We start from the raw sequence: 72,089 nt of genomic DNA, 5'->3' as shown, positions 1-72,089 counted from the left end.
CTTTGCATGTCTTAAGGGCTTTTTCATGTTTATTTTCAACAAGGGTGTATTATGTTTTCTCTGAGCCTTTTTGTCAATAGCGTGACAAAGAGAGCATGAGTGTTTCTAAATTACCTTTGCCTCTTGCATGACTAGAAGAAAAAATCATGCAGGTTGGATATCTGTGCATTAAAAAGAATATGGGAGTACATTTATCGCTTTAATTTGGACACATTCTTTTTTACCAGTTCTATTTACAGTTGTGGGAATTTAATGGAAGGCCACCCATGTTTGGTTGTTATTGCCATTGTTTCTAAGTACAGTGGAAAGGAATCAAAAGGGCAATAAGAAAATGTGTTCTTGTATATAAAACTGAACAAAATAAATAAACCAATGAACTAACAATGGGAACACTTACCCAAAGAGTTAGACCTCAAAAGAAGACCTCATATATCTCCATGGAGATGGCGATAAAAATAAAACATGAGGGAGCTAAGGATTCTCAGATTTCTGCTTTGCGCCAAGTGTTGTGTTAGACACTTTCTTTATTTCATCCCCAAGGCAATTCTTTGCAGTAGGACTAACTCCTATAAATCTATCTCTAGCAAGATTATCACACAAGTCTATAAATGCAAATAGGCTCAAACCAACGTTGGGGCTTGTAATGTAAACCTTTCAGGCCCCCGGCATCCTTTCTACGGGATCTCTAGGATGCTGGAGTGCTTCACCTAAGCTAACAGTCACTGTTCTCAAGCTCTGGACACTCCTTCCATGAGGCCTGTTCCCCATGAAAACCCTTGAAGTTGACCCCTCACCTCAGATCCCCTCTACTGGCTATCTCTGGGCGAAAATTGGTATTTCTAACAAATATCTCATTCTGTGGGGCTCCCAAAGTCATCAGCTCTGGTATTGCAAAGAAGGATTTTGTTTTCTGTTGTCTTCCCTATACCATGGCCATGCTAAGCTCCATGCAGAACATGGGCAAGGTCTACAGAGGCCCACTCCCTGTGTGTCTCACTGACTCTTGGGCACCTAGGTGAATCTGCAGAGCCATGATGCAAACATCCCCTTCAGCTTCTGATCACTTCCACCTCCAGATTAGACATAGCCTGGAGGCTAAATTTAAAGACCATCATCTGACACAGCCTTCTTATAAACTTCACTTCTCCCTCTCCACCCTCAAACATCTGTAAAATCCTCAGCTCTCATTCCCCTTGGACCAAAATCCCTCCTGACAAGTGATTCCTGGCATGACAAACCCCCAATGATATCTCTGAGTTCCAACTTTTGCTCCCATGGCATTCCAGCTACAGACAAATGAAAGAACAGAGCTTTTAAAAGGTTAATAAATTGACCCAGGGATAGGTTGGAACTGGAACCACAGGTTTGCCTAACTCCAAGCCATCTCATCTCAAAGAAGGCGCTAAATACCACTTATGTGACACCCCTGCAAAGACTCTTTAACTTCATCAAAGGTTTATTTTATGTCTGACAGTCGGGATACATCTCAAGGTTTAATCTAGGCTTTCCATTTAAGATTTGGAGGTCTGAAACCCAGGTAATTCAGGAGTAAGAGTTCCCACTGATTTCTTGCTCTTACATCATCAATTAAGTGGAGGTATCCTGTGAATTGTTGTCCTACACATGCACTGTTTTCAGAGAGGTTTGTCTTTCCCCCGAGTTGTTTCATGGAAGCTCTGAAAGGTTGGAATTCACAGCATCATAGACCACAGACTCGAGCCCTGGTTGTCTATAAATTTTCCTACCTTGTGGAGCTTTGGGGCAGAGTGAAGCAAGACTCTTATAACTCACAAGGAAAAGACAAAAAGACAGCCCCCAGCTAACAGCAAAGATGGCAGAAACAAGCTGATTTGATCTGTGTCTCCTAAGAATGTTGCTAACACATCTGCAATTGATATGTCAGAAGTTAACAGTTCAACTTGGAGAAGAAAGTTGTTCTGGGGAAGACCATTCTTTATCATCTGCGTGAGCCTTGTTGACAATGTGTACTTTCAAGATATTTTAGAAGCACTGCATTGCCTGTTTCCTAGCAAGTTTCTGTGGCTTTCAAGAGAAAAAGGAAGATTTTCCAATTTTAGGAACTATGCTTGCCTTTGTTTTCTCGGAAGCCACAGCTTATTGAAAAGGGAATCCTGAGAAACAGTCTTCTCAAATCTAAATTAAGGCCAATTAAGTTAAAACCTGGTATAAGACTTAATGCAAGACACTAAAGAGCCCAACCTTGGGGATCTAAACCATACTCTTGTCAATATGAGCTCTCAGAAAACACTTTTCCATAGAAGAATGTCAATTAATAAATCAAAAAGGAAATACAGAATTGGAAAATCACCATTTGTTAGCTGCTAATGAAATAATTGGTAAGTGCAAGGATTATCAATGATACTAAGACACATAGGTGAAAGACTGATGGGGAATTAGATACTGACCTGATAACCAAATTTCATTCACAGTCTACATGCTACAAAGGGCAAGCAAACTTTACAGGGGTGGAGTCAAGCTGCCATCACCTCACTTGTCTCCCGAGGTGATTAAGTATGCAGGACACAGCATCATCTATGATGTGTTCTTGCCAGTATGTCTACCTTGGGACTACTCAATATTTAGATCTAATTCTCAGTTTAGGCAAAAGATAGAGCAGAACAAGAAAACTAACACCATGAGGAAGCAATCAGACAATTCAGAAAGAGAAACTTTCATGAAGATAATTAGCTTCAGTTTCTTGAAACTCTCCCACAAGTCAATGCCATGGGAAAAAAAATAGAGGGAGACTGCACTAGATTAAAAAAGATTTAATAAACATAAAAAACAAATGTGATGTAGGGACGTTGATGGGATCTTCCTTTAAACAAGCCACCGGTAATATGTGGGGGGCAATTAGGAAAATTTGAGTGTGACCTGGCTATCTGATGATTTGAAGAAATTATTATTAATTGTGTTAGTTGTGAAAATTATATGACTTTTATGCAGGAAAATGACCTTTACTTTTTAGATATGTATGCTGAAGTATTTGTGGTTGAAATGATACTGTATTTGTAACTTGCTTTAAATTTCAATACAACAATACACATACAACAAATATTGTTGGTATATGTGGAAAATGTAAAGAATCGTTAAATCTACATAATGGGTGTATGAGAGTTCATTATACCCCTCTCTAGTATTTGACACTTGTTAAAGCTTCTTGTTTTTGTTTCTGTTTTAAGTAAGCTCTATGCTCAAAACTCGAGGATCCTGAGATCAGGAATCACTTGCTCTGCTGACTAAGCTCTGGAAGAGAAGCACTAGAGTTCCAATGAGACTCTCTGCCTGTTGTTGCTGTGAAAGTTCAATCGACACATTCTCGAAGGTACGGAGGGATAGTAGAGTATCCCCCAAACTGAAAAGGCACTTTGAGACCAGAAAACGAAGAAGGTGACTTCATACCACTTACACCAAGTTTTATTTAAGGTAACTTACAGATCAAAGGATGGGGCAGGTGACCATCCAGCTATTCTCTGCAAAGGCAAGAACTTAGTTCACAGATTTTGTAGAACAAGGGGACGTGCAGGGGTCATTATGGTGAAGTCAAAGAGTTTAACATTGAACAGACCTCATGGTGCAGTCTGTGCGACAGAGTGGGGGAGGGGAAGATGTTACGTTACTGCTACTAGTTATCTAAACAACTTTAGGGAAGACCAGAACAAAACTCACATTCCCATCAGGGCACACATTACTTCCTAGGGACCTGGACCACGTAGCCGCAAGGGAGGTCATTGCTCTGGCATGAATATGGAAGGTCAAAGATAAAGTCAGTTTGCCAGCTCTCCTATATCAGGGAATCCTGGAATCTTGCTGCTCTGAGAGCCTCCGACACCAAGCAAGCCCATCTCCTACTTGTTTTACAGAGGAGAAAATGAACTGCAGACAAAGTGACTTTGTCCAATCACCCAACTAACAGATGGGTGATCTAGGAACAAAATTCAGATTTCCTGACACCTCCTCCAGTCTGGTTTTCTACTCAGCACTCGACAGCCCTGCAGCCTCTGAGATTTGAGCCAAGGCTGGGAGCCAGTAAAGACTTCTAGAAGCATGGCTCTCTGTCTCAGACTCAAGGGTTCAGGGCAGGGCTGAGGTACAAGCACTTGCTAAGATAATGTGTGACAGCCTGAAAGGAAGCACACAGCATGTGGGAGCGCACACTCACCGGATGAGGAAGGATGGCTCTGAAAGCTCCCCTGGGATTTCTTCTTTCTAATGAGAAAGTGAAACGCAGCTGCTCTGTGAGGTCAGATAGAGCGAAGTTCAGTCCCACTCCCAGGACACTCACATCACTTCCCCATCGCCAGCTTCTTCATCTATAAAATGGAAACAGTAATACAAAGGGCAATGTGGGAATAGAAACAGCCTGTCACAGAGGCTGGCACATAATAGATGTTAAATAAATACTATTTCCATCTCCTTGCCTTTCCCTTAACCAAATGACCTTGATCGGCAAACAATGAAAAAAGATGGCAGAGTGTGGTGTTGTGTGTCTTAACTCCTCTGGTGACCATTTCAAGATTTCTGCTGTCCTTCTGTGGAAATTCTCTCACATTTTCTTTGCCTAGAGAAACATTTGGATATCAAAATATGGACCTCATATTAGCTCAGGAAACCAAAAAAAAAGGAAGAAAAGATCTTCATTCCATGGCTGCAATAAAGGTTTCCTTCTCTAGCGATAATCAACTCTGCATAATTAAAATCGCTCAGACTGCTGAACTAATTTTCAGACGGAGGTTTCTTCCTGTAGCAACACTTACAAGCAAAGTTTCTACTGTGAATGAATTTAATCGTGAGTCTAATTACAATTTTAATGAATATCTCCAGCCCTGCATGTAAACTTGCTCTCCAAGGCTTTGCTATCTGTGAGGGTATTTTAAGGTCTTTTCATTTTTAAATATAAAGGAATGTGTTGGCAAAACGAATGTGTAGTAAAGAAATATTCTTTCTGGTTTAGTTTGGTTTTGTTTTGATGATCAAGTGAGAAAATGTAAAATGTCTGCTGTTTTAAAGAGCCTTTTCAGGTTGGGTATTTCACCTTTAGTCTTTGTGTGAAGTGGTCTCTTTTCTTAAGGATGGAGAGAGCACTTCGCAACACTTGCCTTCCATTTGCGATTTGGCATGTATTATCTCATTTCATGAACGTCCAGAAAATTAAGTTTCAGCTTGGCCTTGGAGCTTCATCTATTCTGGAAATTCAAGGGCATTTTATAAAGAAGAAGAAAAGAGGAGAGAATGTTAAAAAAAAAATTCCTTCCTTAAAAATATATTGAAAAAGATATAAAATGCCAAACTAAATCACTCAAGTAATCAAAGATACCTTTCTAAGAAAAAAATGAATAAACAAACAAACTACAATTGATTAAAGTCAGCATTTTTTATAATAGGGAAAAACTGGAAACCACACAAAATGAAACAAACAATAGTGGGTGAAATAAATCCTCATGTGTTCAAAGACGATTTAAGAACACAATATTTTTCTCTTTTTTAAATTATTTTTATGACACAAACAAGACATATTCATTTAAGAAACATAATCAACTGTAGGTAATTTAGAAGATTTTTTTCAACTGGCACTTGTGATATCACAACTTAGAATTAAGTACTGTTAAAACAGATATTTATGTGTGTATATACTATAGTGACATATATATGCACAATATAATATACACACATATATACACACATGCACATGTACGTCTACACTTCACAAAAATGGTTTCACATCGCATTTACTGCTCTGTAACCTGCTTTTATCATTTAATAGCACAGTGTAAACAACTGTCCACGTCAATAATTACATTTAAGCAACATAAGTACAGACTGTAAGAGCAGAGATGCAGGCCCACCACAAGCCCTCCAGACTGCCAGATTGTATTCCTGGTCCTATCCCTTCTCGAGGCTAAGTGGTTCGGAGCCTATCATTTATTCTGTTGCCCCCTCTGCCTGAAACCCCTTCCTTGCCCTTTTGTCTTCATCCCTTAGGCTACTAGAATGTCCCTCCTTTGTGTGGCCATAGAACTGAGGACTTAGCTCTGGTAGAATCTTGTCTGGTCATCTCAGGACTCTTGAATTCATGAGACACCTAGCCCAGGACCCTGGCGGGTGGAATGGCACAGAGACTATGGCGAAAGGAAGGAAGGAACTGACCTTCATGGTAACTTAAAAGTCCCAGTGCTGGTTTCACCTGCATTATCTTTTCATCTTCCCACTGATACTATGAGTTTCTATGAGCAGCTCTGTTCTTATCACTGGGGAAACCAAGCAAAGGTGACACCACCAGAAATAAACCCAAATGACTCTGTAACCCCACAACAGCTGAAAGCTCCCAGAGAGAGCCCTGTACTTTGCAACATGGACTCCCAACCCCTGCCCCTACAGCTCTGGATCCCTCACAGCATGGATTCTTTGGGACCCCGCCTTTTGGTTATCACTAGCTTCTAATTGACCAGCAGTCTGCAGATAGATTTTTGTTCCCATGAATATACCAGAGCTATCTGGAAGTCTGGGAAAGAGACTTCTGGTTTCTTCCTTAGGTGAAATGGACTCTCCAGAATGGAATTCCCCAACAGTTGAAGGGTGTTTAAAGGCGTTGTTGGCACAGAAAGAGTAGCTAATGCTGACCATTGCAGGAAAATTCCTAAATAGCTCACCTTCCAGAAAAGACTGTTTTGTGTATTTTCAAGACAAGTGTTAATTCTAAGTTATAAGTGAAGATAGGTGAACCCCGAAAGGTTTAGCGTCTCTGAATAGCCTAAGTCCTTGCCTTTTGGGGGACCATTATGCTAGAAAATCAAGGCTTTAAATTTAAAGCTCTACCTACCTCTCCTGTGGACTTGAAGCGTAACTAAATCCTGACGACTAGCTTCTCTATTTAACAGGATTGTGTGCTGCTGAGAGAAACAGTCTTTTCCAAATCCTCCCACTCCTTCCTCTTTATGTTTATCTTGACCCAGACTTTCCCTCACCACTCCCCAAATAGCCACATGTGAGGGATCATTCTAGAACATGAACAAAGAGTGCAGGCCCCTCTAAAGTATAGGGAGGACATGGGAAGTTCCTTCCTAGAAATAGCTGTCTTTCCAGGACCCTAAAAATGCACAAGAATGGAAAAGTAGCTGGAGATTCAAACCCAGATCCAGCTGGGTTCCTGCTATAGGATAAGGATTAAAAACCAGAACAGAAATGAACGTGCACAATGGCAAAAGCACTTTCAAAAAGAACTTCCATTTTATTAAATCAGTCTCTCAAAACCAGAAATTCTAGGAAGAAGCCAGCAAGTTGTTTCTGATGAGATTTTGATTCTTTTGAGGGTGAATGTGAGCATAATAAAAGGGAGAAAAAAATAAATTAAGCTTTCCAAATCTAGAAAGGTCAGGGAAAGCAAACAACACAACAAAAATGCAGAATGATTTGACCCCAGTCAACCATGGAGAAAATTTAGATGGGATTAAAAAATACATATCAAGATAAAAAGTACCAAACATCCTTAACGTCACAAATTTCCAACTGACTGAATCCTTTTTTTAAAATGTGTAATTTTAAAAAGTCTACTATTGTCATGTATATGAACAATAAGTAAGCCCAGCTGGGGGTTTTAGCTCAGCTGTGGCTAAAAAGAGGCAAGGGACTTCATGGGGAAGCTGAACGGACACCAGTCAAAAGGTCCAGATGGCATAAATCCTTAGATCTTAAAAAAATAGATAATAAACTTACTGAAGAATTGCCATTTTCTTTATAAGTCAAATAGCAGTACACTCCCTAAATGCCTTTTATATGAAGGGTTTTTGTTTTGTTTTTCTCTTCCAGTCTTTTAATACAGGTTGAGGAAAATTTTTCCCAAATGAGATACAGTGCTTGCCAATAACCAGCATCCATCCGAGATCCAAATCCAGAAAAATTATACAACTTAACATGCAGTCAGGGTAAAGCTTCGAAAAGTGATAATGAGATTCCTCCAAGTTGGACCGGTTTCCAGGTTCTCAGGGAAGACTGCTTTACCATGCGATGCTTCACTGGCTTCCAGAGAGGACGATATGCAAGACAACATTGGCTGGAAAGAACCGGGCTTGGTGTCAGAACATCCAGGGTCCGTCCTCTCTCCCCATCCCTGAGTGGGATGACCTTAGGTGAGTAAATTAACCTCTCTGAAGTCTTGTCATCCTGAACTATGAAACCCAAAAGATGAGGCCTATTGCACCACTCACATGGAATTTGAAAGTTATAAAATGCCATCAAAACATAAGCTAATGTTATCATTTTTGACTGTTACTATTCTGAGAAAAATCCTAAAATTCTGGGAGCAATGAAAATGAGCTTTTGCCCTTGCCAGGCAATCTAAAACTTATGCTGGAAAAATGTTTTGAAATTATAAAAGATAATACCAATTACATTAATGGTAAATTTAAGACATCTTAGTGGGGAAAACTATCATTGATTTTTTGCTCTGTGCCTGACCCTATGATTGGAGCTCTACATACATTACCTGAGTTTTCATCCAATGAAGTGGAATGTGTCCCAGCCCCATCCTTGCAAACGCTCTAACACTGAATTTCATACCCAAGATCTCACCAGTCGGTGGGTGGAAGAGCTCGGGCTCAGCCCAGGATGTCTGAATCCAGAAACTGCCCATTTCAGGGACACCAGGCCTTGGCAATGAAAGACAGAAAGACAAACAATGCCAACAGAAGGCAGTGAGAACAGGAGAAGCCCTTGTATCAATCGTGGAAATGGAAAGTCAGTTAAAACAGAGAACCAGAAAAAAATGTAACATGTAAATTTTAAATATTTTAACTTAAAATACATAAATATGAGTTCATTTAATAAAATCAGTTTTGGGGATCTCTGGGTGGCTCAGTCAGTTAAGTGTTTGCCTTCCACCCAGGTCATTATCCAAGGGTCCTGGGATTGAGTCCCGCATCAGGCTCCCTGCTCAGCCTGGAGCTTGCTTCTCCCTCTCCCTCTGCCTGCCGCTCTGCCTAATTGTGATATCTCTCTCTCTCTCAAATAAATAAATAAAATCTTCAAAAAGAAATAAAATAAAATTAATGTTTAAAATTTGCTTAGAAAAAGAAACACAGCATTTGGAACATATTTTTGAAACACAAACTTTTTTATATTTCGTAACTAGTTCACTACTGATTCAATATAACAAAGTCCACTCGGGACCACTTTGGCTTCTGAATGATGATAAGATCTGGCCTCTAGATTTGATATCACACACCCTTTTCCTTGTCTTCTTTGTTCATTTTTTGGTTTGTCTGTGTCTGTCATAGCCTGAAGCCCTTCCCTGATGGTAAGTTTATACTGCAATAAATAGGAATCATTAGTTCGTTGTTATATATCATCTCTCTGTAAATCATCGGAACCTCCAATTTGTCTGGGATTGGTTACTAAACCATGTTCTTAATTATTCTCTTGTAGTTCAGAATTTTTCCAATATTGTAAACCTCAGGCAACATTTTTCTCTTCTCTGAGATTTAGTAAATGTTGAACTGGGAATTTCACTCCCCACTAACTGCTACATCGAAAAAAAAATCTCCTTTAGTGTTAACAGTTTCTAATGATTATATGTAACCTCTACTCTTATCTTTTATTTCTTCTAAAATGATACTCCAATATTATTTTTTAAAACATTTTATAGGGATGCTTGGGTGGCTCAGTCAGTTAAGCATCTGCCTTCAGCTCAGGTCATGATCCCAGGGTCCTGGGATTAAGTCCTGCATCGGGCTCCCTGCTCCTCAGAGAGCCTCCCTCTGGTGTTCCCCCTGCTTGTGCTCTCTCTCTGCCAAGTGAATAAATAAAATCTTAAAAAAAAATTATTGGGCCTTGATCCCTAAGTTGGAACAAAGAAATGCATTGTGATATAAAAACGGGCATTTATCTAAATCACTTTCTTTACTATATTCATAACCAAAACATGAAGAAGCTTTATTTTATACCATAGGCCTCCAAAGTTTTTGCCAGTAACACAAGGTCAGAGAAATTCTACCACAGTTAGAAATTCATATTACATAAACACACATGCCACACTCACACATACACACATAAAAGAAAACCAATTTTCATGAAATGTCTTTACAACATACAGTGCACACTGATATTTTCTATTCTGTTTTATTCTATTTCATTTTATTTGTTAAATCTATTTCCCAGTAAATTTTATGACCTCTTCCAAAGAATCAAGACCCACAATTGAGAAAACATTGAGAAAGAAAGAATAAGCTTTCCAGATGTCTATTTTCTTCAAGTGTTTCCTCACAGAATATATAAATTCATGGAGAAAAAAATCAATTTATAGAATAATTCAGGGTCTGTCCGTGCTGATTTTTGTGAAGAGTACTTATCTCAAAAAGCAAACAATTTATATCTCTTAAATCTTGGAGATCCCTACTTTCGCCAATAAGAAAAAGTAAGAACTTGGAATTCCTGAGGCATGTCTACATGGCAGCTGCTGAGAATCTTTGCTTGGATTTTGTGTGTACTGATAGCACCTGCTTCACCATTTTCCACCACGGTTTCTGGAAAACACCTTATCATTTAGAACAGTTTCAATTCTATTACAGAGTTATTCCCTAAGAAAATTTTCCTTATTGATAAGTGACTTGAACTCCTCTGTAAATTTTCAAGCAGCAGATTGATCTGTGTGTAATTTGTGCCCTCCAGGGTCCAATGGCTGGGGAGCATGGCTTTTTCCTATGTATAAGTCATCTGTCAATTGCTATAAAACTTTTGGTGCAGCCAATTTTTTGGCGAAGAGCCAAGACCTTTTCTGTAACTATTGGCCCACAAATTGCCACTCTGTGTCTTCTTTCTTGCATAAGCCACCCCTACAATAAATCAACTCTGATAATTAGTTTTGGTTTTTTCAAAGTAAAACAAGTATTTAAACACATGTGGAAGGGCATATGATTACAGAACACTTCTAGATGCTACAGTGTCCCCCAAAACTTTTTAAGATTTTTTTAAATTTCTTAGTAATCTCCACATCCAACATGGGGCTCGAGCCCCCAACCCTTAGATCAAGAGTTGCATGCTTTACTGACTGAGCTATTCAGGTGCCACCCCCTTAAATGTTTACAGTTATCTTACTACATCTCATTTGACTCTAGTTCCTTCGCAAGCAGGATCCCCTAAAATCTAAATTATTCAACTAGATTTTCATAGAAATAGCCCTCTTTATTTTCACATCCATAATGCATTGGTTTATGTAACATTTAATTACATATATAATTATGATAACAAGTGAACATTGTGCGTACAAAATTGGAGAAAATATAACCGACTCTTAAGCATACACTTCAGGTGGAAGCGTTAGTGTGCATAGACTACAGCAAGAGGTCTACTGGCCGTGAGCATTCAGGGTGTGGTTTACCGAAGAAATGGAAAGCACTGGGCCATCCAAGAGTAGGTAAAGGAGATGTGTGGGTTAAGAGAGCTTCTCTGTCCCACAGTACATGTAGGAACAAAGCCCTATGGGAAAAGGTCAAGAAGGTCCCAAGACAAGAATTAAAGTGTTGCCATTTTACTTAGGAGGCACAAGCCCAGGGTTGTAAGGGCTAGGCGAGAAGGGGGCATAAAATAAGGAAAAATACTGAGCAGCGCAATACAACAGAGCAGCTACTATTTCACAATATGCAAGAGACATAGCTGGCAACTCAAGAGGCATGTTTACTCACCATGCAAGTCTTCTCTGGAAAGTTCACAGAGAAACTACACCTCTGAGCAACCCAAGAAAGGGCAAAAGGAGTTGAAATTTATTGGCCCTGCTCCTCTCTCGAATGGCTGGTTTCCACTAGTATAGGGTGTCCCCACAGTGAGTTGATTCCTCTGTACTTCAGGTGCACCATCCAGTCCCTCAGCATTTTAATCAAGGACCTGGATCCCATATCCAAACAGTAGGACTTTTTGGTCTCAGCTTCAAAAGTCTGAAAGGGGAGGGGAGGAGCATGTGATGCATGAAGATAAAGCAAGTTCAGAGCTTCAGTTCAGACTCCAACCAGCTCAGACATCTCATAAGGATGCCAGCGAAGGAGGGGATGACATTACCCAGAAAGTGTGCAGCTGCATGAGAAAGAAGGCATACAAGTTTCATGCCCAACACAGAAAGCTTGACAGAGAAAGCTTTCCATTTTAAAGGACAGAGAATCAGAATAAGGACATTCCAGAAGGAGTGGTGCATTTTAAAAGACCCAGTGGAAGGAAATAGTGTGACATTTTTAATGGAGTGCAAATAGTAACGTGTGGCTGGCATATGGGGGCGTACCAGAGTATGAGAGCAAAGAAAACTCAGCACATTGGTTGATGGTACCCCCACCACACTACTGATTTACAATGTACAATCAACTGAAACCCCCTCCACTGTTATCTTTTCCCCACATCCGGATGCAACAAACACCCAGGCATCTTGAATCCTAGTTCTCATCCACATACCTACTAGCAAATATCCTCCCCATGAGAGCAGCACTCAGGGAGAAGATGGAATACAGATAAGGCTTAGAGAAAATAAAACTGTTCGTTTCTCCCAAATAATGCAGCCTACATATTTCACAGAATTAATGTTGACAGAATCCACAGAGTTTAGGGAAAAGCAAGAGCCAGCACTCACATGATTTCTTCCAGCCATTTCAGAGCTTGCAATTTCTCTGCCATTGGTAACCTACCGTGAAGAATTCATTTCATGCCTGTCTACTCTGGTAAAACCTTGGAATGAATTGAATTGTTACAAAAAGGTGAAAATTAGGAATGCCAAGAGTCATTTGATGCAGCTAATTAGCAGTCATCATCTCTGCAGTTTTGCACGTGCTCCAGACTTTCTTTACCTGTAAACTTGGTTCTGAAGTTGTGTCTGATCAAAGAATTGAGAAATCCCTTTGCCTGTTGTCAAGGAAAAGGTCTTATCTCTTTACACTGGAGCATTAGAGAAAAATATTCACTTTCAAGTGATCTTTCTGTTATTGGAATTATTTTGATCAAACTAAAAACCTGTAAGCTAGAATTTAGTTCAACTATGTGCTTGGTGTAAGGGATGGAGAAGTGAAAGAAATGGACCTGAACTTCCAGCGGTTTCCATTGCATTTAGATTAATGTTTCTGTATTTTACTACAATACAAGAAGTTGGAGAGAAAAAAAGTCCATGATCTTTGTGTGGATTGGCAAGAAGGGGATGACATTATCCAGAATTCTGGATTTCTTGATTTCTGACCTTTTCTCTGTGTATATTCCCATCACTCAACACACTGCCTTAGTGGCCAGCAATCATTTCTTTGAACCCATCATGCCTGCTCCCACCTCTGGACCTCTCTGCATCTGCTGTCCCCACTGTTTGGAATGCTCTCGTCCCCTCCCCCAACCCCCAGCTCTTTACAAAACTTGCCTGCTTCATGACAGTTGTGTATCAGCTTGAAAGTCACCTTTTCAACAAATCCTTCCCTGACCCACATGTGTCAGTTAAGATATTTTCAGCAACAAGTAACAAAGATACACTGCACTCTCTCTCTCTCTGTGTCAAATAAATAATAATAATAATAATAATAATAAAGATTTTTTTCTGAGAAAGAGAGCATGTGTGCACGCGCACGTGCACACACACACACACACACACACACACGGGCGGGGTGCAGGTACAGCGGGAAGTCTGGGGAAAGATCATATTGCTATGATGACCAGAGGTTAAGCGCCCAGAGAAAATCAAAGTTGTGCCAGCAAGTACAAGGAGGGAGGCAGATTAGAGCAGGAATGGCTCCAACAAAAAGACAATCAATAGTGACTACACTATCTAATCTCACATGGCCCCAGGCACATACTCTCTAATACAACTGACCTTTTCACCTCTATATAGAACTGAGTTTAACCTCATATTTCAGTTGTTCACTTATTTGTTTATTGTCTGTCTGATGCACCCATGTGACTGTAAGCTCCAGGAGGACAAGGACCTTGGCCATTGCCTCACCAGGCTATTCCAGGGACCAGAACAATACCTGATACTTAGTGGCACACAAGGAATATTTTTCAATGTATCCATGAATGTCCACATACGTGTCTGTTCTACATTTGTCCCCTTTGTGGTATTTTTAACTTGATAAGTAGAAAAATCTAACAAGACTAAAGCATTTCAATAACTATAACCTGGAGAGACAGCCACTGAGCTCATAGAACCCATCTTTCCTGATTTCAATAAACCTTCACAGGAACTCAAAGCAGAATGTAATGCTTTTCTCCTAAATTTTGCACTTTCTCCAGGATTCTCTGATTCCATGATGATACCACTCCCATCCAAAAGCCCAAGGAAGAATCTGGGGTGCCTTCCCCGTTCCTCCTTCTCCCTTACCCACCCCCACATCCAACAGTCAAGCCCTGAAGAATTTGCAAATCTATCCCCTCCTCTCAATTCTGTCACTGTTTTAGTTAGGTCATGTTGAATAAACTCTAATATCCTTGCCAACTCAACTTTCTATGGTACTTTGACTCTTATTTCCTTATTTTCCAAGGCTCAGCATTAAAACACAACTGTAAGAAAATAATTGAGTTCATTATTATTTTGAATTACCATAATATCAAGAACATACCTTTCTGCTTTTTCCATCCTTGCTAAGGTTACATTTGAGAGGACAAGGAGGAAGAAAAGACAGTTTAAGCTGTTATTTCAAATGGCCATTTCTTAGCAGTGGAAGAAAAGCTAGAACATAACTCAGGGTTTTTAGCTTGATACTCAGCCAATTGTGCAGAGTCCAATCCTGTAAAATATCCATCAATACATAAAATAAATGAAACAAAGATAGTCCAACATCTTTTATGATTTAGGGATGTTAGCCATGGAGAACTTTTTGCTTTCAAACACATATCATAATTATTGAGATGATGTTAAAGAAAATTTATGGACAACATGTGATACTGCCTTTGGTCTCCCAATCAGAAAATTCCATCTATCCTCCAAATTCCCAGAACACTTGATATGGTACATTCATCCTCATCCTCTCTAGTATGTGTTAAATTATTTCTGACTTTATCATATCTCCTCTGCTCACCTGTGAGCTCACTGAAGGCAAAGCCTAAGTGTGTTAGGGAGCCTTAACTCACTGGGGTAACATACACGAAAACGATGTATGTGAAATGGAAACATACATGGAAAACAATCATTCTCTTTTCCAATCACTGCTTTCACCCATACTTTGTTGAAACCCTCTCTTCCATCCCCTGATGACACTTGGGTAGAATACATAACTTCATGGTTACTTTTAGTAATTAAAATTCCTTTCTACTTTAAAACTTCAATTTCACCTCAGGTACAAAGTTACCCTCCTCTGTCTTGTGGGCTGGACACGTGGTTTGAGAGAATTTGAGGGTGAGGGTGTTTGGTCTAATTTTTCACTTCCTTCCTTTTCTCCCTGCAGACAGGCTCTTAGCTCTTTAATTGTTGGAAGTAGAGAAGAAATGAGGGGAAGAGGAAAGGGACAAAGTTTTCCTTACTCAACTAAATGGTTGGAATCATCTCATTATATTTGCTGCTTTCAACCACAGATGCCCTTTGTATGGTGGGCATCTATGTGTTGACTCTCCTGAGTGGCTCCCTCCAGGGTCCTGTGAAGTCTCCCCTTCTGCAAAGCACAAATCTCTTCTGTGGGAAACCTGGATTGTCTCTCCCATCCCCCACTTAGCTCCCACTGGTGTTGCAGTCTCCCTACCCGCAAACAGCCTGAGTTGATCTATCCTAGCTAATTGTGCAGCATCTTCTCAGCCTCCAGGAAGATCACAATTTGGGGCATGCCAAGTGATGAGAGCACTGACTGCATGATTTCCAACCTTTCTTAAGCCTTGCCAACTCCTTCCCACTCTTTTTTCTTTTACTCAAGGGTCAGATCCACTACCTAAGAACAGGTGTAACTAAGGACCACAATGACAATCACCACTTCTTGTGGCTGACCCCAACCTTACAAGGGAGGTACTTATCACTTGACTTTGATGGGGGAAGAAGTGGGGTATCACTTCTCACTTAAACACTCTCCATCAGCACAACTCATAGGCTCTCTTCCTTCTTCCTGCCCATCCTCTCTTTTATAATCTGGATGAGGAAACAAGGAGTGGTTTGGTGAGGTCTGTCTTGCTGCCTGTGAGGGATGTTAGCAGCTCTCTTTAGGTAATGGGAGCCACTGCATCTTTGTCCTCAACTCTGGACTCTTCTGCAACCACAGGAAGAAATCCTGCACAACATCCTCTCCCACATTTTAAGTCTTCTACTGCTACATAACAGATTGCCACAAATTCTGCCTCTTAAAACAGCATACATCCACCATCTCAGTTTCCATGGTTCAAGAGTCTGGGCACAGTTTATGTTGGAGCTCCACTCAGACTCTCAGAAAGCTATAATCAAGGCATCAGTTGAGTTCCCTTTATATCTGGAGGCTTGACTAGTGATGAATTTCTTTGCAAACCTACTCAGGTTGTCACCAAAATTCATTTCCTTGCATGTATATGACTCAGGTCCATGTTTTCTTGCTTTCTATCATCCAGAGGCCCATCTCAGCTTTTGGAGATCACCCTCAATTTCTTGCCATACAAATTCTCTACAGACCCTCCCACAAACTGCAGATTATTTTCTCAAAACCAACAGAATTATCTCTCACTCCAGTCTGCTGAATTTTACATAATATAGCACAATGATGGGAGTGACTACTATATCGCCTTTACCATATTCTGTTGTCTGAAGAAGTTATAGGTGTCTCCTGCTCTCTGGGGAAAGGGATATACAAGGGTATGGCTCACTGGGGGCCACCTTAGGGCTTGTCCACTGCACAAAAGTTTTCCTCCTTCCTTCAGAATGTAGATGATATGTGCAAATCACACCATTCTGAGTGAAACAAAAATGATTAAGGCAAACCCCTGTCCTCAAGAAGGTCAGATACAAGTGGAAAAGACAGTCCTGTGAGTGCCTAAATAGTAGCTTGTAATAAATGTCTGCATATAGTTATGTACAAAGCACCAGCCAGATCCAGGGCTCTCATCTTACAGAATGCACATGGGAAAAGTTCATGGAGAAGGTGTTGTTTGCATAGGTTTTTGAAAGAGGAGGGGGAACTGAAGGAGAGCCCACAACATTTAGCATAAAGCTTTACCTGTATCAGGCATTCATCAAATATGTGTTGAATACAAAGCTAACAAAAGTGAACAAAGAACTAGTTTTCCAAATGAACAGAGTAAAGACAGGGAAACACCTGACATCACAGCAATTCCAACATAAAAATTTGCTTGGATTAGTGTTGAAGGTCTAACTGGCCACATACTGCAGAAGCCTTAAGAATTGGAAAGCCTTCAAAAGTCAGTCTCTTCATTTAATGCCTGTGAAACAGCATAGGCGGCCAGAGAGTACAGAGCAAAGGAATATGGTCTCAGATCGAAGGACAGGTGAATGGAAGGATGGCGCTCAGGGCAAGGGGCTAGCAGAACATCTGTCCAAGAAGGGAAGAGGAGAGTGTTGTCCAGGCTGAAGCTAGACAGGTGGTTCTAGACCAGTGAAATGCAGATAGCATCTACTTCCAGAAGTTGTATTTTCAGACAACCTGCATGTTCATACAACACATTTCAACACCATAACTGCCTTTGATCTACCCAAGAAAGACTTGCCTCCATGAGCTAACAAATGAACGCTTTGAATTATTTAATAGTAGTATTTGCCAAACTCCTCTGACAGTGTCACCACCTTAGGCTGTACAGTAGTGTTTAATGCATAAATATGAATATGATATTGCAAAGATCTTTAAATAAGTTCTGGGGAGTCCACAAAGGGGCCTCTGATATCCTGTGTTCCTCTCCTGTTTCTGGTTGGGATTGCTCCATTTCTGTATGCTTTACAGACTGGGATCCTAGGAAGAATTTATTTGAAGAGAATTCCATTGTTTGCTTGTTTTTTTTTTCCAAAACCACTTCTTTATTCTATTTTGTCCTTTTTTAAAAATAAAAATGGGAAATTGGAAAAATGTCTTGACCAAAGTGATAGAAAACATAAGCCTCATAAACATATTACAATCAAAATTAAGACAGAAATCTTTAAGCATACCCAAAGCAGCAGAGCTTTTCCAATTCAGTGCTTAATGAACATAGCATGGGCCAGCCAGACATGTGATTAATTGTGAAGGGAAAGAAGTGAAAGATTAACGTACAAAATATCATTAATAATGTATTGTTGAAGACTGTGACTAAAACTGAAGATGTAGTTGGGGATTTTATGGTATTTCAAGCTCTCTGGAATGGGACTCTCACCCTGACATGAATGTCTGTATCTTTCACACATTTGAGGTTAACATATACTTGTTTTCAGCAAAGTGTATGTGTGTACAAACCAGAAGACTATCTGCAAAACCAAAAGTGTTTTCATTAAATAAACTCAGGAGTTAATGGCTGCCTCCAAGCAATGCATCTTGAATATATTATTCTCAGCATCTACAACATACAACATATTCTTTCCTTTGGTTTTAGGTTAACTTTCAATATCCATCTCATAAATTTTAGTTTCAATCCAAATCTGCTTTCTTTTACTTATAATTCTGGCCTTTGCTTTCACTAAGAATTCTAATCATTTTAACAAATCAAAAAAAAAAAAAGCTTGAGAAAATCATAACAAACATTTCTAACACTGGTGTTGCTTTCCTTTCCTGCCTGCTTCATTTCAAATCATTCAAAGTTTAGAGAATTTCTCATCACTACAATAAGAAGCCAATAACAATACTAGGCCTTGTTCTGAGGAAATAAATCTAATGGAGATCCACTTTGCTTTGGCAGTGACAAAACCAAATACTAAGAGAAATAGAATCACAGTGCAGAGGCATGATCTCCCCCTCCGAACATTATGAGGAGAAATTTAAGAAGCCTTGATGGGCATATACTTTGATGGGCAGCATCTTAAAAACCTACTTTTCCAGATTTCCACTGTCTTCCTAGCTACTGTCTTGTGTTTCTTCGCTTTCTGAGTCCTTTCAACAAATAGCCTGTCTCTCTGTAAATATTCGGCAACACAACAAGCAATAAAACCCCTGTCATGGGCATTACACCACCCGAGGTGCTATGGAGGGTCCAGACTTGAGCTTACCTGAGAGTTTGTACCGTAGCAGGGGAGATAATTCACATAATCTAACAAAATATAAAAATATACAAATGCTTAAAGAGAAAAAAAGATGAGGTTTTTTGGAGAAGGTAGCATTTGAGCTAGTTTTGAAATATTGGTAAGATTTAGACTTGCAAAGATGAAGGCATCCCTAGAAAGGGAACTCATGAATAAACATACCAAAACGATAAAGCACAAAATAGTTCAGAAAATGAAACCCAGAACTTGGGCTTTGTAAACTGAAAAACTCAGTTTCAAATCCTAGCTGATTAAGCCAGTTCAAGCACTTTCTTAGAAGGCACAAAGGACTCTTTTCTCTGGGATGTGGAAACGTGATGTTGAGATGCAGACATTATTTGGGTACGTTGAGGCACATTATCTCCCACACTGCCCCATTCTTTCCTTCCCACCTTGTGCTATGTTTATGCTTTGTTACTCAGACACATAAAGCCACCTGCCCAAGGGCAACCATGTTTCAGAGCCTGGATTCAGACTGAAATTTCCTATCATTTCAAAGCCTCCACTCAGCCAAGATCAAGTTGCTCACATCCCCTTACCTCCCCCACGAGAATCTGTCTCCTCTAGTTTTAAACATCCTGGGAGCCCAGCATACACGCATCCCACCCACACCTTGATAGGCAACCAGCAGCACTGGGAAAAAGAGAAGAAGCACAAGCTTAATTCCACCAATTGACCTTTGTTCTTATTACTTCTTGGCATCATTTTAAGTCACAAACAAATAAGTAGCTGCCATATGCATTGGTTGGGTCTAAACTTCTCACATGTGTCAATTTATAACAACATGGAAAATGCCAACTGAACAGAAGATTCAATATCCTGGGCCCAGTAAAATAAGAAAAGGAAAAAAGATATTAAATATCACAATGACCCACTTTACTATGATACATCAAGATATATTCAACCTCCATTTGGGAAATATCCTCCCACCCATGGTGGGGAAGAGAAAGTGAACACCCCCTTACCATTGAGTAATGAGCTACTCCATAGTAAGAGAAGTCACCTTCTAAGAGTATGTGTAAAGCCATGAAAGCAGTCCTTCCTAGGCGTCATTAACATCTTAGCTCAGGTTGCTGTAACAAATTACCAGACGGGCTGGCTTAAACAACAAACATTTATTTCTCACAGCTGTGGAAATGGGGAAGTCCAAGATCAGGGAGCTGGCAGATCCAGTGTCTGATGACAGCCAGCTCCCTGGTTTGCTGATGGCCATATTCTCAAGTAGCTTCACACAGCAGGGAGCAGAGAGAGAGAGAGACAGACAGAGAGAGAGACTAAACTCTCATCCATGAAGACACCACTTTCACGATCTGGTACCTTCCAAAGATCCCACCTCTTAACACTATCACACTGAGAGTTAGGATTTGGACCTGTGAATTTGGAGGGGACACACACATTCAGTCTATAACATGTGGTCCTTACAATCACTCTATAATGAAGGTTGTTTTCATCTTGCTTACATGTGAGGACTCTCAGCTCAAAGACCTTAAGAAATACACCTAAAGTTGTATCACAAATTAGTCTCCAAGCAAGAAGCAGAAATTGAAACTCTAACTCCTAACCTCTTGTCCCTGTACAGCCATATGTCCCAGAGCCAGTCCTTCAGAATCCATCCCACAGTGACTCCCCATCTGACCTCTCCTTTCTAAACTCTGCTCTTGTTCTACCTTAAACTCTCTAATTCACCAAAATTTGAGAGTTCACAACATGCCAAGTACTGTTCCAAATGATTTACAAGCAAAAATGCCACTGAATTTTCACAACAGCCTGATGAAGTAGACAGAGCCAATCTTCATAATGGCCATTCTGACTGGTTATGAATTATATCCACCCTGAATGGTCAGTGCCGCGCCAACCAGTTGCTAAATACTTTTATCACTCCTAGATATAACTCCTATATCACACTATAACTATGCCTGCCTACTAGATGGGGAAAGAGAAGCTGAGTGAGCAAGGTGACACAGCCAAGGTCTCATGGTTGGGAAGTGATATCAGCAAGATTCAAACCCAGGACACTTTGGTGGGAAAGCCCATCCCCACACCTCACTCCATACTTCTCTGAGGCCTCTGCGTATTCCAAAGGGCCTGGATTCAAATAGCTCATCAGCCTGTCATTTACCAACTCTGTGCATTCAGATGAATAAGTAGCCTCTGTGAGCTTTTATTTCCTTATCTGTAAAATGGAGCTACAAGATCCAACTCAAATATTTGTCTACATCTAAACAATTATGGTCATGAGCATGGCTGATTTGTGACAGTCAATGAATTATTATTAATGTTGTTGTTCTTATTACTTGTCATTGTTTAAAAAAAAAAAGCCTCCTACAAAAGGTATTTAAGATTCTTTTTTTTTTTAAAGATTTTATTTATTTATTTGACAGACAGAAATCACAAGTAGGCAGAGGCAGGCAGAGAGAGAGGAGGAAGCAGGCTACCCGCTGAGCAAAGAGCCCGATGTGGGACTCGATCCCAGGATCCTGGGATCATGACCTGAGCCAAAGGCAGAGGCTTTAACCCGCTGAGCCACCCAGGTGCCCCGGTATTTAAGATTCTTAACAATTTATTTACATCAAGTTTCTGCAAACCTAATGTGTCTTCCTGGAACCCCATCAACAATCACATAAATAGGAAATGTGTTTCCATTCTCCATGCTCCTGATCATGCTAGTCTCAGTCTGCCTTTCTCATTTCTCCACCTATGGGAAAAATTTCTAATACATGTCTAGTTCAGTATCAATGGTACCTTTCAAAAGAAGCCTTCTCCAATCCCTCCACAGAATTAATCATCTTAAATTACCAGTGCACATTACCTTTACTTCTAGTGAACATTTTTTTTCTTTCTGTCTCTTTTTCTCATTTACTATTCATTCATTCATCTCCCTAAGGACTAGAAACTTTTTTATTCATGTCTGCATCTCCCACAGTATATAACTGAATATACAGAAGAGAGGAAAGGAGGAGAGGTGGTGAACAGAGAAGAGATGGTCAAGAGAGCCCAATGGAGGGTAAGATGGAACAGACACTGGGTGGAGCCCAGGGGGAAACTCTGATTGACCAGGGCTGTTGTGTCACCAATAACCTGGGTGTCATGCATCAGAATAAACTTTCTGGGTACTAGTCAGACCCTAATTAGAGGGTTGATTTTAATCAAGTCAGTTTACCTCTCTGGGCCTCAATGTTCTTGTTTATAAAATGAAAGAAATGCACTAAGTCTCAAGGTCCTCTTCCAACGCTCAATTCCGTGAATTGATGCCCCACCTACAGATACAATCCCATTTTCCTTAAGCTTGCAATGATCACACTATGGGGTCACTGCCTGACTTCTCCATGAAACTCTGAACTCCTTCAAGAGATGTACCATGCAATGGATCTTGTTAACTACTGTCTCCCTTGCACTCAGTGCTGGATCTGGCATTATTTACTGAATGAATGAATGAATGAATGAATGACCTGAAGGAATGAAGAGTTCCAACAACCTCAGAGCAGAAATCCAGGCCCAGGCAGATGGTATGACAATGATTTTATGTCTTCCAATGACAGAGTTGGATGTGAACAGGCGACTAATTATGTCCCAGTTTGCTGAGACAGTTCCAGTTTCTGCCTATTGTCCCAGTGAAAGTATCTAGCATCCCCTTTCTCCCTACAAGTGTTCCCATTGGATGATCAATTCAACGGTCACCCAGGAATGAAGGAGCACAGTGCTCTCAATACTAACCATGCTCCAGTTGCCTCAATCAGCCATTCTCCATGCATGTTCTTTGCCAACCTGTGTCAGAACCCCTAAAAAAATTGAGGCTCAGAAAATTGATATAAATGGCTGAAAATCTCAAAGCCGCTAATAAGGAGAAACTAGACTCACATCCTGGACTGTCTGGATCCAAAGTCCTATTCTTCACTGCCTTTTCATTGGATTATGGACACTTCCATGTCATTTTGGGGAAAGGTCATGGTTCTCTAGACTCAGGATGATGTTTCTCCTACTTTTGCCTCTTTTGTTACATTCCCTCTATTCCTAATTTCTTTGCTGGATCCTGTCCACTTCCAAACCCTAGGATGGCCACAGTTCCAATTCTGGTGGTGTGAGCACATCTCTCCCCTTTCCATCATTCTTTTTCTATACCTCCCAAGACTAAGACTGTAAGAGAAAACGGTGATCTATAATTCAGAGAGAAGAATCCACAAAGTCCTTTTGAGTACAGCACATGGCAGGAGTCAACCTTCATGGTGCAAGGGAGGATGTGTGCAGAGGAAGCAGACTCAGGGGCAGCATAGCACTGGGGTTTCTCCCCAGACACGGCTGCAGTAGAGAAGGATGTGGGCTTTGTGAGACCACCTGTCTGGGTTTGAGTCCTGATTAGCCCCTCTGCCTTTTTAATGTTGGGCTGATTATGTAGGCTCTTGCAGCCTCGATTTCTTCATCTGTAATGACCCATTGCTGATGGTTGTCACAAGAAGACTTGTTCTCACCAGCCTCTGGTAGAGAGGGATAGTGCAGTTAGAGCTTAGTGTCTTAGGGCTCCCCCGTCCATGAACTAGGTCCCCCAGGCAAATAAATTCCCTACCCTCTCCCTAGCCTCCAGTGCATCCTCCTGCTAGAACCCAAGGACACTTGACCCTCTGTCCCTCCAGTGTCTCCACCATCTCTCCCGGCCATCCTCTCACTCCAAGTTCATGGCAACGGCCTCCTGCTTTGCCCTTCTCCCTTCCCTCCACCAATTTATTCTCCACTCTGATTCCAGATGGATTTCTTTTAAAGTGCAAATCTATTCATATCACTTTCCTACTTAAAATTCTCCTGTCGTTTCCTCTTGCCCTCAGAAGCGGTTCAAACTCCTTGGAGAGAATTACACAGCCAGGATGCCCTCACCCCATCATATCCTGCTCTCTAGCCAGAGTGAACGTCTCTTGGTTCCATTAAGGGGCGACACAAACTCCTGCCTCAGGGTTCTCATGACACTGTTCTCTGTTCCTGGAATGTTCTTTTCCCCTGCCCATCCTCCACCTCACTCACTCACTCACTCCTCTGTTAACTCTTTCATGCTATTTAAATCTTAGCCTGAACCTCATTTTGAAGATGAGCCTCTTCTCACCCTACATGTCAACCAAGGTTACCCAATTACATGTGTCAAAAGCCCTCATGATAGGCCACTTGGAATGACTCATTCTGGGGCTCTCTTCACCTCCAGACTGAACCCCCATGGAAGAGGGGACAACATCTGACTTGCATCTTGCTGCATCCCTGCACAATGGGGATTCAGAGGCAAGGCAGAAACCCCATTTATTCATCCACTCACTCATTCATTCATTCATTCTTCAATTCTTTCCATTGTTAGAGTGGGCATTTCTCTCCTCTTTCCATCACCTTCTCTCTGCTAATGTCTATAAGAAAGGACCGTGCGTTGTAACACAGAGAGAAGAAAGGCTCATGAGAGTATCAGCAGCAGGAGTTGACCCTCACAGGGCAAGAGGTTAAATGTCTCTGGGGCTCTGAAGCAAGACCTTGGTGTGGATTCCTCTGTCTTTTCTCTTCCTCTAACAGCAGTATGTGAAATCCTCACTCTGCCCCACACCCCTTCCCAGCGGGGCAACCATGTGGAGCAGGGAATGACACAAATTTAAGGCAATATACAGGGAGAAGGCAGAATTTTTAAGAAAAGAGCAACAGGATGAAGATGGCCAAGGGCTCACATAGGAAGAAAGTGAGGGGGAAAGAAGACATTCTGGGTGGACCCTAAGAGACCCCAGCTAAACCCCCCAGCTAGAAGTGGACTAAAGAAGCCACCAGAACCTCTACCACCCTATGGATTCTGGATGGTTTGGAACATATGTATTGCTTAGGTCTGTGATAAAAGACTGATTAAAAAGCCCTGAATATGCTTGTAAATGGCTGATCATGCTGTGTGTAGTCTTCCTTTGGCAAACACTAATTGTTACCCACCAGAATCTATGTATTCCTTCTTCAGTAGGAATAGAATTTACGTTGAGGTAATGTAGTTGATGCCTACATTTCCGAGGCTCCCATACAGCTAGCTATGCATGCTACAAGTACAACTAGGTTTAGACCAATGGGATGTGAATGGCAATGACATGTGGAAATTCTGCACCATTGCCAAGCCACTGACTCAGGAGAGCTTCTGTTTCCTTTCCCATGAACAGCATCACAGAGGGACCATGCAAATGAGGATAATGCCTTAGGGAATGCAAAGCAATAACATAAAAGAAAGGAACCTGGATCCATGAATGGCCGCATGAAACAGCAGCCCATCAGTCTCAATTGCTCACTTCAGGGATGTATCATGAGAATACAATAAACTCATCTTCCTTAAGTCATGGTATTTAGGGTGTCTTGGTTACAGCAGTTAGTTAGGCATTATCATAATTAACAGAGTTTGGGTTTGTTGGTTTGATTTTTTCCCATGTTAAATATGTAGAGCTCTGTTTTCAATCAATGGATACATGAAACAACAAGGAACTTCCTTTGTGTGCTTTTTCTTAATACCATATAGCAATTCTAACAATGCTTCTTTGGGACTCACTTAACCAGGTAAAGCCAAGCATGTTGAATATCACATACATTGAATTTAAATGTGTTTTGAGGCTCCTATGAAAATATGTGCAAACTTTATATCTATATATCTGTTATACCACAGTTGATATGCAAATGGCATTCAACCTTCAGCCCAAATTCTGCCTCCTCCACGAAGTCTTCCCTGAACTCTCCCTACAGCACTAACAGTCTGTCTTTGCTCAGCCCTTCCATGCCATTAGTCTCCCTAAGTGTCATCTACTTTCTCAGAGTGGCATCTCTATATGACTTCTCTCCTCTGCCAGGTTGTAAACTGCTGCATCTTTACTTTGCCTCTTTACTCACGGACTTATCTAGGACCTATGATGTACCCAGTAATGTGCTAGGTGCTAAGGTCAGAAAAATGAGTGACACACATGCCTATCCTCAGAGGCTGGTAGAGGGAGAGAAAGACACAGGTCAGAAATGACAATACAGAGGAAAGTGCTATTATAGTGACATGAACAAAGTAGTTTGAGGACAGAAAAAACAACAAACACCTAAGCACTGGGGAAATTTGGAAGTCTTCATGGAAAATAGCTTGTAATATATCACCCACACATCCATCACATTTTTTGTTTATCAACCAATAATAATCATAAAATAACACCGACACATTACTTTTATGTATATTATTCCATTTGATCCACATAGACAGCTCTGAAAGATGTGTATTAACATTGTTCTATCTTTATAGATGGGAAAAATGAGCTTCAGAAAGTTTGGTCCTCTCAGGGTCACTAAGTGAGTGAATGGATTTAATGAAAGTCTTTGGATTCCAGAGTATATGAGTTTTCCACCCTTACCCCCTCTTAGCCTAGCTTCTTGGGGATAGGCCATTCATGCCAGTGGTTTCTCAGCCTTTGATTTGTCATCTCACTGAAATGCGGCCTTCCTCCTCTATCCCTAAACTCCATTCAGTATGGTTTCAGAAGAGAGATCCCTTATATCCTCCCAGTGACTGACCTCAGTAACACACAGTACCAGAGCCCTGGAGCCTAGTTATCTGAGAAAAGGAATCAGAAAAACTAGTGACTCCACCAATTAAACTGTTATGGATTTACCTTACCACTATAATTGTTCCAAAGTGTATCCTATTAGAACAATGAAAACATTACTAAAAGTGGTGTTAAATATGCAAGAACCAAAAATATGTATAAATTCAAGAATGGATTGATCCAAAGAAGGCCAAATACATTCCAAGGATAGTGTATTTATCTAGTTTCAAAAAACAAAGAAGAGTCAGCTACAATTCAGAACGAATAAGCAAGGATATAATTCTTAGCCCCGTTAACAGGGCAGGGGTAGGTGGTGGGAAGCTCAAGCTGACATGTGAAATTTCACTAGTTTAAAAAAAAAATGGTTGAAGCATGTAACAAAATTGAGATTAATCATTTAATTACAAATATGTTAAAAATAAAAATTCATGCATAAAAATATATATTTCTCAGAGTTCACCAAGCTATTAACAGTGAATATAACTAGATAATGGTCTTTTTTCTTTATTCCCTGAAACTTTAATGTGCACATGTTATTTTTACTGAGAGAGAGAGTGGGGGACACCAAAAAAGAGAAGGAGGAATTTAAGTACCCTAAGCAATATTAAAGAGGAAAGGATAGAACAAGAAACAAATAAGCCATATAAACTCCAGAAGAATGTTGTCAGAAAACAAGTCGTTAATATTTGTGCTGAGAATCTTTGTGCTGGTGAATCCTAGGGAGCCCCACTCAGGATTATGTTCTTCAATATATAGAAGAGATGCATAAGCTTATAAAAGAAGCATATTATATTGAAATATAGCTAACAAAACATTAAAAAACACAAATTTGAGATTAAGTAATGTATGTGCTTCTTTATTGATGCCTGGAATAATAAAGAGTGGGCCTAATAAGAAGTAAGTGATAGTAAATAAGTATAATGAATAACAATAATAAATAAATACAAATGATATTTCAGGATACCTGCCACAATTGTAGCAGAATATGAAAGCATTTCTGAAGACAATGTCACTGGTGTTGCTGATAGCACTGTGGTGTGTTATTCACATTCATCACCGAAAGACATCCTAAAAATCAGTTAGCAGTAAATGAAAATAGTGGTGCAGTCTTTTTCCATCCATGCTCATGAACTAAGGTTGGAACCTCTGTTTCAGAAACGCTATAGAAAGACTATATTTCCAGATAATGCCGTTTTAGCTAGATAGGAGAACTAACATTAGTTAAGTGCCTACTATGTACTATGGACTGTAATATAAAATATGTTCATTATAAACCCAATTTTCCCTTTACCTTCCCCAGAGGACATTGAGAGTGATAATAGAATAAGGTTGGGAAAAGAGGCTCCTCTGTTGAATTGGGGCAATATTTAATAACATTATAAAACTGCCCAAACAGCCATCCTCTGTCAAGGTTAAATTTAACTAAGCAACTCACTCTTAAATTGCTGTGGTCGACTGTCTTAAGAATCCGGAAGTTACGAACAAGAATCCCAAGTTGATGATCTTTCTTCAAACACTAAATGTCTATGTTTTAAAAGGTAGCGACATGGAACAGATGCCTGGCACACAAACAGAGGGTGGATAACAAGGGCAGCAAACCCACAGTGAGAAGGGCAACTAGGCTGCTGTACAGAATGGGGAAGGAGGGAAGAAGTCAGTGCCCTTAGATTCTGAAAAGTGGGTGGAGAACACCTAACCTCTCTCACTGTTACATCCTCCAGGAGATGCTCTGGGTGGAAAAGAAAGATCCCAAATTCAGCCGTTGTTACTAAGCATTGACCTTCTGCCCAGCATTCATCCACCGAAGAGTATGGGATCTCATCTCTGTCCCCAGGGAGCTCTACTGTGCTGCAGAAAGTCATACACGCAACTGGCTTTACAATGGACTTGGACTGAGGCTCTGAGGCTAGATTCTGGATTCTGTTATTTGGGCCTCTTCCCTAGGGCATATTAAGATATTTAAATAAGAGACCATCTTGCATCTTGTGAAATGTCGTCAGTCTAAAAGCAAATGTTTAAATTGTGAGATCAGAGAAAACCAGAGGCCCAAGGAACTCAATCAAACATGCAAATTCAATTTAAATATAGGAAAGAAAGCAACTGGTTATGGAGGGTCATGCAGACAAATGGAGTTCAGTTGTCTAATGACTTTATTTATTTACTTATTTATAGGGCCATCTTGAGGCAAGACAGGCTTTACCTAAGAATCTGTGTATCTGTAGGTGAATCTAGCACAGGAAATGGCATATCGTAGGGAGCTCAACAAATATTTGCTGAATCTAAATTGATTTTCCTAAAGGCGACTCCTCTCCTTCTTACCCAGCAGTAATGTATCCTGCAGGTTTTTTAAGCTCTCTGCACAGGCAGGGTTAGCCTGAAGCTACAGAGAGAACAAGGTCAAGGTTAATTAGGAACACCCAGAATTCCCACAATAACAGGATTCAGGACTTCAAAGGACAAGTCCTCAGAGTTCCTGTACTCCAAAATTCCTATTCCAATGAAGAGGGAACAGGAGCCTCAGGGAACAGATACCCAAGGAGTTATCCGCTGGCTTGGAGTGGGGGTGAGGGATTTAATCAGTGAAGCATCACGGTTTCTTTGGATATTTGAGTTCTATTTGGTTTTTTCTATTTTTTTTTTTTAAGATTCATTTATTTGAGAGAGAGAGAGCGCGCGCGAGCGTGCATACACTGAGGGAGAGGGAGAAGCAGGCTCCCCACTGAGCAGGAAGCCCAAGGTAGGGCTAGATCCCAGGACCCCAGGATTATGACCTGAGCCGAAGGCAGATGGTTAATCGAATGAGCCACCCAGGTGCTCTTGAGTTCCATTTTAAAGTGTGGAATATTACCTGAATTTTCAGGTAAGAGCAAATGGGGAAACAACCAGCAACTGCAGTTTCTTTGACTATACCATGAGTTCTTTCTCCCAGTTCTCCATGCCCTTCTCCCACTGGTTTGGCAGCAAAAGAGCAGTGACACAGACATTAACAGTAATAATGACTTGAGCAATTGGCAGTAAGTCTCCCCCTAGAAGGGTCCGGGACATGAGCTGCAGGGACTAGAGATGCAGATCCTGTCCAGCCAAGATTCCTAGTGGATCAATAGCATTGTTAGTAGGAGTCCCCTGAAGGAAGCTGCCCATTGCAATAGGGGATTTCATGTCTTAGATGGTCTCCTGCACTTCTAAAGAAGTTAGATCCAGAGGGCAAAAGGCCAGGGGAAGTGAGGGGCCAGCCCTACCTGGGTAGGAGGGAGGGCGAGACCAAGAAGCAAGCTCTGTACCTGGGAGTGACTAGCAGCAGCCAGGCTATGCACAGGCTCTCAGGGCTGTAATCTCCAGAAAAGTCAGACCCTGCCACCAACAGGACCTCTGAAGACATCAGCTCTGACCCTATGATAACAATATCTACTACATACAGCAGTCCCCCCTTATCCAAAGGGGATGCATTCCAGGATCCCTATAGATGCCTGAAATCGTGGATAGCATCAAACCCTACATATTCTGTGATTTTTCCTCTGCATACATACCTATGGTAATGTTTAATTTATGATAAGGAACAGTAAGAGATTAACAATAATAAAATAGAACAATTATAATAATATACTACAATAAAACTTACATGAATGCAGTCTCTCTCTGTTTCAAAATACCATATTGTGCCGCCGCCTTCTTCTTCTTCCCCTTCTTCTTCTTCTTCTTCTCCCTCTCCTCCTCCTCCTCCTCCTCCACCTTCTTCTTCTCCCTCTTCTTCTCCTTGTCTTGATGACATAAGATGACAAAATGCCCACATGATGAGATGAAGTGAGGTGAATGATGTAGACACTGTAACATGGCATTAGGTAAGTTCCCAGGCCCTGCTCCAGGTTCAGTGAGTGGGAAACTGGGCAGGGACCCAGCAGTCCAGGTTGTAACCAGCGTGGGCTAGACGCTGCCCTAGTTGGTGGAGACACCCATTAGGTGTACCATTAGGACTGCTACAGGAGCCCGCTGAAAGGACCTGAAAGTGGGTGCTGGTAGTCCCTGTTACAGGAGGATGTGAGCAGCATTACGAAGCCACAGGAACAAGTTGTGGTGACCCAGGGAGTGAGTGCACAGGAGGCACAAGGAAACTCCCAGACTCCTTGGTTCCTAAGCTGTTTGGAATGAAGTGCTGCTAGCTGAGAGAGAAAACATGGCAGGTGCAGGAGCAGGAGAAACAGACTTATGTGCCAGGGGGCCTCCTCCTCCCTTCCTTCTCTCTCCCCAGCTCCCCAGGCCCTTCTGCAGTTTCATCCTTGAACAGTTCGACATGACCATGGGGATCACAAAGATAGGACTGATGTCGGGGTCTGTAGTCATCCCAGGAAGGCTGCAGTCAGTGAACCTTCAGGAGACAAGCCAGTCCTAGAGATCAACATTTGGGAATCACCAGGAGTGTGGTGGTTACAACACCAGCTCTGGACCCACCTGCCTGGACTCCTGATTTCCATACTGCCTTTCCCAGGCCTGGGACTGTGGGCAAACTTCTTGGCCTCCGTTGCCTCATCTGTAAAATGGGGATGGCAAGAACAGAACACACATTTTAGGATTGCCGTGAGGACAAAAGGAGTGAAATGCAAAGATTTTAGAACAGTTCCTGCATGGTGGTATTAGCATCCATTATTAGCAGCTATTAACATCATTATTATCATTTTTATTTTCCCTGAACATGGAGAGGTTTGAAGGGATCCGTCAGGTACTCTGAGATGGGAGGACTAATGGGCTCCTTCACTCATTCCACTTTAGCAGTGGTAACTCCGGTCCTGACTTCTGGGGCCCTGTGCTGCCCTCCTCCTTCCAGCCTACATATCTTCCTTCTTTATCCCCATCACCCACCCCATCATTGTCTTCCAGCTACAATCAGTTGCAACTACGTAGGATGTCAGGATGTATTCAGTGGGTGGTTGGGCTTGAGGGTAAATATCCAGGAGGAGAAAAAGATCTTTAATCCATATACATGTGGATCACCTACGGAGCATGAGAAGTCCAGGAGGCCCTGGCCTCCAGGAGCCCCCTGGCTGGAGGTGAAAGGCCGTGATGTACATGCACTGTATCAGTACCAAGTGAGAAGAGCTAGGAGTGGGGTACAGAGAACAGCAAGAAGCTCAAAAGAGAAAGCTTTATCTCTGAGTAGAACCCTCCCCTTCAACCCACTTAACAATTTGTGTTCTCACTCTGGAATTATCAAAGCATAAGAAATCTGCCATTGGAAAAGGAACTGCCAAGATAGCGCAGACTCCTTTTTTAAAAAATGTCCCATCTTTTCTAATCTGGGTTTCCGAAGCAGGGCCTCTGGCAGGAGGGAAAAAAGCACAGTCCCAGCTCTGACAGGCCATTCTCCTAGAGCATGATGGGAAACGGAAAATAGCCCACAAACAAAGCAACATGGGGCAGAACCACAGCTGATGCCACCAGCGGCTTGGACTGATTGCACTCCTGGTTTCAACCGTGATCCGTTGGATAGATGGATGGATAGAAATAGAATCCCAGAATGGTTTCTGGGAACTAAATAGAAAGAGAAAGGCCCAGAGGCACAGACAAAACTCCCCCAGAGATACAGAGGTTGTGTAGAGAGGAGGAGAAACAGCGAGGGAAAGAGAAAAAAGACCCCAAATGGGAAAACTGCCAAGGAGGAAGGGCCTAGGAGAGTGACGAATGATGGAGAGAGTTCATAACTTCCTTTTCAGCTGGTCCGAGGAAGCAGAGAAATTGGATCACGAAAACTGGTAGGAGAAACTAGGAGAAGGGCGGGGAGAAGACAGTGTGTCTGATGACCTAGCCTTAGGCTTGGAATTAGATGACGATTCTCCCCAACAGGGCACCGAGGTGAGTGACCCTCTGATTAGGAAAGAGTGTGTTCTATTGTCCCTGCAGGGCAAAGGCTTTATTTTTTCTTTTTCTTTTTTCCAACCCAGAAAAAGGATCCCCTCTCCCCACAGGTCCCATTTGCTGAGACCTGTCTGGGCAAACCAGAGCCTTCAATAGCATTTCATAACGGCACAGCCTTTTTGGAGAGGAGGAATAATGAAACACCTTATTGTTGGAACAAATATCAAAGTGCAAAAGGACTGTCAGTGAGAAAAATGGAGGGAAATCGCTTCCTTCTGCACCCAACCCTCACGAAAAGTCTTTTCCAAACTGGGTACTTTTTGACTTTGGGTTTTTGTAGATTTTGGTTTTGGGTTTTTTTTTTTTTTTTCTTTTTTGTTTCTGTTTTGAGTTTTTGTTTTCCATTTTATTTTATTTTATTTCTCTTCATTGTTCCAGCATTCATTGTTTATGTACCACACCCAGTGCTCCATGCAATACATGCCCTCCATAGTTTTTTTAATTAATTTTTTTATTTTTTTATAAATATATAATGTATTATTAGCTCCAGGGGTACAGGTCTGTGAATCGCCAGGTTTACACACTTCACAGCACTCACCATAGCACATACCCTCCCCAATGTCCATAACCCCACCACCCTCTCCCTACACCCCTCCCCCCGCCCCCCTCAGTTTGTTTGTGAGATTAAGAGTCTCTTATGGTTTGTCTCCCTCCCAATCCCATCTTGTTTCATTTATTCTTTTCTTACCCCCAAACCCCCCATGTTGCTTCTCCACTTCCTCATATCAGGGAGATCATATGATATTGTCTTTCTCCGATTGACTTATTTTGCTAAATATAATACCCTCTAGTTCCATCCACGTCGTTGCAAATGATGCCTCCATAGTTTAATGAATAAGCTGGTTGTTGCATTTTAGGAGAAACATATACTCCTATTATTAATATAGAGTAGCTAGTGATTATGTCCTCAGACTTTCAGAAGGGACTCCCCATCCTCATTCTATTCATCTTAAAAGATAAAGCTTATTTTTTATTTAAAAAGTAATAAGTACACACTTTATGGAAAAAAAAAAAGGAACTAACCCTAGTCCCACATCTCACAGAAAATTACTTATTATTTTGGGAATTATAATGGGAATTATAATTCTTCCCAGTCCTTTTGTCCCTGTACACCTACTCTCCCATTTTTAAATGTCTTTCCTGAAAAATTACTCAAGTACAGCTACCTGAAATTATTTTTAAAAGCATATAGTCAATGTATGCTGCTCTTGGCTGCCCAGCATCTGTGTTGCTTTCCTTTGATAATTGTGCCCATATTATCTCTTGGGTATTACTTTTCTATTGACCATACCTGATCACTTGGAATGTCCTGAGATTCCCCCTAACCATGGGGATGGAATCTGACCCAAGTTAGGCCAATCACATGTTGTCTTGCTGAGATTTGAACCTTGAATAAAGTGACCCCAAAAATGCAAATGGTTGAAATGCATGCATCCCAGGGCAATTTCCAAATAAGACTATTTTGTTCTTTTCTCCACTTCTACACTCCAACCCCCTCCAGAAATTTCTTAATTCCTGATCCTGCTTATCCAAACTTCTAGTCAATTCTATGAATTCCCCCATACCCTAGCAGCAAATTTCCTTTTTCTTCAGGCAAGAAGAGTCCATTTCTGTTGTCTGTAACTAAAAAGCCCTCTATGAAAATGTGCCCCAAAGGAGCACAGGGACCAGAATACAACAAGGAAAAATCTGCCAACTGCTTTGCTACCACTTAACTAGCACTGCCATCCTTCCAGGATAGCACATTGCTATTACCCAGGTTCCTTCGATGTAGTTACAGAACCAATCTCTCATGCCATGATGCTGATATAGTAAACTGGTTGCCCTAAAGACCTTGATTTCTCACACCTACATGTAAACATGCTCCTGGCAATGTGACATTTTAGCAACTCCTCTAAGGAGGTGGAGTTTATTTCCCATGCTTGAATCTAGGCTGGCCTTGAGACTTACTTTGGCCAATGAAACACTGCAGAAATGAAGATGTGCCCATTCTGGGCCTTAAGGCCTTGGGTGCTTCTACTCTCTTTCAAATCCCTGCCTGCTCTACAAGAACAAGGCTAGTTTTGTCTGCTCAACTGGAGAAATAAATGAAACAGACAAGACACACCCTGGTGCCATGCTAGAACAAACAACCCTTGGCTAAGCTTCCTGTGACTGCAGACCCAAGAAATGAGTCCAGCCAAGATCAACGAAGCCCCTCCCTTAGCCACAGGACTACCCAGGTGGCCTGTAGACTTGTGAGCAAAATAAATGCAATATAACCATATGTTAAGAAAGAAGATACAGAGATAGTGAGAGTTGTTATATTATCTGAACAAAATAATAAGGGAACGGGTTGTGAAAAATACCATTTAATTACTTGTGGAATGAAACACCATCATTTGAAACTCCAGAAATGCCATAAAAATAAAGTTTTGTCCTAAATAATGTCTCAATTAATTTAGCAGTGTTGATAAGAATGAGTCCGGAGAACCTGATTTAAATCCTTATTCATGGGGTGCCTGGGTGGCTCAGTCAGCTAAGCATCCAACTCTTGATTTTGGATCAGGTCATGATTTCAGGGTTGTGAGATAGAGCCCCACATCAGGCTCACACTCAGCATGGAGTCTGCTTCACATTCTCTCCCTCTTCCTCCTCTCTCTGCCTTTGCCCTCCCCCCTGCACTCTCTCTCTCTCTCTCTAAAACAAATATATATAAATATTTTTTTAATAAAATAAAATAAAATAAATAAATCCTCATTCTGCCACGTACTAGCCAGGTGACACTGAGCAAGTGTGCACAGTTTCCTCTACTATTAAAAGATGAAAATAATAGGACCAACCTCAAGAGTTGGACCACATGGAAAGGGTTTAAACAGAAATCACTTAGTATAACGTTAACCATTATAAATATTATTCTTCTGCAACAGTTTGCTGTTTAGAGTCAGGGAGCTTGAAAAAAATCAGTCTTTTATTTCTTTCACTCAGTTTGATTATCTTTGCATTCTAGTGGGAATAGTAGATTTTACTTAATGTATTACTAATATAACTGGGCTTGAGTCTACGTATTCTACTTAATTCTCTTCTATTTCTTTTGAATTCTTGCCTCCTTTTTGGATATATTAAGTACTCAATTTCCTTCTTTATTAAATATATTTTATATATACAATTTATGATATATCCTTTAAGTATATATAATTTGCATATATAATTTATAATGCATATCTTATGCATATAATTTATAATATATATAATATCATTCTTTCAGTGATTACTCTAAAGGTTACCACATGAATCCTTAACTAACTAAAGTCTAAATGAACATTTCACCAGTGGACAATGCCAGGACATAGACCCATTTGATTTTAGTTCCTGTCCCTCACCCTCTCTCCCCACCTTGTATTCAGTTGCTGGTATATATTTGAGGCTCTGGGTAATATTATCCTTCTCCAGTGGGGATTTGTGTTGGCTTCTGTCAGGAACCTAGGCTGAAAATCTAACCGGAGATTCTCAGAGATTCAGCAGAGCTTCAGTCTTGAGGGCTGATTTATCTCCAGTTCTTCTTTACTCCTAGTAAGGGCTTCTTACTGGGACTTCCCAACCTCAGCATTATTGACATTTTAGACCAGATCATCCTTTGTTGTGGGAACTGTCTGTGCATTTTACCCACTAGAAGCTAGTAGCATTCTCACACTTGTGACCACCAGAAATGTCTCCGGACATCATCTAGAATCCTCTGAAGGAGCAAAAGTGCCCCCATTGAGAACAATTGTCCTGGGATGTGGCCGTACAGGATCCCCACCAAAAGTCCCCAGCCTCTGAGCCTGTCAAAGCCCACTCACTTCTCTGCCCCTTTTTGTCCCTTTGGGATGAGGGCAAAAGCTGCTTTCAACAGGGAGTTCACCTCTCCTGACCCTCCTGTCACAGAGCTTGGACCTTCAGGTTCTCCCTTGCTGTGAGCTTCTCCAGGACCTTCTTACAGGTATTTGTTTGCTTTTCTAGTTCTCAGCCCAAACATCAGTTTGAAATGACCCAGTTCATCATTGTAGAACTGAAGAATTACAATTACTTGGAAAAAAAATCTTAAATAATTTCAGTTGAATATAGATACACAGAACTGAATGTTTTCTGCAAAGTTCTTCAAAACAGGGTACAAAACAAGGACACAATACTAATACTAGACCTATTCTTAGAGGAGTTTGGGGCTAGATAATTCTTTGCTGCAGTGCACAGTCCTATGCATTGTGGGATGGTCAGCAGCACCCCTGGCCTCTGGCACAAAAAAATAGTTGTACCTGTCCTTAGAAGAGTTTACTCTCTGATTAGTATTAGAGCACATGCACATTTCAAAAGCTAAAATAAAAAGACTTCAGTTGAGCTACAAAGTACATACACATCTCCTCCCCCCAAAAAGCAGGTAGTAGAAACCTGGGGAAGGAGATGTTTATTACAAACTCAGTTCAATCCCTTCCTTTTTACCAGCCATGTGACCTTAGTCAAGTCGAAGTTCAAGGCCTTCTACAAAATGAGGCTGTGGGATTAGATAATCCATCACTACAGTCACTTCCAGTCCTGAAAGATGAAAAGGCTACTGGTTACCAGATTTGTGACCAATTGAAACACTAAATACAACCAAAGGGATGTAGCATGTTTATGAGAAGTCAGTCATATATGACTGATCTATTCCCATTTCAAATGAGGTTCCTAATTGAGAAAGTAGAGGAAACACATCAGATCTGGACATTCTGGTTTTCAAATACATCTCAAAAATACATCAAAATGTCCTTCTGGAAAAGTGTGGCCTGGTGAAAATACAGCTTGGACTGTTTGCAACTAAGTGATTGTCAAGACCCAAAGAGTTCTGATTGGCATGTGGCTGTAGGTCTCCAAAGGCTGTCTCTGATGTTAACCCCAGGCAACAGCAATCTCTTCAGGTGTGTTGCTGCTCTGTATCAATGATTTGGATGACAATCAAGAAAGCCTTTCACCAAGTGTATGGGTTTTCAAAGACAGAACTCACAGATAAGATGAATTCAAAATCAAGTTGTTCTTACTCCTCAGATGGCCACCTTCCTTTTACAGATGAAGAGTCACTGCAGTTTTCTTCTTCCTTCCTGTCTGCCTCTTAGTCAGTTCACCTTAAAGCCTGCGTCATTGCTCACACCACCTGGACTCTCTGACCTGCAGAACTCCGCTCTGCATTTACTCCCCAGAGTGTCCCTAACACAAGACAATTGTATGGAGCAGATTTTTACTGAAGTTTTGGGAGTAGCAAAGGATATTTGGAGCACAGAGCAGAAAACAACTTCAAATTATAAATCAGGTACCAAACCCTAGAAATATATTTTCCTATCCCTGGCACAGAGAATGCCTTCTGGCTTTGTGGCTCCTCCCTGTGTTTCACAGCCCACAGAGTTACTCAGTTTAATCCACTGCCCCTGTGTGAGGTTCCTGGGCCCCCGACAACTTCTTGTCTTGTCTGCAATTAGATATTCAAAAATCTGCCTCATTTTACCACACAAGTGTATTCCGGTGTCTACTGATCTCATCCTTACCCATCCAATCCATGCCTAGGGTGGGCAGGAAGTGGTAGGAGGGGGTTTGCCTTCTCCAAATGAAAGGCCTACCAAGGCATTTTCCTTTTTACTGAAGAGATAAATTTTGCCTTTAACATATGGTAGAATTTAAAAGTTCTTCTCTGACACCGGGATTCTGTGATTCCATGGTTTTACTTGATTTTTCTTCAAAGTGCTAAATGCTTAGGGAACAATGAGCACTAGCCAACCCCACAGTCAAGGATGGGAGGGTTAAGGTTCATAGGTTCTGTGGATCAAAAGTTCCTAGAATACAATGACAGCTGTCACGCATTTGCAAATCTCTTTTCTTTGTGCATTTGTACAGACCCGAATGTACACTCATCCCCATTCAATAAACAGAAGCTTAAAATCTAGTAGAAGCATGAAGCAGTGACAGAGGATGAAAGAGAGTAAAAATGATTTGGAGGAAAAAAAAATACAAGCACTGATCTACAGCCCAAAGAAATGAAATGTCCAAGCCAGAAAAAGGAGTGGACTAAATGAGATTCAGGATCTGGGTCCCAAAATACCACCCTCTCCTTTCCCTCCTTGTTTGGTGCCGGTGGGGAGCGGCAGGCTGCCAGCAGATATTTGCATGCTCTAAGTGTTCCGCTGGGGAAGTGGGAGATATCAAGACAGATGGCTCTAGTAAGTGTGGGTGAGTCTGACGTCAAGTTTATGAGCCAAATGGCGTTTTCCGAGTTCCCTCTCTCCAAATCCCTTCCATAACGGACCTACTAACTCAAGCCATGCCCTGCCTTTGAAGCCTCCTTTGTGCCACCTATCAGAGTCAGCTTTCTTTCCTCTAATAATAATAAATGACTCTTGGAGGTTAAGCACGAGCTGCCTAGTGAGGCACTGTGACTTCAGCAAATGCAGCTCTATGAAAGCCACCAAGGGGTCTTCCCACTGGCCCAGTGTTCCTCCACTTACTCAATGAGCACTTATCAATACCTACTATGAGCCAGGCACTGTGTTGTACTAGGGAAACCAGCATCATCCTGGAGAAGAAAGATAATAAATACATAAATAATATTAATTTATTATATTATAATATATTATATATATATATTATATATATATTATATATTATAATAATAATAATTAATCTGGCTCCTGGTTTAAAAAGTAAGTGTGGGGCTCCTGAGTGGCTCAGTTGGTTAAGCGTCTGCCTTTGGCTCAGGTCATGATCTCCGAGTCCCAGGATCAAGTCCCACATTGGGCTCCGTGCTCAACCCTTTACCCTGCTTGTGCTCTCTCTTGCTCACTCCCTCTCTAAAATAAATAAATAAAATATTTAAAAAATAAAATAAAAATTAAGTGTGATTTTTGAGGACCAACCATAGGGAAGTCCAAAGGCCCTTCCTGGCAGATCTCACAGAGGAAATTTGCCCTCCTCACAGCTGCCTGGGGACAGCCAGTGCAATGCAGCCTCTGAAGGGAGATGCAGTCAAGGACTCCAGCTCCTCTGGTCACACTCTTTGTATATTTGCTTTTCTAGCCAAGCACTTTCATTCCTAGGTCTCTTTATCCAAGGTCTTCATGTACCTCTCCCAAGTTGTCTTCATGGGGGGGAGAAAAGGGAAACACTTGAAGACAAGTTTTTCCATTCTGACTGAGTACCTAGTAGTTAACCACTCCTCGACCTCTGCCTCTCCCGTTCCCCTCCATCATCCACCTGCCCTCCCCCCCACTCTGTTTTACCCTCTCTCCTACTCCCTCCTCCCCCTCCCTTCCTTTCTCTCTTCCACAGCCTCTTCTTCTCCCTCCACCAGCATCCATAAAACTGCAGGAACCTTTAGGTTTTTTGTTTTTGTTTTATTTTGTTTTGAAGATTTTATTTATTTATTTGACAGAAAGAGAGAGCCAAAGAGAGAACACAAGCAGGGGGAATGGGAGAGGGAGAAGCAGGCTCTCTCTTCACTTTAGGGTGAAGAGCAGGGAACCCAATGTGAGCCTTAACCCCAGGACCCTGGGATCATGACCTGAGCTGAAGGCAGATGCTTAACAACTGAGCCACACAGGCACCCTGTAGGAACCTTTTGTTAAGGGCTCCCTCGAGGAGAGAAGACCCCCACGCCAGTGCGGTTCCACATGACCCTCCACCAGGATGCCATTCCTTGGGGGGAAATGGGATAAGGGGAAGCAGCCTTTACTCTGGTTTAGCCTCTTGCAGACACCATTGCCAAGGCTTCCCTGTTGCTTTCATTTTGGTTCCTGGATGTTTTAATCAGCTACTCCTATACCTGGCAGCTCAGCACTCTCTCCTTAGGCTGGGCTCCTGACAAAAATAAATCAATAAAATAATTACATAGAATAATAAAATATCAAGTGGAATTTGGGGTGTTTTTTCAAAGCCCCAAACCAGGAACAACAGGTGTTAAAGAAAGCCTGCTCCACTCCCCCAGCAAATTCTAATGAGGGTATAAAGGTAAGGCTCCACCATTCAGGATTGTCCTAAGAGACAGCTAAAACCAGTCTTTGGTCCTGTCACCCACAGTCTTCCTGTTTTCCCCAAAGTGCATATAAAGGAAACCTAGAGATTAAAGAATAGAGCTGCAGGTGGGTGGTAAAGGGATTCTCTGATCCCTGGTGCTGCCATGGCACCAGAGCAGAACATGATGATTGACTTTTAGGGGAGCTCTTAAGTATCCTGGTGAAGAGAAATCAGGAAAAAAAGTGCAAAAGGAGGGGCTGGCTGTCTTGGGAGTAATCTGGCTTTCTGGAGGGCCACAGGACAAGCTGCCTAATATTTCCAGTGTGCAGAGTAGGCCAAGTGGTCTTGAGAGGACTGCTCAGCAGAGTTCTACCATACTAGCAGACAGAGATGGTGTGAGATAAAGCACTGAGAAGGAAACAAAGGGATAGGGATTCCCAGGAGGGGAACTAGGGAGCAACCCCCCAGGGTGAGAATGGCAGGAGGGAGACTACCGGTGGGAGCTTGCCCCAAGGAAGAAAAAGCAGTTGCTTATCCACCTTGACAGCAGGCACTTGACTATCATGTGAGAACTGCAAACAGCACCAGCTACCTAAAAAGATTTTCTTGTGTCTCTCATTCCACTCTCAGTCTGACTGAAATGCCAATGGAAGTCCAGTGGGGAGTAGGTAGAAGAAGGTGAAAAATGAAAGTTCAGACCACAAACCATTATTTCCTCTGGCCTTTGTGCACTGGGATACTGGTCAACAAGACCTTAAGTCAAGCTTGAGCCTAAAAGCATGGAAAACGTCTTAAACTGGATGTGGAACTGAAGTTTTGACATTAAATTGGACTGGACTATTTCATACCTAAAAACTAGATGATCTTAATATGCAAAATTTACCGTAAAAGCCATGGGATTTGCTTGTAATATCATCCTTGGCAAATCCTTCCCAAGCAGGTTTGAAGCTGTGGTAGGTGAAAAATAAAGTTATTTCCTCATCTTATCTTACCAAATATAGCTTGTTTCAATGCCAGTTAGAGAAGCAAAAAAAGAAACTGAGAGAGAGACAAACAGGGATGAAATCTGCTTTAGAAATTGCCACGTGGGAAGGCTGAGGAGGCAATGGGTGGCAAGAGGAGACCTCTCTGTGAAGAAGGGGAGAGATTATCCCAGGCCAAGGGAAGGTCATGCGCAAAAGGCAGAAGAGAGGACACAGTGGAACTAAGAGATCAAGAGCAGGATGGAGCCTCGAGCTGATGTTGGAGTCATTCAGTGTGAAGTGACATCATCCACCATAGAGTTTGTTTCAACTCCCAAAGCATATTCCACTGTATATGTTAAGATCACATTGGCCACTGTTTGAAGAATAGATCTAGAGCAGAAATGAAAGTGCAGACCTATTCGAAAGACATATGTACTTCTTAGAAAAGACCCAATAAATTCTCAGTGGTTGATTTTCTCAAGTTCACAGACTCTGGAAAATCAGAAAGACTGGTGGCCATGGGTACTTCATGTGTGACCAAAGCAATCTTTTGGAATTTAACAACAAAAACAACAACAGAGCAAAGAAGACAACATTCTCATGAATAACTGGCATGTATGGTGAGGACTATGTAACATTTTCCATCCATACACATCCACATATTTCCTCCCTTACCCACCAGGAAGCTCAGAGCTGAATTTCATGTTCCGGTAACAGTAATTCTCTCCCCTCTTCTCCCTTTCTATACATATAGTCTCTGGTCTCTTCTTTGACATGATTTCAGCATGAGAATGTACTTCTTGGTTCTTCAAGAACCACCTCAAATTCAATTTAAGGATTTTTTACACAATCTGTTGCAAAAAAAAGAATGAGATTTTTTCTTTTAACAGTTTAGAAAACAGGCCAAAAAATATACCACCAATTATCAAAAAGTGTTTTAATCCTTTTTTCTCACCAACAGTTACACTGAGCAATCCACCTCTGTCCCTTTAGGACAGCCAACACACACAGACCTACTGCCAGACCATGAAGATAAACAGCAACCAGCTACCTAGGGTTTGAGGCCATTTCTCTGGAAGCCCTATCCGCTCTAGCACATTCCCACCTAACTGAAATAGTGACTGTGCTTCAAGTACTTTTTCTGTGCCAGACACCCTGCTAAGCACTTTACATCTATCATAATAAACCATCAACCAGCAAAAACTCCTTAAGATAAGAACTATTGTTATATAACCCTATTTTATTACTAAAGAGATTGAAGCATGGAGACATTCAGTAACATATCCAAGGTCAACCAAATGTCACCGGTGTCATCAATGTTTCCATTCTAATCTATCTGCCTCTGATGTTAAACTTTTGGGTTTGAGACCCTCACCTTGACTTCCTCTATACCCTCATCCCCTGCCGACCAGATGGAATGTTTGCCTATGTTCTCTCTAGCATGGGCTTTGTCTCTCTGCCTCAAACACTAGCTTGGCCCTTTGCCTCACCACCCACCATTGTGTCTCATGGGAGAACTCAGGCCTGGCTCAGGCCCTAAACCACCATGGTTTCCAAGTAGGTGCTAATGGGATCACAACAGACATTGGTGTTCTTTTTTTTTTTTTTTTAAGATTTTATTTATTTATTTGACAGACAGAGATCACAAGCAGGCAGAGAAGCAGGCAGAGAGAGAGGAGGAAACAGGCTCCCTACGAGCAGAGAGCTCGATGCGGGGCTCCATCCCAGGACCCTGGGATCATGACCTGAACCAAAGGCAGAGGCTTTAAACCACTGAGCCACCCAGGTGTCCCAACATTGGTGTTCTAAATCAGCTTATAATTCTTTATGGGATCAGGTTGTGTGCAGTATCTCTCCATTATGCATTTAATAACATCATGTTGTCTGTCACCTGGAAATAGCCACAGTGGGAGTATTTACACCACAGAAATTGGCAAACACCACAAATCAAGGCTTTGCTGAAGGGAATGCCACATTTACCAGTATCCCACTTGGGACAGACAATAGGGATAATAACAAAACCATCTTCATAGCCCTTGATATACAAATCATTCTTAATTCCCAGGACTCCATGAAAAGAAGTTCAGATGAAATTATACAAGTAGGAGCCAGCTCTTCTTGTCCAGAATGCAAATATCTTTCCTCAACCTGTGCTGCTTTCCTTGATACATTAAGAGAAACGGGCCAGGAAACTTTTTCATGCATTCCTACATTCTGTTGAGCTTGCAGTCTTGCTTAAAGGAGGGAGCCAATCTCAGGTGCTGAACCTCAAATCACTTATTGGAACAGCTGCTGCTTTCAGCTGAGTAAGCAGGACGTTCAAAGGTGGTGCTTTCTGGCTATGATGCCTCAGCCAGTTAAAAATTAGTGTTAGGGATAGAAAATAAGAAACAAAAGAGGAACCATCCCGTGGTTTGATATGACCCACAGCCAGAAGCCTCCTTTACCCTTTTAAACACAATGTAGGATGAAGGAAAGGATGTGAACACTGACTTTAGAAAGACCTGCATCTGAGCCTTGACTCTGCCACTTGCTACATGTTCTGAAGAGACAAAAAAGGTAGAAGAGAAAGAAAAGGAATAATGAATATAAAGGAGCAATCTGAGGTCTGAAGAAGAAAAGACTCCACCAAGACAAGAACTAAGTAATGATTTTAGCACAACACTCACTCACTTGTATATTCAATATTCACTGGGCACCTACTATGTGCTTTGAGATATACTAGGTATAGTAGTATAGTATATAGTACAGTAGACATAGTGTCTGCCCTCATGAGGCTTACAATCAAGTGGCAAATAGAAACATTAAATGTGTAATACAAAAAGATGTGATGTTTCTTTGTTATGATAAAGAAAGTAAATAAGCCATGGGAACATAACAGGGAGGAATTGTGGCCAATCTAGCCCAGGGACCAGAAAATAAAGTCCTGCTTACAGAGTGAAAATGCAAACTAGCAAGAACCCAAAGCAGATAGATTGACAGCATGACTGGAACTCATCACCCTTGCAAGGGTCTTGTGAGTGCCCTGGAGACAGACACTATGGATCTCGAAGTGAGAGCCCTGGGTTCAAATCTGGTTCTATTACTGACAAGATGAGCAAGTTACTTAACCTCAGTGAGCTCTGTACCTTCATCATGTATAGGGACAGTAATGCTTACCTTCCAGGCTTACCATTTGAATTAAATTAGTATGGGGAATAAGACTCAGCATGGTACATGGCCTATGGCAGGTGCTCAAGAAATGATAGCTATATATAAAGATTAATCAATGAGAATTGTATTTTAAAAAAATAAGGATCGCTTAAACTGCACACACAGGCCACTTGGTGAGTAAGTGCCAAAATATCTATCAGCAAAAGGATTTAATGAGGCTTAGCAGTCTTGTCCTGTGCTGTAACTTGAGAGTTTGCACAGCAAGAGGCTTCAAAAGTGCTTGCATTAAACACACCCAGAGTAGTCAGCATCTGTTTTCCGCAGCAGCGGGAACATGTACCATCCTTTCCAACCTACCTTGTCTTGTTTTACCCAAAATGTAGTTTCCACCTGCAGTGACTCTATTCCCAGATTTTCCCAGGTGAGTTTCAATTTCATTCTTTCCAATAAATAGCAATTGGATAAATGGGATTTCATTTGTTTACCTTTGCAAGCCTTTCTTTTAAGCAAATTTATGAATCAGGAAAAAAATTCCATTGTCTAATGATGTGTGCCAACTTGATATTAGGGAAAATATGGTCATTATAGAGACTTCTTTAAACCTGAAAGTTTGAGTTGTAACAGATCAAATCGATTGCTACCAATAGCTTCCTCAAAATACACTGCCTTTTTTTTTTTTTCATTTCTCTGGTGATGTATGTACATTTTTAAAGTATGTAATACTTTTATTTGCTGTCTAGGTGGTGGGGATGATAGACTGCAATGTGTTATCTCCTTTGAACCTTTGCTCACCTTTAACATAAATTATCAAAGAAGGCAACAAAATGCAAGTTGATTGGTCTCCTCACTTTAATTTAGTAAGACAGGTCATAATGGCTTTGTTCCTTGGCCAGACATGCCAGGGAGCTGTTTTCACATAATAATGTGACATGACTCGGAGGGTTATAATAACTATGACAAGATAAAGGGAATTAGTTAAAACTTAATTAAAACCACATGGATAACAAATAGAACACTGTATGTTTACTAACATGAATTCTTTGTTCCTGGATTGGCAAAAAAGGGTAGAAGATGCTTTGCAGCAAGCACAAGGACTCCCAGTCAATAAAGGACATTTCACTCTGGTCTGAAATGATCAGATCAAATCAGAATCAAGAGGAAATGAAGTTGGTGGTTCTGATACGTGTCATCACCCTTCCAGCCACCCAGGACAGAGTAAAAAGACAAGAGTGGAGTTCCCATCGACTCCGGGATTGGAAGCACTAAGTCAGTGATTAGAGACATTTTAAATGTGCTTAATAAAAACCTGATTCTTGGGATTTAATCCCAGGCATTCTGATTTGATGAGTCTGGGGTGGCAAGCCTGAAATGTTCATTTTTAGCTAGCACATTTTAGTGTTAAAGTAATTTCTAATAAAATAAAACATATTTGGTTACAATAGACACTGTGGGAAGATGTTTTGAGATTATGAAAATACCTGCTCTTTGTTAAACTTTTACTCCGTGGTTTTAGCCTCCATGTGGATGAGCCTTGCCTGAAACAATGATCACAATCACAGTTGCAAAATGGTGGTTTTCTAACTTCTACATTTTTATCAGTTGACATTTATTATTTCTTTCTTCTGTATGTATGAGTTGGAATATATTGTTTCTTCCTTGTTCCTTTCTACATTTATTCATTGGGGTTTTACTGTGAAGAAGAATTCTCCTATTAATTATCCATATTGACTTTATTCAATAGGTGACTAATTAATTCCAATCATTGAATTTTAATATTTTGTCCAATATTTGACTGGAGGTAGCCATCCAAGCTGACTCCTGAAACCTTTTAAGCATGTCCTTACTTTCTGGGCAACAAGAGGCTCCAAGCTCATTGGACCTTCCCTGTCCAGCCCTGTCAGACATTTCTTTAAGAAGCCTTCATTCCTCTTAGTGAAGGACAGTATCTGGAAATAAACTGCTGCATTAAGAAGAACCCACTATCATTGCTACGGCATTCCTGCCAAAAATGCATATCCTAAATTGAATCATGAGGAAACACTGGACTAAAATTGATGGGAGTTCCACCAACAAGGGGCTCTTCAAAAATATCAGTGTGCAGAAAAGCAGAAAAAAGCTGAAGCTGAAGAAATATTGCACCTGAAAGCAAACTTAAGAGACACAGAAACCTAATGTAATACATAAATGGTACAGATCTTGATCAGAATCTTTAAAAATGCTACATGAAGGATTTTCAGGACAACAGGTAAAAGTAGAATTAACACTGCAGATCAATAACAAATAATATTGTACTAATATTAAGTTTTCTGATTTTGAGAGAGAAACAATGATAAAATAAATGTTGTAGTGCTGCATGTGGTGAAGGATATACAGAAATTCCTGTACTAGTCTTGCAACTTTCCTGTCTGTTTATTAGCACCACGCTCTAACTGACTGAACTAACTGGCGAATCACTTTCCTGTCTGTTTAAATGTATTTCCAAATATAAAGTCTAAAAAAGTGGCAATGTGGCATTAAGACAAGTTTCCTAAGGTGGGCTACTGGTCCAGGTATGAATGATTTACTCAAGTAGACAAAGTTTTAGGTAACTATATATCTATTTAAAATATGGTTAAAATATGTATATAATAAGCATATCTAACCTACAATTCCACAGGTATTATACTAAATTGAAGCTAAGTTTAAAGGAGTTGATTTAAAGAAAAATATTCAGTAAATAACATATCACGCAGCTATAGCAAAAATTGTGAATATTGAATACAAATGTTTGAAGTTTGTGAAACTTAAGTCTATTGAAGCAAGCACATAAATCAGGATCTCAGTATTTGTTTAGACATGGCTTCATACTAACTGTCTCAAGCAAATCTTGTCTTTGTCTATAAAATGGATATAAGAATATTTGTTCCCAATGTTGTCTGCGATGGTTACAAAAGAACTAAGGGGATTTAATCCTTAAGGAAGAACACTGAATACCAACAGAGCTAACCTGGGAATGCCCTTCCCTCCTCTATTACAACACTCCCAGTACCTTCACCAGCTGGACAGTCAACATGGGAATGTCCCTTCTTCTAACATCCTCCTTCTTTCCATCCTCCTTATCACTTCCCACAAGTTGAGGAGCAGAACATGAAGTTCAAACCTCTAAGCATAGCTGTTTTGACAATCACAGTCATAATTAGGTCTTGTCCACCCGTCTGACATTCCTCATCTCAGTCACTCTTCCCAGTTTCTGGAATAATCTTGAGCCCTCTGGATCTTTAAGCATATGAGGTATGGTGTTTAAAGGCAATCATCATGGTATAAATGCTTATCTTTACTATTTGATTTCATTAAGCTCTCTGTTATGTGTAGGTGTGTACAAAACATAAAAAAGGTAAAGATAATATTTCATTTGCTGTTCACCGACATTCGGAAACACAGAAGAATCAATGTAGAAAGGCATGATGTGGGTCAGAAAAAAAGGAATATGAATCTTGCCTCCTCTTCTTTCCAACCTTGTACATTAAGTTACTTAACCTTTCCAACCATCTGTTTCTTCAGCCCAAAACTGGAGTAGGAAAACCTTCTTCATCAGCTAACTGTCCAAATTAAACATGATAATGATGTAGGGTTGTGATTTTCAAACTTCAAAGTGTATGCAAATTACCTTGGGATTCTTGTTAAAATGCAGCTTCTGATTCAGTATGTCCAGGGTAGGGCCTGAGATACAGCATTTCTAAAAAGCTTGCTGGTGATGCTGCTGCTGCTCGTCCATGGACCACAAGGGAGAATGGCAAGGACTTAGGACACTGAGGAGAATGGCTAACCCAAAACACATTCCACTGCAAGTTTGTCTTTTTCTCTCTCCTATACCCCACCACTTATTCATTTTCTAAAGAAGTTGTTAAGAAAAGCCAATCAAAAAAGACCAAAAAAATAGTCTAAGAAATTCACAGCTCTCCACTAGAGGTTGATTAGGGTCAAAAGAAGATATATTTAAACTTAATTAAGATAAAGGATTCCTCATTAGGCTGAGAGAAACTCTTAAGAGTGAAAGCTCTGAGGACACATTGACTTCTGTCAGATTCCTGTCAGAAAATGTTCCTTCAAGGAAACACACTGACAGACTTCAAGAGTGATAGTCCTGACTGTAATTCTAAAGGAATTTTTAATATGCTGAAACTCAGGAAATCATAATAATACCTCATACTGGCATAAAAACAGATCAATGAAATGGAATAGAGAACTCAGAAATGGACCCTCAACTCTTTGGTCAACTATTCTTCGACAAAGCAGGAAAGAATATCCAATGGAAAAAGGATAGTGTCTTCAATGAATGGTGTTGGGAAAATTGGACAGCCACATGTAGAAGAATGAAACTGGACCATTTTCTTACATCATACACAAAGATAAATTCAAAATGGATAAAAGACCTAACTGTCAGGACTCCATCAAAATCCTAGAGGAGAACACTGGCAGAAACCTCTTTGACCTCAGCCACAGCAACTTCTTGCTAGACACGGCTCCAAAAGCAAGGGAAACAAAAGCAAAAATGAACTATTGGGACTTCATCAAGATAAAAAGCTTTTGTACAGCAAAGGAAGCAGTCAACAAAACTAAAAGGCAACCTATGGAATGAGAGAAGACATTTGCAAATGACATACCAGATAAAGGGCTATTATCCAAGATCTATGAAGAACTTATCAAATTCACCACCCAAAAAATGAATAATCCAGTCAAGAAATAGGCAGAAGACAAGAACAGACATTTCTCTAAAGAAGACTTGCAAATGACCAACAGACACATTAAAAAATGTTCAACACCACTTGGCATCAGAGAAATACAAATCAAAACCGCAATGAGATACCACCTTGTACCAGTCAGAATGGCTAAAATTAACAAGTCAAGAATCAGCAAATGTTGGTGAGGATGTGGAGAAAGGGGACCCTTCTTACACTCCTGGTGGGAATCCAAATTTGTAGAGCCACTACAGAAAACAGTATGGAGGTTCCTCAAGAAGTTAAAAGTAGAATTACCCTATGATCCAGCAATTGCACTACTAGGTATTTACCCCAAAGATAAAAATGTAAGTGATCTGAAGGGGCACCTGTAAACCAAAGTTCATAGCAGCAATGTCCACAATAGCTGAATTGTGGAAAGAGCTGATATGTCCATCAGCTTTATCCATATATGGATATATATGTGTGTGTGTGTGTGTGTGTGTGTGTGTGTGTATACATATACATATATATATATATATAAATATATATATATATCTCACATCTTCTTTATCCATTCATCCATTGATATACATATATATATATATATATCATGCCAGGACATAGACCCATTTGATTTTAGTTCCTGTCCCTTGCCCTCTCCTTGTATATATACATGTATATATATCATATATATATATATGATATATATATCAAATATGTATACATATATACATATGATATATATGTATATATATCACATATATGATATATATATGTGTGTATATATATATATATATACACACATATGCACAATGGAATATTACTCAGCCATCAGAAAGGACAAATACTTACCATTTACATCAATGTGGATTGAACTAGAGGGTATTGTGCTGAGCAAACTAAGTCAATCAGAGAAAGATAAGTATTATATGGTTTCACTCATATGTGGAATATAAGAAACAGCACAAAGGATCATAAGGGAAGGGAAGGAAAATTGGATGGAAAGTTATCAGAGAGGGAGAAAACCCATGAGAGACTCAACTAGAGGAAACAAACTGAAGGTTGCTGGAGGGGAGGTGGGTGGAGAGATGGGATAATTGGGTGATGGGCATTAAGTGATGAGCACTGGGTGTTATATGCAACTGATGAACTACTGAACTCTACATCTGAAACTAATGATGTACCGTATGTTGACTAATTGAATTTAAATTAAAAAAAAAAAAAAACTGGGGCATCTGGGTGGCTCGGTCTTTAAGTGTCTGCCTTCAGCTCAGGTCATGATCCCAGGGTCCTGGGATAGAGAGCCCAGCATCAAGCTCCCTGCTTAGTGGGAAACCAGCTTCTCCCTCTCCCACTCCCCCTGCTTGTGTTCTCTCACTGTCTCTCTCTTTCAAGTAAATAAATAAAAATATTTAAATTTTAAAAATAATAATAATATCTTATACTGATCAGTTGTTTTAAACCTCACCAACCCTTTGGATGTATTAATACATCCCAGTCCTCACTTCTTAAACTTTCATCAAATTGGAGACTATGCACTCCTTCAGCATACAAGCTATGCCTTCTTCGTGTTTATTTCCCCAACATTTGGCAAAGTTCTGACATCTAGCAGACATTTGACAAATACATATTAGAAAAGAGCTTTTCCCCTGGTCCTCAAATACATAATACTATGTTTTATAATATTGTGAATCTAAGTGTCCCTCAATTATATGATACAGTACTATTTTATGTATCCCTAAATAAAAAAATAAATACTGCCATTTGAAGCTTGTGTGCCACTGACTGGAAGATACCTCCCAATTTCAGATGTGTTACAATGTGGGGGGAATGGGCACCTCAGAATTGAGAAACTGCAGTAGATTTGCTCTCCTATGGAGTTACCCACACAGCACAGACAGAAAATGGTTAGTAGCAACATTAGGGTTGCTGAAGGTAACCTGAGGGAAGGGAGGGAGACAATTAGGGACAGGGAGATGTTTCTTTATAACAGAGAATGTATCAATGGAATACTATGCAGCCATCAAAAGAAATGAAATCTTGCCATTTGTGACGACATGGATGGAACTAGAGGGTATTATGCTTAGCAAAATAAGTTAATTGGAGAAAGACAACTATCATATGATCTCCCTAATATGAAGAAGTGGGGTGTTTGGGGGGTAGGAAAAGAATAAATGGAACAAGATGGGATTGGAGGGAGATAAACCATAAGAGACTCTTAATGTCACAAAACAAACTGAGGGGGGTTGGGGAGAGGGGATAGGGAGAGGGTGGTGGGGTTATGGACATTGGGGAGGGTATGTGCTATGGTGAGTGCTGTGAAGTGTGTAAACCTGGCGATTCACAGACCTGTACCCCGGGGGCTAATAATACATTATATGTTTATAAAAAAATTTAAAAATTAAAAAAAAAAAACAGAGAATGTATCATAGATTCCGTAACTTGGGGACAGGCAGGAATATTTCTCAGACTGTAATCAAGTTGGCTGCCATCTTTCCTCAAGAAAAGTGTTGGTAGACTCCTGGATTTATGGCAAAAAACACCGATCACATGAATGGCAGAACCCATAAGACAGTGTTCAAAGGCTGCCATATTGTGATTTATAAGCAGAATATACATGTAATCATACATTTCTCATAGATATTTAGTCTTTTCCACAGTTCCACCAGCTCACAGCTCTGAAAAACCTTGGAATTTCCTAAGTGTTAAGAGTGATAAATTTGTCTCTTATTATGTTAATAGGGTGACTTTTGGACCCCACCCTGGTTTCCAGAGGAGCCAACACGTGATTAGAGGGTTGGAACTTTCAGTCCTATCCCCACACCCCTCACCCCTGACCTCCACTGGGGTGGGCCCTGAGGTGGAAACAATCATCAATGGTCACTGATTGCTGAGTATGTAACGAAGCCTCCATTAAATACCCAAGAGAACAGGTTCAGAGAGCTTCCAGGTTAGTGAATACATGGAGTAGCACTGGTAAAAAATAAAACCCTTGATTCAGAGCAGATTCTTCTCTGCTATGGGTCAAGGAACCATTTCTTGTGTGGTAAAAGGAGGTTCTCTCAACCAGAGATCATGTTGGATGCCAGACTCTAGGGCCCGGGAGGACAAATGAAGAAATCCAAATGACCCCTGAATGAGGTTATCCCTACCTGGGTGAGTGCTATGTTGCCATAACTCAGAGGGACGGCAACACCCCATGCCACTCTGCAGATCCTGTATTTGAGTTGGAAGGACATTTATTGAGGCTCCCTCTCGAGTAATGACCTTGGGCAATTACTCTGTGTTTCAGTTTCCTCACCTATAAAATAGTGAGAGTGAAAATATTCACCTCACCTTGATGTGAAGAATAAATTAATTCATGAGAAGTTTTAAAACAGTGCCTGGCATAAGACAATCACCCAATGAATGTCAGTTATTTTTACTGTTATAATCTGACATAAAATTGCTCATAGACTAACACAATGACATGACTTAATGCTGGGTTATGACCACACAACAGGTTTCACAAGCCACCAGGGTTCTCAAATTCTTAACCAAAAAAAAAAAAAAAAAAAAAAAAGCTGTACTTACACAAGCAACAGAGAAATGAAACACACACACACACACGCACGCACACACAACTGTTAGAAAGAGCTCAACAGCAGAAAATCAGGAGATGGCAGAAGGGGAAAGAGGACAAGAAGTCTTGGTTGCCTTGAAGGCAGATAACCACCAGAGCAGATAGAATGCTTTTGGAGGCTCAGTCATAAAGTATAGCACATTTCTATCCTAAAATTCTATCACAAAAAGTTGTATATTTAATGATACTCCACATGGTTAAAAATAATCATACCTAGTGCACTTTTTTCCACATGGAATGTAAAATGTGTTTTTCCTTGTAACTCAATGTTCCATCAACAAGGAAGAGATTCATCCTGAGGAAAAATCAATTTTATTAAAGAAGCAAGGGACTATAATGTGTACAGGAGAGGCAAAGTCAACATTTCCCAGTAGATCTCCAACTGGGGAGGCAGGCTAGAACCTTGGGTCATGACTACACTAGTGATTTGGGCAATGGAATTTGGATACAAGTTCAAATTGGATTGTCCATATTATATGCATGTGTAAGCAGATTCGAAAGGAAAATTGTAATGAACCAATGCTGAAGTTCAGCCATTAGTGTAGGTGATGAACTAGTCTCACTTAACACCCAAGAAATTCTAAACTAGGCACATCTAAGTGAAATAATTTTTCAGCCTGTGTGTGTGATGTTTTTTCAATTGAGATGTTGCTCAATGTCTAAATTTTCCAAGCCATGCATAGTCGATGCTTGGCAAACATTGAGGTATTATTATGTGTAAAATAGACTTTTTATTAAGGGGTAAATGATCAAATAACTACAGAACACCCTCATTTAAGAGAGAAGTTAAAAACTAGGGGGGGAAGAAGAGCCTCAAATGCCTTATTTCCTCTTTGTGACCACCTTACTTCTTGTACCAAAGAAAGTTACAACAGGTGCATGGAAACTGCACACCAAAGATTTTTGACTGCCGCCTGAAACCCCTGTCATTCTGGGGGGTGTGGCTTACTGAACACTCTAGTCAAGACTTTCTCTGTCTTATGCTTGCTGGTAGCAGACACAAGTCTGATTCTGCTTCTGAAAGCAGAGGAAAGCCCTGAAATCTGCCCAGTGATTAGAAAAACCTAAGGGAAATCCAGAGAGTGGGCATCTTTCTTTCTTCTCGCCAATAAGATCAAGCCAAAAGAGTATCTTAATTCCTCACCAATAAGGACAATAAAGAATTGTATTTAAGACCTACATAAAGGCAGTGGGATAAGTGCCTTCCTAAAAGAAAAAGAAAACATCACACAGCTTAATGGGGAAGAAGATCTGGAAGCAAGTACTTAAGTATACTGGGTGTTATACTCAGATAAATGGAAAGTGCTATGTGACATGAAAAAGGGACCCAAGCCGCTATATAGATGTCATGGAAGGCTCCATGAAAAGGTGTCATTTGACACCTGGGTTACAAATGACAGGAAGGAACTGGGCAGTTGGAGAAGCAGAGAAAGTGTGCTCTGGCATAAAGAAACAGCATCATGAAGGCACTGAGACTTTCAAGCGCAGAATGTGCTCTCCATGTCTCCGAACAGCAAGCTGTATGGGAATGCAAATAAAAGTTGAAACCAGAGGGTACCTGAGTCGCTCAGAAGGTTAAGCATCTGCCTTCTACACAGGTAATGATCCCAGGGTCCTGGGGTCGAGTACCACATCAGGCTCCTTGCTCAGCGGGGAGTCTGCTTCTCCTGCCACCCTTCCCCCTTGCTTGTGATCTCTCTCTCTCTCAAATAAATAAATAAAATTTTTAAAAAGAAAAAAGGATGAAACCAGAAAAGTAAAAGAAGACAAGTTCCCAAGGTCTTACTTACAATGTTAAGGAGTATGGAGTTATCCTGGGGATGAAGTGGAAAGCCAATGAAAATTTTAAATAAGGGGAGCAATAAAATGAGATTGGATTGCTAGGGCTATGCAGAGGATGAGAGAAAGGAGAAAACACTTATTGAAACTTTTGTAATTTTCTAGGTAGGAGATGATGCTCTCCTGATTTGAAATAGTAACAGCAGGAATAAACAGGAGTAAACAGAAAGACATTTCTGATTTAGAATTGTAGGTCATATTAGCCAATTAAATAGGAGAAATAAAGGAGGAGAGGAAAATGGATGATGTCAAGATTCTAATCTAGAATGGTTGGGTGGAATTTGACATCATTAATCAAGAAGGATCAGGTTTGAACAGATTGAGTTTGAGATGCCAAAGGGAAGTCAAACATTGATGCCCAGTAGAGAGTGAGAAATACCAATCTGGTTACAAAATTTTTGTAGTGGGTTCTTATAACTTCCTTAATTCCTAAAATGTTTAGAAAGCTTGACAAATAATTCAGAGATAATGAAAAACATAACCTATGTCCTCTTGGAGCTTCTATTTCTAGAACAAGTGGCACAAAGAGAAAACAGTATCAAACATGGTAGATATCAACCCATCTACATCAATATTCACTTTAACATGAATGACCTAAATACACCAATTAAAAGGCAGAGATTACAAGAGTGGGTTAAAAAAAAAACAGCTTTATGTTGTCTACACGAAATCTACTTTACATATAAAGACACAGACAGGTTAAAAATAAAGGGTTTCAGAAAGTTACACCACGCTAACTTTAATTAAAATAAAACTATTATAGCTAATTTCTGACAAAAATGTCCCCATACATTGCCAAAAGTATCCTAAGGAGTAAAATCACCTTTGGCTTAAACCACCATCATCTCCTGCCAGACCACCTTCAAAAACTCGTTAATGGGTTCCATTATATTTACCCTTGGCCTCTAACAGTCCATTCTATACTGCAGCCAGAATGATCTTTTAAAACCCAAATCTCATGTCACCCTGCTATTTAAAATGTTCAATGACTTCCCCTTATTTTTAGGGCAAAATTCCAAAGTCCAAATTTGTTAACACAGCCCTTAACCCCAGCATTCATTCCAGGTGCCTTTCACATCATCCTTGCTTTGCTCTTATCCTTCAGCCTCATTCACCCTTTCTGTTCTTCAAACTCAGCCTGTTTCTTTCCACCCCAAGGCCTTCACACATGTTGTTCCCTCTGCCTGGAACTCTCCCACCACTATTTCCTGTCCACTTGCCCAGGTAACAGGGCTTTAGATAGGACCTCCAAAATTTACTTCTTCCAAATCAGTTCTGGTTCCCCTTTTGCAATTTCCCAGCACCCAGTACTGCTGTTTTATAGCACTTGTCACAACTGCATATCATTAGCAAATGAAATTATTTATTTCATATCTGTCCTTCCTGTTAATTTCTAATAGAGATTTTGTGTCCTCTGTTTACCCCACTCTATTCCCAGTGCCTACCACAGCTTCGAAGTTATAACAGACCCTCAGTAAATATTTAGAGAATGAATAAACGAATGAATGAATGAACGAATACTTTTGTAAATATAATTTTTACAACAGTATAATAGTCAATATAGGTTATCATTATAATTTGTATAGCCATTCTCTTATTTGTGGTTCATTTAGATTGTTTTCAAATATTTATGGTAAAAATAGAGACACGTAAAAATGAAATAAAATATTATTCAAAAACCTGTTGTTAAATTTCCCTTAGGAGAGAAAATATCTTTGAGGAAAATCCCTGATTAAGGATTTGGAGACCTATAACTGTGTGGGATAACTGATGTTAACTGGACTACTGTGGTGATCATTTCACAATATATACAAATATTGAATCATTATGTTGTATACCTAAAACTAAGATAATGTTGTATGTCAATTATACCTCAATAAAAATAAGTAAATTTGTTAACTTTAGGGGTACATTGATATTCTAAGAAGTATATGGCAACTGGTCCGTTAACTGCTCTTATGAAACAGGGAGATTAATTTTCTCATTGTTCTAGAGAGAAAGAGTAAAAGTGAGAAAATGAAGGAGCAAGGATTTAATGGTGGGTACTGACTGTGGACAGGCCATGAGGTAACCAAACAAACCCTAGAGAACAGAACATAGTTTGCAGTCTACCTGTCCCCATGAATTTTGGCTTTTAGATAATGTTTTTTTGAGGATTTTTCCCCAGAACTAACAAAAGGCTTGGATTTCATGTCTCAGTTGACATGTAATTAAAGAAGCTGTGTGAAAAGGAGCAGGAAGCAGGAGACAGAAGATCTCCCAGGTTTCCCTGATTTCCAAGGGACAAGGTCAAGAAGAAGCCTGCTCATATCTGAGTTGAAAAAAAAAAAAAAAAACCTGAAAACAAACCTTTGGGATATTCTCTCTCTCTCTCTCTCTCTCTCTATATATATATATATATATACACATACATATATACATATATGTATGTACATATATACATATATATGTATATATGTATGTATGTATATACGTATGTATGTACACAGGATTGTCTCTTTTAGAATAAATTTCCAAAACTGGGATTAGTGGATAAAAGGTTAAACACATTTAAGGTGAAATTATTTCTAGCAACTTTTATTCCCACTTTTTCAGTAGAAAATTCTAAAGAATAAAGCAGCAGCTCCTTAGAAATGGTCATTTTGGATTACAAATTCCAGTTCCCTCCAATTAAAATTCATCTCTCTTACGTTCTTTAAAACTATACACACCATAAGTCCTTAATAAATGACTGTGGAATTAAATTCCTAGCACTCTAGTGCTTAAAACTAGCTATTTTTATATGGACTTCCCACCGCCCTCCCCCCATATTTCTAAGAAGGCTGCAATATGTCTTGATTTTTTAGATCATAAGTCCCTCATTCCCTGACTTATAAATATCTCAAGTCTTCAAAATCATGTTGTGTATTTTACAAGAATCTTGGTTGTGTGAAATTTCCAATTCTGTTAAAATCTTGTTTTTTGAAGGATCTTAGCATACCTACTCTTAACTAGCATAATAAGTTCACATGATTAACTAAGTCTTTCTAAAATTCAAGTAAGATTTTGCTTGTGTTTAGTTTTTTTAAATGTACAATTATTTTGAGCTTGTACTCCTTTTTTTTAAATCTACTTTGATATTCCTTTTAACTATATATTATTAAAAATCTAGCCAATATCAAAATTAACCATATGTTTGACAAAAGCAAAAAAACAAAAATTAAAACAATAATTTCAGAATTTGTCAAGGACCCATTCTTTTTGACTCTGTTGACCCAGGTTAGAAAAAAAAAAAAAAAGCCTGGATTTACCCACTAAATACCCCCTTTCATCCTCCATTTATAATTTATTAACACTTGAAAGGGTTTTTATCAGAATTATTCTCTTTCTGAAATTGATCACTTGGTCTAAAACATTTGTGGTTGGGTTGGAGTCTGACCATATAATATTTTCAAGGGCACAACAATGCTACCTTTAGAAAGATATCCTACGGTTACATCCTCACAAAGATTCAGTTACAAGAAGGTCTATTGTGGTATTGTTTGTACTATCAAAAGGCAAGAAGCCACGTAAGCCTTCAACATTAGGGAGATAGTCAAATAAATTGCAACCAATTTAAAAAAATATATATATAACTACATGTGCCAATATACAATTAATTCTAAGATATATTTTAAGGGAATAAAGCAAACGACAAAACGTATACACTGTGTTGTTTTGTATGTTTAGAATATTCCTACTGAACTGTTCATTAATAATAAGAAAGTCATAATAATTGCTGCTTCTGAGGAAGGCAGGAGGGACACGGTTTTGAGATAGAAAACAGTTTTTCATTGAAATATTTTCAGTTTTTTACCATGAACATATATTAGTTTCTAGTGAAAAGTAGACAATAAAATGGAGGGGAGGAGGAACTTTGGAGCTACATTTCATGAGACAATAAAAACCTTCTAAATTTTGATTAATGATAATCAATCCAAATTGCAAATTAGCTGCTAACTTATTTCTGACTCTCTCAGCAGCATTTCAACCTCTCACCAGATATTACTAAGAGTCTTAAACACATGCTAAACAATCATTCATTCAGTCATTCATTTACTGAATCATTTTATCCATGCTAACTAGGCTTGCACTCTTCCAGTCCACCCCAGGATATAGGAACCCAGCAGTAAGCAAGAACAAAGACAGGTCCAGACCTCATTGAGCTCATGGTCTGGAAGGAAAGACCAATTTTCAATCAAAGTAATTGGAGAAATGTGGATGAGCACTGCGGGAGCACTTGGAGGGGCTTACACCAGTGTAGGCATTGGGGAAGAAGGTCCTTTAAGCTGATATCTTTAAGCTGAATACCTTTAAAATATGCAGGAGTTAACCAGGTGACCAGGGAGAGAAAAGCTCTTCTAAGAAGGGATAGGAAGATGGTCTCTAGGAAGACACAGCTCAGGGATGAACAAGACCTCTGCTTGCAGAGACTGAAAGACTAGAGCAACTGAAATATTAAAGGAAAAGACCAGGAGCAATGAGGCTGCAGAGATCCTCAGGAAGCAGGTCTTGGGGCCTTGGACCTTACTCTGATGACAAAGAGAACCACAGCAAGATTTTAAGCATGTGTATTAGTTTTCCTGGGCTGTCATATCAATTACCACAAACCAGGTGGCTTAAGAAAACAGAAATGTATTCTCATAGTTCTGGAGACCCAGAAGCCTGAAACCCAGGTGTCCACAGAGCCATGCTCCCTCTGAACACTCCAAAGGAGGATACTTCCAGGCCTCTTCCGAACTTCCAGTGGTTGCCGGTAGCCTTTGGTGCTTCTTGGCTTGTAACAAGTCACTCCAGTCTCTACATTTGTCATCACATAGCATTCTCCTCTTTGTGTCTCTGCATGTCTATATCCCTGTGTCCAAATGTCCATGACCCTCTTCTTATAAGGACGCTGGTCAAATTGGATTTAGGGTCCACCCTGATCCAGAATGACTTTATCTTAACTTGACCACATCTGCAGACCTTATTTCCAAGTAAGGTCACAATGACAGATTCCATAAGGACATGGATTTGGGGAGGATACAATTCAACCCAAAGCAACAAAGAAATGATAAAAATATGATTTATATTTTAGGAAAACTATCCTGAAGGGATTAGGGGAAAGGTTAGGGAGGGAGCAAGACTGGGAAGACAGAGATTAATTTCATATACATTTTTATTATTTTTGAAACACGAGATTTATTTTGAGGTCCTACAGCATGTCAGACATTGAGCTAAGAACTGTTTCCATGATGCCTCATTCAGTCCTCACACAGCCCCGTGAAGAAAGTCAGAGAGGTGACTTTACTTGTCCATGGTCACACAGAAGAGCTCCAGACCAAGATCCTGCAGACTCTGGACCCCATAAACTTTCCATCACCCCAGGCTTAAAGATGAAGACAAGATGAGGCAATGAGAATGTTTTGACACAGATTTCCAGGAGGAAGGAAGAAACTGTTGCCCACTAACACGGTTCTGTTTGCAAGCACACTTCATATTCCTTATGCAAAGCCAGGGCAAAAGGTGAATAGCTAACGTGTCCTGAAGAGCACTCATGTTGTAACGTGAAGGAATCTGACGGTTCCAATCATGAGCTGCCATGTCCAGTGATTCAGCACTGGGTCAGAAATGTCCTTTTAAGAAAAGACCTAAGTAAAATCCGTGCTTCACAAACATGAGACCATATTAAAATAAGCCTACTTTTTATAAGATGAAGAAACTTGAAGTCATCACCTGAAACTCAGAGGACAGAAATGAATTCGGAAGAAAAAGAGGTTAATTGGCGGGAATCGTTCAGACTGATAGCTGATGTTGATCAGAAACACTGACGGCTGGATCTTCTCTCTCTTCGTGGCTTTGCTTCCATAGTCTACAATTTTAAAGGTGGATTGAAATTTTAAGAGACGATGAAGACCAAGGTTATTCTCTCTTGAGCTCAGTATTCTTTCTGGGCGGCGGGGGTGGGGGAGGGGGGATGAGTACTCTGGGTTTAGGTTACCGCTTTCATCACCTATCACAATTTTGTAATCTCAAAATCTGACCAAAGCACCTAACTTTCAATTTTCTCATTTTGTTCCATGTCTTTTCCCTGCAATACTAAAAGAGAAAGGAGGGAGGGAGGGGAGAGGAGGAGGGGGGAAAGAAAGGAAAAAACTGAAAGAAGAAAGGAAATACGATTTCCAAAAGGAAGAAGAAAACAATGGTCCAATGGACTATCCTGAGATTTATTATTGGTTTAAAAAAAAAAAAGCATAAAAACTTTAAATCAAGCTTATTTTTTTAAATTAGTTCCTAAAAATAAAGAATAAATGTGTTTAAAGGCAATTAATAAGCAATTTTTATCTAGGAAGTGAGCGATTTTTGTGCAGAGGGGGAAAAAAGGCTCCAGGCTTTGCCTCATCTCCTAGAAGCATCCCATATTCTTAGATGTGACGTTGCCTTGGTAACCACAACTTGGTGACCTCGTTATTTCAACCTAATCCTGCTTTGAAATTATAGTTGCTCCACCCTTTTGCCTGGCTAGCCTGATAACATAATCATTGTAAATGAGGATGGGAAAAAAACAGCAGGATACAGTCCCTCCGGTGACACAGGACCAGTCTCACCTTATCATGGAAATAGACGAACAATTAAACGGCATGAATCTAAAACCCTAAAAGTGGATTTTCTTATTTTTTATATGGTTTGTTATGCTTATTTTCAAAACCTACTGGTCGATTCAATGGAGCAGGGTATCTTGATATTACTATATGAAAATGGAAATTTCCTATTTGTGTTAAAAGAAAAAATTAAGGAGAGCTAAACTGTCAAAGGTGAAGTTCTTAATTACGCATTTGTTTTTCCCAACAGCCACATAGAAACAGGAATCCGAAAACAGTTTTTTAACAAATAGAATAGCAGCACCCGGGTTTGTTTGCCTAGCCTAACTTCCTTTGGCTACAGCCCCACAAATCGGCTGTGCTCTTGAATTCAGATTCCTTTCATAACAAAGGGGGTCTTAGGAGACAATTGCTTAAGTTCTGAATGCAGCAAGTGTAAATATAATTTAAAGGCAATGTAATTAACTCATTAGTTTCAATTTGGGCGCTTTGAGATCTCTCTTAAACTGGGAATGGGAGGCAAATTCCATTCTCTTTCTCACTCATTTCCTTTTTTGGCTTTCCAAAATGGCTTGGATACAGAAGCCCTGGGTTCAGATCTCAATAAAAGATTTATGCTGCACCCGGCACGTACATGGAGTCTGGGGAGCTGTGTGACCCTGTGTCTTAGGCTCCTGAGTGTCCCTGAACCTCCCCTCCAGGAGAACCTGTCTGAGTGCCCCCAGCTTGATTGTTGTCTTTCCCAAGAGATCCCTATCACAGTGCTTCTGGGTGTGAGAAGAGTTGTGTGACTCAGATATCGCACTCTCCCAAAATTCTCTTGGTGGCAATGATCCCACTTCCTCTGCCTCTCCACTTCGTGTTTCCCAAAGAATATCACTTTGATATCAGTGAATGTGCTGTTGGTCTCACTGTTGGCTGTCAGTTATGCCTCACAGGTGAGGAGCAAGCTGCCATCAAGGCCATTCCCCAGAGAGAAGCCTGGATTACATCTGGATATGCCCAGGTCATAATGCTCTCCATGTTGGTAGCCCTCCTCCCTGCAAAAAGACAGTCACAGCTATCACTTATTTCTTGTAACAATCAACTTTATTGTGTTATTTTGACAGAGTAAGGAAAGTTGCAGTTTCTTGAGGAAACTATGCCACATAAATTAAAGTTTTACTGTCAGAATGATATTATCAGATCTCTTCAGAGAAATAAGTTGGAAGAGTCTGCATTTGACTTTAAAAGTGTCTCTCTCCTTTTTCTGAGACATGAGTCAAAAGTAGCATTTTACAAATTGTGAGTTCAAATTAAACTTCGTGGGGTCACTGGAAGCCCACTCTCCTCTTACTCTAGCCAGAAGGAGTAAAAACAATAATAATAGCTAACAGGAAGTCCTCCCACTATCATTAGCTCCATTTTACAGAGGAGAAATGGAGACACAGATGGCTAGATGGCTTGCACAGTATCCCAAAGCTGCTAGTGTAAGCGGCAGAGACGAGTTCAGGCGCCCTTAGCTACTCTGCTATTTGGTCCCATGGAACCTAACTGTAGAACCAGAACCAAGGAATGAACTCCATGGGTAGACACATCAAAATTCCCTAAGAAAAAAATTCTAAATAGTTCAGCCTGTCCAAAGACAGAATAGACAGTCTCAACAAGAAAGGAAACATAAAATGCAAAATCTAAGACCAAATATCCTTGGCTTCCCAGAACAGATCTGAGCATAAATATTGCATCCTCCTGCCCTCTAAGTAGTCATCAGATGGGGTACTTTTGGCCTGGTTGGGTGGGTGGAAAATTCTTAAGTGAGAGAGAGAGAGGAAGAGATGGAAATTCATCAGCAGATCAAGCATCTGTGTTGGGATGAGCAAAGAAGAATAAAATTATGAGAATCAAGGTCAGATGGAGGTAAGGGACTGACCTAAAACAAGTTTTAGGTCTAGAATGAGAATTGAGAAGAATCAGCCAGTTACCATGAGGTAACTGATACATGATAACTCCTGTAAAATAGATAGAACCGGGGGTGCCTTGGTGGCTCAGTTAAGTGTCTGACTCTTGATCTCAGCTCAGGTCTTGAATCACAAGCTGGTGAGTTCAAGCCCCACACTGAGCTCTATGTTGGTCATGGAGCCTACTTAAAAATAAATAAATAAATAAGGCACAGATCATGAGATAAATGTAAAGAGCTTTGATCGCATAATTAGCTGGGAGTGCAGCCGTCTCCTAAACAAGGGAAGCCATGTGTGTAGATGAAACAACTCTACAAGACCTATTCTAGCCTGAAAGAAACCATGATGAAAAGGATGACAGCAGTGACTGTGGTGGAGAAGAGAATCTGAGAAGAGAAGGTACAGCATTGGCAGCTCTTAGACAAGTGTCCTAGTTCATTTCTCACAGCTCGTCCTTCCACTCTGCACCCAGTGGACTTGTAAATAACCAAATCATCACTCCTGTCCCACATCTCCTTCCCTCTACCTGGAAACACTTCTATCTCCCTCATTACTTCTCTCTTTTCACCTCCTTCAGCTTGACTATCTCCTATTTGTGCCTTGGGTCTCTTCTCAATTGTTACTTCCTGCAGAAACCCTTTCTGAACTGCGCCCATCCCACAAACTAAGTCTTTTTTTTTTTTTTTCCTTTTCTTCTCCTAATATCCTATCCTTTCTCTACTTCTGTTTTGTCATTGTCCTTGCCCCGTCTTCCCTACCACCACTATCACACCATAAACATAAACCCTGTGAAGGCAAGAACCATGATGTTTATATAGTGTCTGGCACACTTAGTAGACACCCAATAAATTCACTTATTCATTTATTTACTCGACAAGTATTTAATGAATATACATCCAATGGCAGGCAGAGGAGTAGAAAAGTCCTCACTTTCATCACCTTCATTCTTGGAGGAGGAAAGATTTTTTTTTTCATCAAGTAAACAAAAACTAACAAGATGGTTATAGATTATTATGAATGATATGAAAAATTAACAGGTTGATATCATAGAAGAGGAAAATCTTCTGTTAGTCCCATCTCCTTAATGTTTTTTGTTTGTTGTTTTTTGTTCTTAGGGTTTTTATTTATTTGTTTGACAGAGAGAGAAGGAGAGAGAGAGCACAAGCAGGGGGAGATGGGGAGGGAGAATCAAGCTTCCACTGAGCGGGGAGCCCAGTGTGGGTGGGACTCAATCCCAGGACCCTGGGATCATGACCTGAGCCAAAGGCAGACGTTTAACTGACTGAGCCACCCAGGGGTCCCAGCCCCACCTCTCTGGATCCTTGGAGAATCTGTCACCTGCAACCTGAGGCCGTATTCTTTCTTCCATGGAATATTCACTGAGGGCTCAATAGGCATCAGACATAAAGGTCCTGAGGGAAATTTCAGGCTAGTGAGGGGTATTGACAAGTAAACTCGGGATTCCAGGCCCAGTTGCCAGGGGAATGACAAAGATATTTACATGGATCCATGGTATAATGGAGGTAAGTACATTGAAGATTGGGGAAAAGTCTTTTGGGTCTGGAAGGGCTTCTGGTGGAGGCGATATTGATCCTCGTGATTCAGAGCACCAACATTTCTGGGACCAAACTGCCCGTGTTTGAATCCTACTCTACCCCCACCCCCATTTACTAGCTGTGTGACTTGAATGGGTTACTTAACCTCTCTGTGCCTCAGTTTCCTCATCTATAAAATGAAGGTAATGACAGTGCCTAATAAGATTGTTGCAAGAATGAAATCAGTTAGTATATGTAAACTGTTAGGAACAGGGTGAGCACATGTGTTGACCTCTATTATCATTTTTCAGGATGTTAAGAGTTAGCTCAATGAGGAAGGAGAGGTAGAGAAAGCATTCCAGGAAGAATGAAAGAAAGAATGACAAGTGACTCTGAAATACCAAGTCAACCAGTCAACAGGCTCTGCCTCTGTCCCTGAGTGATCATGAGGGAGTATTCATTGTGCCTAGCACTGCCCTATGGATTAAGGACAGATCCAGGAGAAATAGACGAAGTGATCTCTGTCCTCTAAGACATTACACTGAACAAGACTAAACACATAAGCAAAAAATTAGGAAGGATCCAAGATAACATATAATCAGTGAACCAGGAGGCCAGACACCCATGATACCAAAAGAAAAATATCAGTCGTAGTATCTGTGTGTTTTTAATATTCTAGGCACTGGGCTAAACATTTCACATGCTTTCCCTGCTCAAATTCAGCTTACAAACAGAGGTTACATGGCAAAACCTCCAGGAGGTTTCAGAGAAGGAAGAGATGGACCAAGAGGCCTCATGAGGACAATAAAGCTTGAGCTAGTCATTGAAAGAAGGAAAGACTAGAATAGAGAGACGTGGGAATTAGGAACTAGGTCAGGGCAGTCTGACAGAAATATAATAGGAGCCACAAATACAAGCCACGCATATAATTTTTAATTTTCTAACAGCCACATCTTTTTTAAAAAGGTATTTATTTATTTATTTATTTATTTATTTATGAGAGATTGGAGGGAGAGGCAGAGGGAAAGAATCTTCAGCCAGACTCCCTGCTAAGCACAGGCCCCCCCCCCCCCCCCGCAACTCAACACCCTGAGATCATGACCTGAGCTGAAACCAAGAGTCTGATGCTTAACCGACTGAGACACCGGGCACCCCTAGCCACATGTTTTAAAAGTAAAAAGAAATAGGTGAAATTAACTTTAAAAAGTATTTATTTAATATTTATTTAAGTTATCATTTCAACATGTAATCAGTATAAGAAATTATTGAGATATTTTAAATTCTCTTTTTTTAGAAAAAGTCTTTGAGGGACACCTGGATGGTTAAGTCAGTTAACGTCTGCCTTCGGCTCAGGTCATGATTCCAAGGGAGTCTGCTTCCCCATTTCCCTCCTCTGTTCACTCTGCTTGTGCTCTCTTGCTCTCTTTGTCAAATAAATAAAGAATATCTTTTTTAAAAAGAAAAAGAAGAGTTCTTTGAAATCTGACGTGTATTTTACACTTACAGCACTTATCATTTGCAAGTAGCAAATGGGCTCAGGAGCCAAATGGGGCTGATGGCTGCCATCTTGGACAGCACAGTCCGAAGGGAAAAAGAACTGTCATTGACCAAATTGTCCCCAGACCTCAGTCCCTTTTTCTGTATTATTTAACTTTCCCCACCACCTTCTTGGGAAATGCTATCATTCTCCCCATTTTACAGACGAGGACACTGAGACTCTAAGAGATTAAGTCAACAGCTCAATGAATGGGCTGACCTAGGACCAATTTCAAGCTTGAGCATATTCCTCACCCTGGAACTGGCTGCAGCAAATGCCCCTGGGGACTTTGTGCTATGAACCAAGATGATGGCTGAGCAAGGAGAAACCACCAGATCCCCAGGTCTTCTTCTGAGCAGCTTCCTCCCCACCCTTCTAAGCCCACACAGCACTAGTGCACCCTCCAGGATCTCCTCCTGGATCTGGAGAAAGGGAGGGAGGCCAGCAAGCCAGCCAACAAACCAACCTTCCCCTTTCTGTTAAGCAGCACTTGAAGCTCTAGTCCTCCTCCCAAACAGCAAAGCCACAAGATGGTATGCAGGAGGCAAGGAAGGGCACCTGTGGCACATAAATATTTAACTTCTGTTGCAGGGAAGTGCAGGATGAGGAAACCCTTGGCTGCTTCTTGGCCAGGGGAGCAGGGCTCCCTTACACACACCCTTTGCAGGCTCCACTTTGTCATCAATTACTTTTCTGAAACTATTAAGAGAGGAAAGGGGGAGAGTATAAACAGAATTAACAGTAATTTATGATCTGAAAAGAGACAGCAGGAGTTCGAAATCTGTCTCCATTAGGATACTTTCCCAGCGCTCCCCTGGACCCCCAAGCCACAGGATCCTGTAGGAAAAGGATGTTTATACAGCATTCCTGGCAGAAGACCCGATTTTCCTTGCACCCAGAAGGCAAGGTTCAGCCAACTTTCCGCAGAGGGGTCCGGCTTGTGCTGAGCCTGCTGCCAGGACCCAGTCCCGGGTGTGGGCAGAGAGCTTTTTAGATTTTTGTTTTATTGCATTTATTTCTTTCTCAGGAGTCCCTCCCTGATTTCTCCAGGGACCTCCAACCCTGCTCCTCCCCCACCTCAACCATCAGCAAAGCCCACCAGGAGAATTGCCAAAAGAGACACTTATCAGTTCTTCAGTGAGAATGTTTCCCAGCTTCTGCCTTTGATAACTCCAGAATTTTTGAGACAAAGGTTTACTCCATTATCTAAGACATGTTTTATGCCATGCAGTTTTACCTTGTAGGACTAACTTTTCAAGTCAAGAAATTACAAAGCCTCTATATGTAGCAGCTTGAATTATTGCCCAAAAGGAGAGCCAGTTGAGCTCCAGAATTACTGTTTCTTCCTTTTCTTTGTCTTTTCTTTTGGTGTGGGCATCAGAATGCTGTGGCCCAGCTAGGAATACTGTCTCTGGCACGTGCTTGTGGTCCACTCAGTATTAATGATGCAATCAAGTCTTCAGGTGAATTTTGGAGGTAAAGGGAGAGACAATAAGAGAATTTCATAAACCACCCCCAGAATCTGTTAGCTGACGCTCCACACAGTTTAGACCTTAACCAGCCAGTCCCTTAGATCACTAGCGACCCCAAGTGGCCAATTTGAAATAACAGGTTTTTTGGAGTTTTGTTTTGGTTTTTTATTTGTGTGTGTGTGTGTTTTTTCTCCTCCCTGAGGAAAAGAAACACACTTCAGGGTTTTTATTCCCAAATCCTTGTCCAATTTTTAAAAACTGCAGAACTGGGAGGACTATTAATGTCACCTGGCCTAACCATCTTATTTTACAGAAAGCACAGATCCAGAGAGGTAAAGAGAGATTCCAAAAGTCACACAGCATGTTAGGGTCAAACAAGGATGGGTCAATGCGACCAGATTTTAGGTCCTTAACGAAAAAAGAAAAATTTTCCCCAAGCCACAAAAGAAATATTGTTATTACAGAAGAATCATTCTAATGAGCTGCCTTGTTCTAACACATCTGAAGTTCCCTTAAGTACACTCTTCTTTGTTGCTCTTCTATGCCTAGACTGATCAGGGAGCATTCAATTGAATCATGGCAAGTGTGAAGCCACCATGGGAGAGAAGGGGGATGTTGGCATTTGTCAAATGTGGGTCGGATGCTTATTCCCAAAGCCTGGGCCTTGAGTTTGAGTTCCACCCACATACGCACTGTAGAGTGGGCATTATCATTCTCTTTTTATAAGTGAGAAAATTAAAGCTCAGGGAAATTAATTGACTTGCCCAACATCAGTCAGCTCCTAAGTTGCAAAAACAACTCTCTTTTATCACTTTATCTATGTGTGCCTCAACTTATCCATTCCATCAGATGGGATGGTAACATCCCCCTGTAGAATCAGAAAGTGTTGATATTAGAAAGGGTCCATAGAGGAACCTGCTTTTGAACAAAATGAACCCCCGCTATAGGAAACTGACAAAAATGTCTATGTTAATCTAAATTAATCAAAGAGAACCTGGGTTCTGTTGAATAAATAAAAACTAGAATTTCCAAGGTTTCACTCCAGGTCAAATTTCTATTCTTCCCCCATGTGACACCTTTCCCTGGAGGTCTCGGGTCTCGGTCTTGCCATCAGGAAGCTGAACCCTTGGCAAGACACTGCCCTCCTCTTGGCAGCTCTGTCCCAAGCATGGACAGAATTCCCTTTGCCATCAGATCTGAGCACCATGGAGATGGTTTGGAATTTCCCCAGTGCTGTTCCTAAAATTACTGCCGAAGAATAGAAGGTAAAGTAACACAGAGTGGGAGGAGCCTAAAATCAGTCTGATTTACAGAACATGAAATTCTGATCCAGATCTTAACCAAAGGGGGTTCTTTCTAGAACTAGCAAATCCTGCTCTGTTCCAGGAAGGGTCTCAGTTCTAAAACACTCCATGTAAATTGTTCTGACCCCTCACAAAAGCAATGCAGCAACATGCTTCAGGGTCTGGGAAAGATTCCTACTCTTTGGCCCAGGATTTCCCCTTCTGGCAATCCACCTGAATGAAATAATGAAACCACACAGGCAGTAATGGATACAAAAAGATGATCATCACTAATTTACATTCAATTACAACAAAACAAAACACGGAAGCAAATTATACAATAGGGTTTATGATGTAATCAGAAGATGGAAGATTATGTAACCATTAAAAAATGATGTTTTCGAAGCATTTTTAATGACACTAAATGAAAAAACATTTTAAATGGCATTCAGTGAAAAAAGCAAAGTGCAAAACAGGTGCACATTATGTGTTCAAATATTTAAAATCCAAATAAGAGAAGTGTGAGTGTATTAAGAAAAGAAGTAGGAAGAAATGTTCACCCACCAGAATGTTCACAGTAATTATGACTAAGTGGTGAGATTAATGTTGATTTCCTTTCTACTTATATTTTGCCTTAGTTTTACAGTGAGCCCACATTAATGTATAATCTGAAAATATAATGTATATTTTTTCTTTTTTTATTATGTTCACTTAGCCAATATATAGTACATCATTAAAATGTATACGTATTTTTAAGATATTGATGGTACAGCTCAAAAAGCTGCTGTATTTTCTCAGGCCAAACCTTCCTTATTTCCACTCTGTCCCCACCTTCCTCCTCCATCTTGTGCCTTCTCCTCCACTCACCTCAACTCTGCCCTCCTTTCCTTTTTTCTCTTTTTAATTATTTATTTAAATTCAATTTAGTTAACATAATCTGTATTATTAGTTAGCAGGGTAGGAGTCAGTGATTCATCGGTTGCCTACAACACCCAGTGCTCATTACATCACGTGCCCTCCTTAATGGCCATCACCCAGGTCCCCCCCTCCCCTCCAGCAACCCTGTTTGTTTCCTATAGCTGAGAGTCTCTTATGATTTGCCTCCCTCTCTGTTTTCATCTTATTTTATTTTTCCTTCCCTTCCCCTATATTTTTTAAATCCCACCATGTGAGAAATCATATGGTGTTTGTCTTTCTCTGGCTGACTTATTTTGCTTAACATAAGACTCTCTAGTTCTACCCACATTGTTGCAAATGGCAAGATTTCATTCTTTTTTGGTGGCTGAGCGATATTCCATTGTATACACCATACACAAAAATTCAAGATGGATGGAAGACCTTAATATGAGACAGGAATCCATCAAAATCTTAGAGGAGGACACAGGCAGCAACCTCCTTGTCCTCAGCCACAGTGACTTCTTGCCAGACATGTGTCCAAAGGCAGGAGAAACCTCTGCCCTCCTTTCTGCTTGTCCACCTGAGATCCACATTCAGGACCCAGCCAATGATTAACCCTTCAAAGCGTCCCTCAGAGTCACGTTTGTCAAGATGCAAGTGCCCCCTTCTCAATTCCTTGCCATTAAATAGAACAACCCAGTGAAACCCACATTGTCTGCTCACCTTAGAATGTTTTTTTTTCCTTCTTAGTAGAAAGGCAGGGTCCATGTAAATTTGGAATTGATTCAACTGATATTTATTAAATGCCCGCCATATGCCAAGCCCTGTTCTAGTAAGATGCAAAAGACAAGGTCCTGACACTCAAGGGACTGGACAGATAATAAATAATCATACAAATGAAAAGACTGTCAGCTCTGATAATGCCATGATAGGACAGCTTCCTGAGATGGTTATTCTTCAGACCTGTGATAACAAAGGCAGGGGGCAATATTCAGGATGCATTGTGATGCCAAGCTCTTTGGAAAAACCCAACTTCTCCAGGGCTCATGCACTGCAGGTGAATGTTAGAATTTGCCAAGAACTCTCAGAAAGAGAGATGCAGGAGACATTGAAAGGCAGACGTGTGTATACCAGGCAGGACCAGCTGACTCCCACTTCCCAGTAATACTCCCGCTTTCCCCTGGCAAGTGATGTGGGTTAGGAAAGAGAGACCAGAAGAGGAATGTGAAGGGATTTTTGAGCCTTCGATGTCCCTGCCAGAAAGATGACTCCTACAGATGTGCTATAGGTAACATGTTGCTGACTTCTCATGTGCACCATTTTTGCCTACCAAAAGAATAATAAAAGCTTTAAATTCACTAGTAGCCATAATGGTTTCTCTTTCTTGAGATTCATCAGTGAATACCTCAGAGTCTGAAGTCCTGGGAACACATTGCATGTACAACTAATTTAAGAAACCTGAAAGAGGGTACAGTGAGAATCCAAAGAGGAGACAGAACCTCAGATTCATTTCTGCTTTCCCAATACCTCACTGCAACACACACAGGCACACACACACACACACACACACACACTCATACTCACACCCATCTCCTTTCCCAGATCACCTATGATGCCCCGTGAGCATCCATTCAGAACATTCTCCAACCTTTCTGCAGCTTACATATCACTTTTTTCCTGGACATAAATAGGGATTTCAATGGGGATGAAAGCTGTCACTCAATCTCCAAAAAACTCATCAAGCATCAAACAAGAGTGGAAAATGGTTTGAAGCTGATTGTAACAGAGTAAGGCAGGACATTCTGTCCTGAGGAATCGCTGTTTGAACAGGGAAACAGATGAGCTGAGGTTGCTGTTGGAGGAAGAGAGGAAGCAGACACAAATCAAGGACACAACATGAAAAGTTCTAGAGAAAATTCAAGAAAATGAAAATGGAACTAGCCCGAAATATATCCCC

This window comes from Lontra canadensis, unplaced genomic scaffold, assembly GCF_010015895.1.
Source record: "Lontra canadensis isolate GAN:19392208 unplaced genomic scaffold, GSC_riverotter_1.0 scaffold1, whole genome shotgun sequence".
NCBI classification, from domain to species: domain Eukaryota; kingdom Metazoa; phylum Chordata; class Mammalia; order Carnivora; family Mustelidae; genus Lontra; species Lontra canadensis.
This window is presented reverse-complemented; position numbering follows the sequence as displayed.